This window comes from Tenrec ecaudatus, chromosome 2 (genome assembly GCF_050624435.1).
Source record: "Tenrec ecaudatus isolate mTenEca1 chromosome 2, mTenEca1.hap1, whole genome shotgun sequence".
In the NCBI taxonomy this organism is placed as follows: domain Eukaryota; kingdom Metazoa; phylum Chordata; class Mammalia; order Afrosoricida; family Tenrecidae; genus Tenrec; species Tenrec ecaudatus.
The window spans coordinates 301194163-301266251 of record NC_134531.1 but is presented as its reverse complement, the minus strand read 5'-3'; positions in this window follow the sequence as shown (position 1 = coordinate 301266251).

Here is a 72089-nt window from a genome sequence, read left to right as displayed (position 1 = left end):
TTTTTGCTTTTGTGTTTTAAAGCCGCTCAAACCACGATGAAGGCTTGAGGGATAAGCAATCTGGAGAGATTTTTTTTAAAAAAAGACACACTTTATGTATTTCCACGCTCATCTCAAGAAAGGAAATCAACAGTAATATCCTATGAAATCCTCCGTGTTTGTGGGGCTTTTATCATTCCCTCCCTCCCCAGTCTTCCTTCTCTCTGATCCCATCCCCATCCCCAGTTTTCTCTTGTCATGAAACATGCTTCTCCTTATATCGATGGTGATATTAAATATTTATCTTTGTAAACTGACTGAGTTTTCTAAGCAAAATGTTCTCTAGTTTAGTCCGTGCCCAATGATGTCCAAGATAATTCCCATTGTTTTTATTGATGTATAATACTCCATACTATGAAAGGACCAGAGCTTGTTTATCCATTTCAATATACCCTCTGTACTCATGCGTAAACCAAGCTTTTTAGCACATTTTTAATGTGGTAAAATTAGGTGCTTCAGCTGATATTCAGGTTGGCTTATACTTGAGCATATAGGGAAATTGAGATATTTGTTTCCATGGTTTTGCGATTATGGAAATTGCTGCAATAAATATAGGTGTGCATATGTATGTTCCTGATGCATTCTTTATCTCTTTCTGGTATATGCCCAGTATACAGATTGCTGGGTCATAAGGCATCTGGATTTGCATTTGCTTAAGGCAATGCCATACTGGTTTCCACGGTGGTTGTAAAACCCTGCAGCCCCAGCAGCAGTGTGAAAGTCTTCCCATCTTCCTGCATCCTTTCCAGCATTTATTCTTTTCTGTTCTGTTAAATTTTGCCCAACGTGTTGGTGTGAGGTGATATCTCATTGTTGTTTTAATTGTATTTTTCTTATTGCTAATGATCTCAAACATTTTTTCATATGGTTGTTGGCTGCTTGGATGTCATCCTGGAAAATTTTCTATTCATGTCTTGTGCTCATTTTTTGATAGGACTATTTGTATTTTTCTAGTTAAGATATTGTAGTTTTCTATAGATTTTATAAGTTAGCCCTTTATATAATATAATGCATTGTTACAGAATATTTTTTTCAAATCTGTGGGTTTTCTGTTTACTCTTTTGATGAAGTCTTTTGATGTGCATTTAGGTCATCATTTCAGTTGGTGCCAATTCTTTATTTTGTCTTTTATAATTTGGGTAGTTTTTTATGTTTGGTAATTAATGCCTTGTACTAAGGTCCTACTTTTTCATTGATGGTCTTTATAACTGTGTGACTTATGTCTAGGTCTTTGGTCTTTGGTGCATCTTGAGCTCATTGTTTTACACATGGCCTGAGGTATGTGCCTTGTTTCATTCTTTTGCAGGTGAAGACCCAAATTTTCCAGAATCATTTGTTGAAAAGCTATCTCTTTTCCACTTAATATCTTGTAGACCTTTATTGAAAATCAAGTGCTTATACTTTCTTAGCATTGTTTAGTGTCTTCTAGCAGGTTTACAGAGAAAGGGGTTTACAAGCTCCCAAAATGAAGGTATAGCATTGAAAACATTGTGTAATACTCTGTCAGCCTATGAGTTATCTTGCATTCTGGAAGTGTAAAAGTACAGATCAAGAAATTAGTTAAGTTGAATTGCAACTGCAGAATTTTGTGACCTGTTGCACATTCATGGCCAACACACTGAACCAGAGATCTATTGAAATGGAAATGCAAGAGAGGTAGGAGTGATACAGGCCTTGATTTCACTAGGTTATTTTATGTTCTTTGTATAGACATCTCATGTTTTATTTGATTCCTCAAATCCATAGCATCTGCTATAATCTGAGTTTTAGTCTCATATAAACCTTAAGGGAATTGGCATTCCCCACATACAGTGAGAGAAATTCCAGGATGCTTTTTTTTTCTTTTCCTACATGAGTTTATTATACAATCTATTTACTTATTCCTTTATCATTTTCTTAATTAGTCTTCCTTTTCAGATTTTAATGTATTCCTGACACTCTTCTGGGTATAGAAGTTCAATGCTAAAAACCCCCAAAAGTTTCTTGCCACAGACATTACATTCTAATATGAGAGAAAAAAAATAAGCATGGAAACATATTCTGGAGTTGTGTAGTCAACAATGAAAATAGAATAGGATATTGGAATTGAAAGTGAAAATTTTAGTGAATAAGTAACATTTTATCTTGGGTGGAAGCTTTCTTTCACCACATTATAACCCATCAGAGATCTAAATTATAAGGAAAGGTCAACTGTTAGTAGGTGTGCTAAAAGTGCACTTTAAGGTAAAGGGACATCAAATGTGAAGACTCTAAGACATGAAGATCCTTGATCTATTCCAGGGACAGAAAAAGGGCTAAGTAGAATATATTTTACATATTGTTAATGCTATGAAAATTAGATAACAGTATTTACACAAGTCTGATTATCTAAAGCCCTATAAGTCATGGAAGCACATTTGAATTTTACTTCAGATGGGCTGCAAAACTTTTAAAAACCATGAGCAGAGGAGTGATAGGACACCTTAAGGGCCTCATACCCAGATTATAAATAAGCAAAAAAGGAACAAGCAATTCAATCCAAAAATAGGTATGTAAAGGATTTCAATAAACACTTCATTAAAGATGATATGCAAATGGCCAACAAGCACATTGAATAACAAATGTATCAAAAGCAAAACCACAACGAAATAAAAACTTCTACACACTAGAAAGGCTATAACTTACATAAAATCCTCAAAACAGCATATTTTGTTATAGGAATGTTTATCTATCACTGTGGGAATGTAAAATAACGTGACTGTGGTACACAGTTTACCAGTTCCTTAAAATGTTAACCATATCAAGGATTCATGAGAGTGAGAGGTTGGGGGTGGCGGTGGGGGAAGAGGGCCTTATACCAAGGGTTCAGGTAGAAAACGTTTTTAAATGATGATGGCAATATATGTACAAATATACTTGGTACAACTGATGTATGGAATGGTATAAGAGCTCTGAGCATCCCCAATAAAGTGATTAAAATACTAAAAATGGGGAAACTAAAAAACAAGTTAAACATAGAATTCCCTAATGATCCAGGAATTCTACTACTAAGTATATGTCCAACAGAACTGTTAAGTATGGATTCAAGCAGACACTTGAACAATAATGAACTTTGTTGAACTATTCACTGTAGTCAAAAGGTGGAAACTCCTTAAATGTACACTAGTAGATTAATGTTTTTTAGTGTGATACATGCATATAATGGAAAACTACTCATCTGTAAAGAGAATCCATAGTAGGGGACACTGTGAGATATAATGCTAGAACATGAACCCTCAGGTTGGCAGGTACTCAAATTATGACTGAGGAAGAGCTCTCTTCTCAATTAGAGTTGACCATAATGACATGGATGACATAAAGGTTCGGGACCTTTATTTACTGATGGAGCATGACTCCAGACGAGAAGAAACAGCGGCAAAAATATTTGAATAATCAGAACATGGAATGCATAGTGCCTGAATCTAAGAAAGTTAGAGTTCAGCTAAAACCAAGTGGAACACATAAAGATCCATTTCCTAGATATCAGTGAGCCAAAATGGACAGATAGTACCCATTTTTTAATCAGATAATTACATGATTTACTCTTCTTAGAATGACCAATTAAAGAAGAATGACATTTAATTCATCATTAAAAGGTTATTTCAAGATGTAACTTGAAGTACAATGCTGACTGTGATAGGATAATACTTATAGATGTACAAAAAAATCAAAACAATATTATTATTGTTCAAGGTCAAACACCAATCATGAAAGCTAGTGCTGAAGAAACTGAAATATTCTACCTACTTTTTTAGTCTGAAATTGATCAAACATGCAATCTGGTTGCATTGATAATTCTTGACAATCTAAATGAAAAATATAGAAATGGGAGAAGGAGCTGTAGTTGAAGAATCTCACCTTGGTGAAAGAACTGAAGCTAGGGATCCCAGGAAAAAAATTTGTGAAACTACTTAAATGCTTTGTGCAAATACTTCCTGATAGCAACATAAGCAGGGGCTGTATATATGGACTTTGAAAAATAGAATACACAGAAATGAAAATGACTACATCTCTGGAGGAGATGCTAGAGAAACTCAATAACCGATGCCAAAGCAGAGCAGGCGCTGACTTTAGAGCAGATCATCAATTACTCACATGCAAGGTCGAGTTGAAGCTGCCATCACATGTCTGTCTGTTTGTGATGGCTTGTGTGTTGCTGTCAAACTGGAAGCTATGCCACTGGTATTTCAAATGCCAGCAGGGTCACCCAAAGTGGACAGGTTTCAGCAGAGGAGCTGCTTTTCCAGAGTCGTGGCAGCCATGGTGATGTGAATGGATACAGCCTGGCGGAGTGGAGCCTTTGGATCTTCATTTGCTGATAAGGCACGACTCATGGTAAGAAGAAAGAGCTGCAGAAATCTGCTTAAAATTGAAATTTGGAATGTGTGAAGCATGAATCTAGGAAGTCAGAAGTTGTCAAAAATGAAACGGAACACATAAAGATCAATGTCTTAGGTACTGGAATGAGTTGTAATGAATGGGTATTGGCCATTTTGAGCCAGAAAATCATATGATTTGCTATCCCAGGAACAACACAATCAATGGCATAGTGTTGCATTCATTGTCAAAGAAGTCTCTGCAGAATCAATCTTGAAGTGTAATACTGTATGTGGTCGGATTATATTATGCATTTTCAAGGAAATCCAATTAAACTATTATTCAAATGCATGCACCTAGAAAACAACAAGTGAGGAAGAAACCGAGGAATTCTACCAAGGGCTTCAGTCTGAAATTGATCAAACGTGGAAATGATTCACTGATAATTTTTGGTGATTGGAATGAGAACGTTGGAAACAAAGAGGAAGGAACAGAGCTGGCAACTACGGCCTTGGTGATGAAAATGAAGCTGGAGATCGCATGGCAGAATTGCGCAAGGCTGATGACTTGTTTCCAGCAAACACCTTTTTTTCAACAACACAAAAGGTGATTAAGCACTTGGACTTCCCCAGCTGGATAACACAGAATTTAAATTGACTATATCTGTGGGAAGAGATGATGGAGAAGCTCAATATCAGCAGCTACAACCAGACCAGATTCTCACTGTGGAACAGACTAGCAATTGCTCCTATACAAGTTCAAGTTAATGCTGAAGGAAAAAAAATAGTCCATCCGAGCCAAAACAAGACTATGAGTCTATCCTACTTGGATTTCAAGAACAGGATTGATTCACTGAACACTAATGACAGAATAACTGATGAGCTGTGGACAATATAAAGGATATCACTCATGAGGAAAGCAGAAGATCATTAAAAAGACAGGAAAAGAAGAAAAGATTTAACGATCTATCAGGAGAGACTCTGAAACTTGCTCTTAATTATAGAGTAGCTAAGGCAAATGGAAAAAAGGATGAAGCCAATTTTTTTCAAAGGGCAGCTTGAGAAGACAAAGCCAAATATTATCATGAAACATACAAAGACCTAGAGTTAGAAAACAGAAAAGGAAAAACATATTCAGCATATGTTAAACTAATATAACTCATGAAAAAATTCAACCTTGAGTGGCATTATTGAAATATCTCTGGCCAAAATACCGAATGATGCAGGAAGCATCAAAATAAAATGGGAAGTATACACAGAGTCACTGTACCAAAAATGATTATTTGAGTGTGGTAAGCCAGGTTAACTAGAGAAATAAATCCAGTGACACTCATATATGTCCAAGAAAGAACTTTTCATCAAGAAATAATAATGTGTCAAGAAACACCCTAGCCCAGTCTAGCTCGAATCTGTAAGTCTGATACCAGTCCATAAGTCCCTCTTCAGATTCCTGCAGTCACATGCAATCATACAGAATGTGAGAATATCACAGACTGCTGATTGCGAAGTCATTTGGGTCCATGATAAGGGGAAGCATGGGAGGGCTCCATCAGTCCTCAGGGTGGCAGGAAAGCAGAGGGGTGAAGGCAGAGGGGACGAGAGGTTTCCCAGGCTGTCCTTATGAGGAGACCATGCCCTCAAGGAGGCACTACTAGTCTGCGACCTGATTGACAGGTTGGACACCACCCCTACACTTTAATATGTCTTCAAGTTGACAAAAACTTATGCAACTACCACACTGGCATTCCAGCATTTCAGGAGTTAATATATGAGCAAGTTAATATATGAGCAGGAGTTAATATATGGTACTGAAGGAAGAAGTTCAAGCTGTACTGAAAGCATTAGACAAAAACAGGAAATGATAACAATACCAACTGAAACATTGCAACAAGCTGATGAAGACTGGTATTATCTCTTCCAAGAAATTTGGTAGTCAGCTACCTGACCAAATAACTGAAAGAGATACATATCTGTGCCTGTGTTAGTCTGTGTACATTAGAGAAACAAATCCACAGAAACTCAAATGGATGAGAGAGTCTTATATAAAGGTTAAGTACTCATCAAGGAAACATCCCAACTCAGTGCTGCCCAAGCCCACAAGTCCAACGATAGCCCATATGTCCGACACCAATCCACAAAGTCCTCCTCCATCTCACAAAACACACGCAATGATGCTGACTGCAGGAGGAAATCCAAATCAGTGAATTTGTAAGCATCTCAGTGCTGGCGGGGGTCTCCACACGGCTGCTCCAGCACACAGGGCTGCATCAGGGTAGGTCCATGTGGCTTCTCTTTGGGGATGTCTTGCAGGAAGTGATCCTTGCCAGCGAAACAGGGAACTGGCTAAGGCAGCTGAACCCTGGTCCAGCGGTAAGAAAGCAAGAGGCCTGAGAACTCGAAAGGCGAGGCTCACTGAGCCATTTATCTCTCCACCCTTCAATTAACCCCACGCATGTTTATAGGCCAGGTTGTCAAAATAAACTTTAACTATCTCAGTGCCTGTTCCAAAGAAAGGTTACCCAACCGAATGCTCAAACTATAGAATGAGATCATTGATATTGCATGCAAGTAAAATTTTGCTATATGATCATCCATCATAGCAATTCATTGACCAGGAAGCTGCTAAGTGTTTAGGTTGAGTTCAGAAAAAACTGTGGAACAAGGGATATCATTGCTAATGTCAGAGGATCTTGGCTGAAAGCAGGGAATGCTAGAAATATGTTTACTTGTGTTTCATTTTCTATGCTAAGGAATTCCACTGTTTGAATCTTAACAAACTATGGATAACCTTGAGAAGAATGGAAATTCCAGAACACTTCATTGTGCTCATACAGAACTTGTATGTGGATCAAAAGGCAGATGTATAAGCATAATTAGGGAATAAACCAGGAAAGTTGTGCATCTGAGTCCTTTCACCATAATTATTCAATCTGTACACTAAAATAATCAGACACTGGATTATATGAACAAAGTTTGGGGAAAGATTTATCAACAATCTTTGATAAGCAGATGGCACACTTTGCTGAAAGTGAGGAGGATTTGAAATACTTGCTGATGAAATCTAGAATTGCAGCTTTTAGTATGATTTACGACCCAATCTGAAGAAGACCAAAATCATCAGTGGAGCAACTGGGTAACATTGTGGTCAATGGAGAAAAGGTCAATGAAGTTATCAAGGATTTTGTTTGCTTGGATCCACTGTGAATCCTCCTGGAAGAAGCAGACAAGAGATAAAAAGATATATTGTGTTAGGTAAATTGACTTCACAAGACCGCTTTACAGTATTGAAAGTAAGGATGTTACTTTGAGGAATAAAGTGCACCTGAAACAGCCATGGTATTTTCCATTGCTTCATAGGCATATAAAATTGGACATTGAATAAGGATGAAGAAATAAGAATCAATGTATTTTAAGTATGGTGCTGGAGAATGCTAAAAATGCCATGAATTGCTAAAAGGACAAAGAGATTTGTCTTAGAAGTAGTACAGCCAGTGTGCTCCTTAGAGGTAAGGATAGCAAGACTCAAAATTAAATTTGACACCTTGAAAATTAATGTCACACAAGCTGACAAAATTAAGAACCTGACAAGCTGTTGAGTCACATCAAGAATGTCATACATGAAGAAAGCAAAAACTCATTTGAAAGACAGGAAAGAAAGCAAAGTTCAAAATGGATGTCAAATAGTAGCTAAAGCAAATGGAAGAAATGATAAAGTAAAAGAGGAGAAACAAACATTTCCAAGGGCAGCTAGAGAAGATAAAGTAAAATATTAAAAGGGAAGAAGCAAAGACCTAAAGGTAGAAATCCAAAAAGGTAAAACATGGTCAGCTTATAGCAAACTGAAACAACTGAAGGAAAAAACAAAGCCTGGAGTTGTAATACTGAAAGACTATGTGGGAAAAATAACAAATGATGCAACACACATAAAAAATAGGAAAGAATCCAGAATCACTGTATCAAAAAGAACTCATTCCAAACAGTAGTATATGATCAAGAACAATTAATATTGAAAGAATTGCACACTGCGCTGAAGGAATTAGTGAAAAGCAAAGATAGAGAAATAGACGGATTACTTATAGAAATATTTCAACACCCCGATGAAGCACTGGAAGCATTCACCCACCTCTGCCAAGAAATTCGAAAGATAGCTTCCTGGTCAACAGACTGGAACACATATTTGTGCCCATTCCAAAGGTGATCTAACAGAATGTGGACGTTATCGAACAATGTCATTAATATCACATGCATGCAACATTTTTCAGAAGACCATTCAACAAAGGTAGCAGTAACCTTCTTAAAGGGAGCTTCCAGAGTACAAGCTGGATTTAGAGGGGTGTGTGAGATACGCATATCATTGCTAACATCATATATATCTTTTCTGGAAGAAGACAATCCCCGAAAGCTGCTTACTTTTTTTTTAATTGACTGTGCAAAGGTATTAAACTGTGGGAATCAAAACAAACTATTGAAAAGAATGGGAATTCCCAGATACTTCATACTCACACAGAATCTGTCCATGGATCAAAAGGCTGTCATCTGAACAGAATAAGCTAAGCGTTTTGTTGCATATATGGTTTTAAAGGAAACTAGATATCCTTTAAGGAGGAGGGACTGAAGTGTGGTGAAGGAAGAAATAAATTTTGTGTGTTCCATGGGGCATGAGAGTATTTTGAGCTACAGTGAAGATCCTGGAAGAGACTACAAGAATAGATAGAATTTACTAGTAAATTGGATGTGCACTGATGGAAAGAGAGAAATGAGGAACAACTTTGAGTTTCATAATAACTGGGTATACATAGGTGATGGAAATTGAGTCTGGAAAAATGAAGGAGAATCAAATTTGGGGGATATAGATAGGTAGGTAGGTAGATAGATAGATAAATAGATAGATATATAGATAGATGTTAAAATATAGAGTTAACATCCATAGATAGATGTTAAAATCCAAATATAAAGATTGAATAGGCAAGATAGTTTATGAGTTTGGAACTCATGGATTCATTTCGGGTACAAAAACAAATTGTGGGAGTCATTAGCCCATAGACAATATGAAAGAAAAGCTCAGAAGAGCAGGACTGGATGAAGACAGATAGCTTTAATGAGTCCACTGACGAGCCCTGGCGGTACAGTGATTAACCTCTCAGTTGCTAGATGGAAAGTTGACAGTTCGGAATCTGCAGCTGTTCCGTGAGAGCACAACATGGCAGTGTGCTTCTGTGAAGATTTACAACCTTGGACGCCCTAAGGGGCAGTTTTCCTCGGTCTCAGATAGGGTTGAAATCAGTAGGAATTGGCTTCACGGCAGAGGATTTTAATGACTATACTAGGTTCATTAATCTCCGTATAATGGAAATGGGTAAATTGTTAGTTCCAAATTTTTCCTTAGCCAACAAAGCTTAGCGGTAGTTGCCTAGATTTGAGGGTATACTTCACAGTGGTGACATATCATGGAGCAGCAGAAATTAAAATTGGAGGAGACCTTCCTTTATCACCAGTAAGACCTCAGAGCACATTTCACTGTTACAGAAAAACAACCCAAGTCTGATGAGAAGACCCTTGTGTTCAGAAAACCATACTTATCCATATTTAACCTGGGTCCAATACAAGGAATAATAGACCCAGTTAGAATAGGCTGGTGATTTTCTGTTATGTGATTAAAAAAATGGAATAAACTTCTTTGTAGGAAGAAGGAACAAAGAACATGAAGAAAGAGGAAGCGATAATAGACAATCAGCGCCATTGAGAGACTGCCTTTAATTCAAGTTTCTGGATGCAATTCTTATTCAGTCACTGCTTTTCTGGATTTTGGGTTCTAAGAAATTATCTTTATCTTTTGATTAAAATGTTTGCTCTCCTTCTTTATCATAGTTTATTAAATCATATGCTTTGGAACCTGCCTTGTATGCAGAGATGAGAAGATCCTGACCTTAATGTGGATGTAGTAGGGTCCTTTTAAGAAATTGCTTCACAAGGGACAGAGAGGCTTAATATGCAGTCAAAAAACAGTTATTATTTTTTAGCAAAAATAAAAAAAATATCAAAAGGCAAAATAAGAGCCACTGCCCCCCACCCTCACCCCGTGTTGTACTGGGTTCTCTAGAGAAACTAGACCAGTGACATATATATGTCTATATAGAAATAAATTCATATCATGAAAATGGCTCACATAGTTATAGAAGTGTGTAAGTCCCATCCAGTTTCATGTTTGTGAGTCAGATATCAAATTGGAGTCTTCCCCTGACTTAAGTATCTTTGAAGATGGATGAACACAGGATTGGCAGAAACACCGCAGACTGAAGAACCACATAAATCCAACGTCAGCATGTCCATCTTGTGACTAGCGTTAAATGAATCCAAGGTCAGCAGGCCAGATGACAGACTGCTGATTGTTCCCTGAAGTGGCAGGCACTATGGCAGACCACGGTCTCAAGTCCATAGAACCAGAGGTCAATGAGTCAGATATAGGATACAGACCCAGCAAAAATAAAACAAGCTTCCCACAGTGTCTACTTACATATAGGAATTAGACTATACCCCCAAGGAAACCTCCTTTCAATTATATCTGAATTATAATGTGAGTAAGCGAAATATACTCCACCCAGTATTCTTGGTTGCTTAGAGTAGATCCCATCATGGAGTTGATTATATTATGTTAGGTCACATCAAGTGATAGGTAGGTTTATTGTGCCAAGCTGGCCAATAGGAATATATGGGATTAATCAGGTCAAAGTTTGATTAGAGGGCAAAGAGACGAATGACCCTTCAAGGCTCACCCTCCTTTCTCTTGTTCTCTGGTGATCGGGTCATGCTACTCCTTTAGCTAATTCTCTGCCTCAACCTGTGAGCTGCACTACCTGTGGGCCAGGCCAACCGGTGGATCGTATTGCTAGAGTTTGAGGTTCATTTGCTGAGGTACACTGCTGGTGTACATCGCTTGAGCTTGAGGCTGGTGGATCCTGTAGCCTTGCATTGCTTGTGTTCTATATCCCATCTGGACCTGCTTTGCTAAACTCCTTAGCTTCTGACTGATGGTTACCAATCCTGCTGCTTGCTACTTATGGGCAGACTCTGATGGCCTTGTAGGAGGGAACACTCTGCTTCCTTGACCCTGGACCCAGCAGCCCACATGAGTTGAAGGACGTTCAGCATATGAACTGTTACACAGAAGTGAGTTTAACTGAACTCTCTGTACTGCTGTGTGGACTAATTAGCTGTTATATTTCTGTTCACTGTATAAATCTAGTCATATATATATATATATATATATGTAAAGTCATAAGTGTTCATGTTTCATTTCTCTAGAGAACCCTGCCTAACACACACCATGAGGAATTTCTAGCCCTCAACTGGTAAACCACAGAGAATTCTGACATGGTGAAGTTGGCACAAAACCCCACTATCATATTGCCCCTACCTCTAATATTATTTTTTGTACAACATTTACTCAATTGAATGCAAAAAGAGCAATCAAATACCTTCCTTTCTACAATTTGAGACAAAAAAGTTCCTTGATTATTATAGAAAAACATCTTTTGGGGGATAAATTTGGAATTCAACTGTAATTGTAAATGAACATCTTGGGGAATGACAGTGATTCTATCAAGGAGCCCTGGTGGTGCGGGGCTCATGCTGGCTTACCTGACACCATTTTGTCACTTTATTCTCATAGAGAAGTGTTATTTAGCCTTTTATCTCTGAACTTTCTAAATTGCAGTTCTTCAAAAGACCACGGACATTCTGATCGACTCCAGGTCTCCGTGAGAAACCCCCTCGAGCTCATGCTGTTGTTATCGTGCAGAGAGATAGGAGGTCTGCCGCTGTCCAGGAGATTTCCAGACTAATCCCACTTTTAATATCTCCAACCCTGAGCAGTGCTTTCTTGGGAGCTTCTCTAATGCGTCAGCTAAGAGCTGGCCTAGAACTTTTGGCCAGATCAACAGAGCTGTCACTGTAATAGCGGCAGCCTAAACGGAACCTTGGGAGAGAGGAGAGCCAGCTTTGCAGAATTTACACAGGGTTTCTGCAAAGGCACGTCTTCTCAGTGAAGCAATTAGTTTGGGGCATTACCTGTCGACAAAACAGAATCCTAAGCAGCTGGAGTTAAACGCCAGCGACTTCAGAACACAGGAGGAAGGCCGTCTTCAATTCTGAGCTCCTTGTTTACAGCAGCTCCTATAGTTGTGCTGTGGGAGAATTTTGCCTAAATTGAGCACCATGAAGAGTGTGGACAGTGAGAGCCTATATGAATAAGTCAATTTTTCGGCTACTTCAATGAGCTAAATCATTCTACCTATTCACCAGCCCAGAGAGGAATTCGATTTTGTTTTTATTATACTGAAAACTCTCTCGATGCTCACAGTGAGTCCGTAGGGGTGCACTAACACAACATGTATCTGCTTCTTCGATTTACGAAGTCTTGCTGAATACATAATGGGGCAGCTGGGGACAGTTTGTTGTTTGTTTGTTTTTACAGAAGCCATATACACATCTAGAAACCCAGACACGTTTCTCTCATCTACATATCTCATCAGCTAGCTCTTTTACTCTGTCAGACTCGTCTGAGCACATGTGTCAAAATAGTACATTTTACAACAAATCACCCACAGTGCTTTCTGCGTGGCAGAGGCCCACCTGCCTGGAGGTGATGGTTATGGTAAGTAGGCAAGGGTTTCCTTTTCCTTTCTTTCCTTTGTTCACCCCGAGTTCCCACCTGATTGCTTTAACAAACAAAATAATAGCTGCAATTTAGTCAATGTCTTTATAATGGGGTTCGCACTCGGGCATTTTGTGTAGTTGAGAATTATCACTGCCTGTTCACTGCTCAACCACCAATGTTATTGAAGGTAGATGAGCAGTTGGTTCATGGAAAGTGTCCCCTAAGACTTCAGTGAATGAACATATCATTTGTATTTATGTGTTTGACCAACCTTGTTTACATAAATATTACTGTTTTCATTTTGCCAACTAGGAAACAAAGGATCGGATAAGTTAAGTAACCCCCTAAAGTCACTCAATGAAAGAATAAGGGAATTCAATTTCAAGTTTGTTCATCACTCTCATACCCACCTTTCTTCCTCAATTGTAGCATCAACGTTTTTTATAATGGGCTCACTGTTAAATACATGTTTTACAGCTTTTAGGAGAGATGAGAACAAGGTTTCTTTGCTATTCAAAATTTTGAGTATACGATACTTGCTGATTTTCTAATTTCTTATTTTTAATGCACAGCAGTTTTATGTGGATGTGTATACGCAGTTGTTTTGGTTTAGATTTGCTTTGGAAACAAAGTCAAGGTTTTATTTCCTCCATATATCTTTGCTTGTTATTCTAGGAGCCCTGGTGGTATAACGGTTATGCTTTGGGCTGTGATCCGCATGGTCAACAGTTCGAAACCACCGGCAGCTCCGATGGAGAAAGAATGGGCTTTCTCGTCCTGTAAACAGTTGTTTTCCAAGAAACCCAAAGGGGTCACTATTAGTCAGCATTCACTCGATGGCAATGAGTTTTGTTGGTCTCTCTAGCCACAATATCCTGCTTTAATGACCCACTTTCTAGAAAACAATGAAATCCCTGGTGATACCAACAGCTATCACGCTTGTCCGTTAACCAAGAGTTCATAGGTTCGAGTATACCAGAGGTTGCTCTTAAGGCCTATTGATACGCTTCTGAAAAACAATCAGCCATTGGAAGCCCTCTGGAAGACAGTTCTTCTCTGGTACACCTGGGATCACCATGAGCTAGAGCTCGCAGCTGAGGGTGAAAGGTGGCCACAGGGTGGGAAATAGATGTCAGTTCCCATAGAGGCTCGGAGGCTTTGACAGCAGGCTTTTAAGGAAGCTCCCTTAAGCTCTGGTAGTTTTCTCATTAAGATTCCCTATCAATTTTGATTTTATAAAAATCCTTGACCCTGATAAAATAAAAGTAACCTAAGGATGTGTAGACATCAGAGACCTCAGCTCCATCTATTTAATTTATATCACTTATTTTTTCCTGTTAAATTCATAGAATATTTGAATTGTTATTGTTTCACTTAAACATATTTAGGTTTTATCCAGTTCATTTATTTTACCCTCCATTTTAAGTTTCCTGTCAATAACTTACTAGTTTTTTATTAGTTCATTTTTTCATAATTTTCCTCCCATAGTCCTTCAGAAATCCATCTTATTTTAAAGATACAATTTACTCTTTCTTCTACATATTTAATCCAATAAAACATGTACACTAATAACACACCCAGAGGAGGTTCACAGCACAAAGTAATACTCAGATATGTATGAGTAACTATGCTTATTTTCTAGGAAACTTTATATTTTGTTTAAACAATTTATTAGGGGCCCATACAACTCTTATCACAGTCTATACATATACATACATCAATTGTATAAAGCACATCTGTACATTCTTTGCCCTAATCATTTTGATATTTTTTCTTTTTAAGCACTCATACTTGGCTAATGTATCATGTATCATTTTTTCATATCTTCTTTTATTAAAAAATGTTTTCATCTCTTTCATTTCTCTTAATTCATTTCCCCCAAAATACCTCAGCCTACCCAAAGTAGATAGATCATGTTGAAACCTTAGGATTCTGTAACATTTCATTTTGCCAGGAGCCAGAATGATACATGCTTGTTGTTCTGGAATATTCATTGAGGTGGATGCGCCCAACAGCCAGGACAATATTAATGCAGATTGTCTAGCGCCTCATGAGATGTTCTGATTTTATCCAACTCCTCCAGATACTCCTTTTTTAGCAAAAACATTTTGAGTGTGCTGAGAGTCTGGAGTCGGAAAAATTAAATATCTATTTTTTTTCATTGACTGAATGGCATGAATATCAGTGATTCTCACATTTGGCACCATGGATACTTTGGAATACCAATTCAAACACATTCAGCTGTTTGGCATTAGCAGTGTCTGCTCAGGATTAGAAACAGCTGTAGCCTGGAGCAGAACTTTGAACTTGGAGTGCATCACATTATTCTAAGGGAAAGGTCACTAGACAGAGTCTAGCATGGCCATGAACAGGAATCCACAGCCCTATGGAGAAGAGAATTGGGATATCTGGGGCTTCCCTGGCCCTTTGTTCAACTTGCCTATGTACAACCACACAGAAATATTTCCATCAATTGGGCTCAGAAAAACTGACTCTTTTGGTTCTCATTTAGCACTTACCATATATTATTCCATATTTTACACACACGTTAAAAATTATTTCTACAAAATCATAGAGTGCTTTATTAAACAAAGATCAGAAGGCTAAATTATTGTTTCTTCACATATCTTCCATTTAGGTCTATACACGTCTAAAAACAGTGCATCCTTTCTCAAAGAGTTCTATTCTCTTGCAATTATGTCTAGTTTGTAGTTTGGGCATCCATGAGGGGCTGAAATCATGTTACGATGAAATATTCTTTGAGGTGTGGAAACAGAGAGAACTCTGAAGAGGTAAAGACAAGGGTGTGATGGTGAATGGGTGAAGGCTTTCCAGTGAGATTCTTGTAGGACAGCTCTGCTGTCCTGAACACCGAGCAGGTATGTTGATGCAACAGCAAAGCATATTTCTCAATGGGACTTTACTTCCTCTTTTAAATCATTTTACTGGAGGCTCGTACAATTCTTATCACAATCCATCCATCCATCGTGTCAAGCACATTGGTACATTTGTTGCCATCATCATTCTCAAAACATTCGCTTTCTACCTGAGCCCTTCATATCAGCTCCTCATTTTCCACCCACCCTCCCCGCTCCCCCTCCTTCCTGAACCCTTGATAATTTATAAATTATTATTATTATTTTGTCATACCTTACACTGTCTGATGTCTCCCTTCACCCACTTTTCTGTTGTCCATCCCCCAGGGAGGTGGTTATATAGTGATCCTCGTAATTGTTTCCCCCTTTCTACCCTACCTTTCCTCCATCCTCCAGCTTGTCGCCACTCTCACCACTGGTCACTTGAAGGGTTCATCTGTCCTGGATTCCCTGTGTTTCCGGTTCCTATCTGTATCAGTGTACATCCTCTGGTCTAGCAAGATTTGTAAGGTGGAATTGGGATCATAATAGTTGGGAGAGGAAAACATTTAGGAACTAGAGGAAAGTTGTATGTTTCATCGTTGATACTCTGCACCCTGACTGGCTCGTCTCCTCCCCACAACCCTTCTGTAAGGGGATGTCCAGTTGCCCACAGATGGGCTTTGGATCTCCACTCTGTACTCATCCTCATTTATAATTATGATTTTTTTGGTCTTTGGATGCCTCATACCTGATCCCTTCAACACCTCGTGGTCACACAGGCTGCTGTGCTTTGTTGCTTCTGAGCTAGATGGCCACTTGTTTATCTTCAAGCTTTTAACAACCCAGACACTATATCTTTTGATAGCCGGGCACCAGCAGCTTTCTTAACCACATTTGCGTATGCACACGTATGTCTTCAGCGATCATGTCGGGAAGGAGTGCATCATGGAATGCCAATTTAATAGAACAAAGTGTTCTTGCATTGAGTATGTACTTGAGTGGAAGTCCAATGCTCATCTGCTTCCTTAATACTAAACCTATAAATATATGCATGTAGATCTATTTCCCCACCATTCTATATAAATATATTTACATATATACATGCCTATATTTAGACCTCTATAAATGCCTTTTGCCTCCTAGTTCTTTTCTCTATTTCCTTTTACTTTCCTCTTGTCCCACTATCATGCTCAGCCTTCATTTGGATTTCAGTAATCTCTCTTGGTTATATTGCCCTTGCTGAATCCCTATCAGGCCTCACACTATCCTTGCTACTAATTTTGGATCAGTTGTTGCTCCTTTGTCCCTGGGTTGGTCAACATCACCTCTTTATCCCTGCCTCCTCCTCTCCCATGTCCACCCCAGAACCACCGATCCTGTTGTTTTCTCCTCCAGACTGTTCATCCAGCCTATCTTATCTAGATATATCTGCAGAGATAATAATATGCACCAGACAACAAGGCATAGCAAGACAAAGTGACAATGAGAACACAACGATGACAATGAAAAAGAAAACCAATGACCCATAAAATAATAAATTAATTAAAGAAAAGAAAAATTTTTTAAAGAAAGAAAAACCTATAAAAAGATCAAGGTCTGAATTTTGACCTCTAGATGTGTGCTCCAGTCAAGTTCTATGGGTGCCATGCTCTGACCCCTCAGTCTATCCTTTGCACTCCCACGGGAGCTCCCTGCTCTCCTTCCCCCGTTACTCTGCTGCACGCCTTCAGTGTTTTGCCTCAGTGTCAAGGAGTCTGTCCAGGACAATCCCAACACTGAATCTCCATTGCTGTGCCCCATAGGGCCCTGGGTCAGCAAAGGACAGTGGTGTCCCATAGTGGGATCAGCCATATGGTCCACTCTGTGCATTGGCTGTTTGGAGTGGGATATTATCCTCCAGGCATGGTGGGCCAGGATGGGCTCCACTCTCTCTTCCTCCCCATACATTTGTTCCCGTGTGCTCTGATCAGACATGACCCTCTCCCTGAGCTACAGCTTCAGTGCCATCCTCTAAAGTAAATTATTCTGGGGGGAGGGAAGTTGTCCATGTAGCTGGTTTGGGGGCTGAACCCTCAGATCCCTCCACTGGCTCCCCTCTCCTTGACAGCATGCTTCATTCACATCCTGGAACACTGGATTGAAGTCTGGTCCCTCTTTCCCTGTGGAGACACAATCTATAACTTCCTTTTCTTATCAATCCAGTTTTCTTTCTTTCTTTTTTAAAAATCATTTTATTGGGGGCTCATAACAACTTTTATCACAATCCATACATGCATCAAAGGTATAATGCACATTTGTATATTTGTTACCCTCATCTTTCTCAAAATATTTGCTATCCACATAAGTCCCTGGCAGAAGCTCCTCATTTTCCCCTTGCCTCCTTTCTACCCCCTCCTTTATGAACACTTTACAATTTATAACATATTATTTTGTCATATATTGCACTATCCAACATCTCCCTTCACCCACTTTTCTGCTGTCCGTCCCTCAGGGAGGAGGTTTTATGTAGATCCTTGCAATCGGTTCCCTCTTTCCATCCCATCCTCTCTCCACCCTCTCAGTATCTCCACTCTCACCACTGGTCCTGAAAGGATCATTTTTCCTGGATTCCCTGTGTTTCCAGTTCCTATCTTTACCAGTGTACATCCTCTGGTCTAGCCAGATTTGTAAGGCAGAATTGGGATCATGATAGTCGAGGGAGGGCGGGCGACATTTGAGAACTAGAGGAAAGTTTTATGTTTCATCATTGTGACACTGAACCCTGACGGGCTCATCTCCTCCCCACGACCCTTCCATAAGGGGATGTCCAGTTGCCTATCAATCCGGTTTTCAATTTTCTTAAAACTTCTTAATAAGCCCTCATGATTGTCATATGTACTTCAAGAAACTCCATCAGATTACCTTCTTGGGATTAAAAGTATATATCAGCTGTCATAAGCTTGTTTTTTAAAAATGATGAATCATTGTATTGGGGGCTCATACATATTATAACAATCCATACATCCATTATATCAAGCGGACATGTACAATGGTTGGCATCAACAATTTCTAAACATTATCTTTCTTCTGGAACCCTTTGATATCAGGTCCTCTTTTTTCCTCCTCCTTCCACCATCCTGTCACCTCTGCAAGCCCTTGATATATTACATATTGTTATTATTATTTATCCATATCTTACACCATCCACTCTACCCCTTCACCCCGATCCGGGTATTCTTTCCCTCGAGGGGGGTTATCGTGCCGTCACTGCTACCCCCATTCTGCCCCCTCTGCACCCTTCCCTTTCCCTGCCCTCCAGGAATGTTACTCCCATTATTGATCCTCGCGCCGTTTGTCTTTCCCGAACTCCATTTATTTCACAAATGACAAATTCTCATCTGAGCCTCTGTATGTACACTAGCCTAGTGAGATTTGCGAGGTAGGACTGAGATCATAATAGTGGGGGGAGGAAGGATTAAAGAACTGGAGGAGAGTAGTGTGTTTCATCAGCGCCAAACAGCCCCTGGATGCATTTTCTGCCCCATGCAGCCTTTCTGGTGGGGAATGGCCAATGATCCACTCATGGGCTCTGGGTCTCCACCTTAACCCCTTTCCATCACCTTAGTGTGGTTGTTTATGTTTGAATATCTGATGCTTGTTCCCGTTGACACCTCATGATCACCCATGCTTGTGTGCCTCTTCTATGTGGGTTTTGTCGCTTCCCTGTTAGATGGCCACTTGTTTAGTTTCAAGCTTTTAAGGCCCCAGATGCTATATCTTTTAATAGCCTGGCATCATCTGCTTTCTTCACCACATTTGCTTATGCATCCTCTTTGTCTCCAGCAATCGTGTCAGGGGGCAGTGGGCACTGCCCAGGGCCACATTAATAGAAAAAAGTGTTCTTCTGTTGACAGAATACTTTAATAGAGACCCAGAGTTCATCCACTGCCTCAACGTAGTCCCATATAAATATATGTAAATAGGCCAATACCTTTATATTTATGCATTAATATATTTGCATATGTACACCTCTATGTTTCTACCTCTATAAATAGTTTTTCTTTCTAGTTCATTCATATATTTCCTTTGACCTTCCTCCTGTCCCAATATCAAGTTCACCCGTTTGCCTCTCAGTATTCTGCACGGCAAAGTTATGACTGCTCTGCCACTATCAGGAAATCTATGCCCCCTTGCTGTCGATCTTAGATCCCTATGTGTTGTTCCCATGACCTTGCTTGCTCACCCCCCTTCCCCCCTCTTCTCCTCCAATACCCACCCATCCGCCAACCCTCTGTCCCATTTTCCTCCAGCTTGCTTCTCTTGACTATCTTATGTAGATAGACCAAGCAGACACAAAGAAGACAGAACGCAAAACAACCAACCAACCAACAAACACCAGCAACAGCAACAGAAAAGGAAGGGGAAAAAGGCTATGCAAGTTCCAGGTCTGTCTGCTTCCCTTTATGATGATCTCCCCACCAGTGTAGCGAGGCTCCAGCACTGCCCCTCAGAGTCTGAAGTCTATTTCAGGGATTCCTCAGGGGCTTCGCAACTTGGCTTCCTTTGATAGTTTGTTATGGTCCCTTTTTGTTCCGCCCTAAGTCCTCAGCTTGTGAAGTAAACTGACTTTCTTGAATTTTATTGGCCCAGAAGGTCCCCTGTGAAGCCACTGTTTCAATTGGACCTCTTTTGGGGCACCTTCATGAGACTTAAGACAAGTAAGTATTAACTGAGAGAATGTGTCTTCAGCCGCAGACTGATGTAGAGACCTGTTTTGTTAAGAATAAGCCTGTGCACATATGAGTTGTTTTTATTTGTTGTCAGACACACACAAACACACACGCGTACCACGTACTCCACATTATTTTCAGAGACTTTTATAGTAGCTCCCTAATCGTTCCTTATCTATCTATTATTTAATTCAATAATGTTTCAGCATATGCCTAAGAGTACAGTGATGACTAATGATGTTTTCTCTGACTTGAAGTCTCTGGATTAATTTTTAAATTATTTAAACAAATAATTAGCAAACTATGTGATGAATACTGTGACATAAGAAAACATGAGAACTCACCTTTCTTCAATCACTTGGATATATGACCTTCAGCATGACTATATAAAAATGCAAAAACAAAAGGTTGTTTTTATTTTTCTGCTTTGTTTTGTTTTTCCCAGTGCTTACAAGTATTTCAGGGAGTCAACCTTGCCTGTCAGTTGAATGCAGAACCCTGTGAGTTGTTCTTGGAAGCCTCTGTGGTCTGGGGTCTACTTACATCTCTTGCCTCTGCTCATCGTTCAATACTTTATTTTCCGATTCGTTGTTCCATTAGCCCTCATCTTAAAATCCAGTTGTCAACTGACTTGACTCATGGTGACTCCTCGTATCAGGAGGAGTCTGAGGGTCCACAGTTATCAATGGCTGATTTTTCAAAAGTAGATTGCAAGATCTTTCTAGATATTTCTAGGGGACATTTTATCCTCCCGCTTAATGGCTATGAGTTGAATTCATTAACCATTTGTACCATCAGGTATGGCATCCCCCACTTCTTACTTGAAGACTGATTTTGAATGCTCTCTTCTCTTTTTGGTAATATTCCCTTTCTCTCCTCTTTGTAAGTCTCAGTATAGATTTTATTTCCCCTTGTATTAGTCTGGATAAACCAGAGAAACAAATTCATAGACACTCATATGTGTTGTCCCAGAAAGAGCTTTATATACAAGAGAAATTGAATATTGAGAAAACATCCCAGCCCAATCCAGATCAAGTCCAAAAATCCAATATTAGCCCACATATCTGATACCAGTCTTTAAAGTCCTCTTCAAACTCACGAAACACATACCATGATGCCAATACAGGAAGATCACAGGCCAGTGATTGGGAAGTCTTGTGGATCCAGTGGCATTGTAAGCATCTCAGGGCTGGCAGGGGTCTCCACGTGGCTTCTCTGGCTCCAGAGGCCTGGCTCCATCAGCCTCTCTCCATGTGTCTTCTCCACAGGGATGTCTCACAGGAAGTGAGACAAGAAAGAGAGCAGCTTCCATCTCCAAGGGGGATTACCAGAGCTCCCCGAATCCTCAGGGGAAGACCATGTGCATACATAGGCCTCATTGGCTATAATCTGATTGACAGGCTACACTCCACCATTTCACTCTGATTTCTCAAATTCACACCAGATTATTTAACTACCACATCCTGCAATAGATTCATTCCCTTGTTTTTCTCCAGGTTTGGAGATCTGTACTCTGCTGTTATACCAACCCACAGTCCTCCACCCTAGCGCTTGTGACATGCCATTGTAACGGCTTACTTTTATCTCTCTTCTACTTGGTCCTGTGTTCTATGATGATGTCTGTGAAAGTTAGTTGCATCCCTAGGGGCTGGTAAAGTGCTTAGATATAACATGGAATTAACATATGAATCCATCTCATATAATGTAATTGTTACCTGTCCACTTTTCCTCCTAAAGATCCCTCAAATTTCTTCTTTCCTTTACCTTCTTATGCTTTTCTAGTTCAGGTTTTGCTGACCATTAGATGTCGAAATTATTTTTTCTCCCTTTTATCTGTCATGACTTAAGCCGTGCATTTCAGTGATCTCAAAGGGAAAAATGATGATCTTATTCCATTGCTTTGAAAGCAACATTAGGAGCTTCCTATTGTCTAGAATATAAACCCTCAGATTAATGAATAGCATAATTACAGCCATCAAGTCTATTCTGCCTCCTACTGATCCTATCTACAGTTTCCAAGGTTTGTAAAAATGAGGCAGAATGCCTCATTTTTCTCCTGCAGAGCAACTGGTGCGATTAAACTGTTGACCTTGCAGTTAGCAGCCCAACACATAACCCATTATGCTATCATTGGTCCTTGAATGGCATAAGAGATGCTGTAATTTTTCTTGACATTCTTGGCTTCTATAACACTGTTTCAGGTTTCTTTGTCTGGGGACATTGTATCACCTCTAAGAGCATCAGCCTATTGCTTTCATTCAATGGTCGGTTTGACCTTTCTACTCATCTCAAAAACTTTTCATAATATTCTATCCTATGGCTCATCCCCATGGCTAAGGAAAGTTGATCACTCCATCTTTATATTATAAGCAGTCATTAAATACAGTTCTACTGAAATGTGTTCTGGGCATATACTACTTCCAAAAATCCTATATCTTGTTAAAAGAATCTTGTTTTATGTGTGCTGTTGTTTTCAGGGGCTATCTAGTTGGTTCCCACTTTCAGTGACTTCAACAGAGCCAAACACTGCCTGGCCCTGGGCCATCTTCACAATTGTTCTTAGTTTGAGCTCATTGCTGGAGCCGCTGTGTCAATCCATCTCAACAAGGGAAATTCCTCTTTTTCATTGCTCCTCCACTTTGCCAAACATAATGTTCTCCTCTACGGACTGGTCTCTCCTGATAACATGTCCCAAGTATGGAAGACAGAGTTTCACCATCTTTGCCTCTAAGGAGAATTTCTGACCGGACTCCGTCTAAGACATATCTATTTGGTTTGGGCAGTCCTCAGGACCTTCAGTATTCCTGGCCAGCATCAGAATTCTAATGCAGAAACTTTTCATCAGTTTTCCTTATTCAATATCCCAATTTCACATGCATAAAAGGCAATTGAAAATACCAGGGTTTGAGTCAGACACACCTGAGTCCTCAAAGTGGCATCCTTGCTTTTCAACAATCGAAAGAGCACGTGGGTGCGTCTTTTCATCTCGACCGCTGCTTCCATAAGCCTGGCTTGTGGCGCTGATAAAACGAAACCTTCGACAACTTTGATTCTTTTCGTTGCTTAGCAAGTTGGTAACTATTGGTCCAGTTGTGAAGATTTGGGTTTTACTTTTTGACAATTTTCTTACAGTTTTATTGGCACACAGTCCACGTATCATGTAATTCAATAGTTCAATCATCTCAAGAAGAACTGTACCATCCTTCCGTCAGTCAGTTTTTGTTCATTGTCATGTTAAATTGCTTTTCAAATTAGTTGTGTAGTCACCGTCAGTTCTAGGATATCCTCAACCCTCCCCATACTTTGTCCCTGCAACCCGTCACCGCTGCCTCCCCTAGAAACCTTGCATCCGTTGTGATCTCCATGCATCTACTCCTTGTGTGCTTCACAAACTGGGGAACCCAACAGAAGAAAATAAGAAACCGAAACAAAGTAGAGTGGTAAAGGTAAAATAATAATAATATGAAGATAAGAAAGAAAAAATATAAATAATCCATTAGACAGGAAAGACCACCATCATTATTTCAAAGGCCAGGAAAGAAATTTTGGTCATGGAACAAGCAGGAAATACTTTCACCTAGAACAATTTCTGATTGGATCTTAAGGGAGGTCAACTGACCATGGATCAAGTTCAATCTAGTATAATCACGGTTACAATGATCTCTATCTGGTAGTAAAGCTGTTCAGAGATCCTTGCCTGTGGCTAGAGAGGATCTGTCAATGGCGTATTCTGACTAGATACTCTGCAGATTGGTTGTGGGCTCCCACGAAGCTCCACAGCTTCCCACAAATTGGGTGTTTGAAAATTAGGCTCTGATGCTATTCTCTTTGTCATCTTTGAATTCTGTTATTGTCCTCTTGGATCACACAAGCTGATGTGCTACTTCCACATGAACTTAGTTGAATCCTCACTTAGATGATTTCTTATTTGAAGACAAGCCTTTAAGACCCCAGACACTATTCTGACTGATGGCCGGCACAATCTGATTTCTTCCCCACACATTGCTGTAGCTCCCTTATTGTCAGTGATCATTTCATGAAGGTGAATTTTGAGTAGGTCCCTGATATCAGAACGAATTGTCCCATGACCTTCACTTCCATAGTCCCAGTCGGCCACTGTCTGCTTCCCTCCCATCTGAGTACCCCAGTCCTTAGTGCAAGAGTGCAGGCACCTTTGGGGGAGAGCTCAGTTCATTTTGCCGGGCCTCTATGTTAAGCTCCTCTGGTGTGGCCCCTAGGTTTTGCCATGATGACTCCCATATTAATATCCAAGGTCATGATAGTATTTAGTTGACGGCATGGTCCATTGAGGGTTGGGTAGTAACCTATTCATAGTGGCTCCGCAGGTACATAAATTGGGGTCCATTTCCACCTACATTCTCTACAATCATTGTGAACATCCCTTCGCTCTGTGAGGTTACTTTTCTCCAATCACCCACCATATTCACCAGCAGAACTATGAGTGTCTCCAAAATGTACATGTCCCCCTCCCCTGGATTTGGCTTGATTTTCCGGCAAGGTTCTCCTTCCATTCCTGTAGGGGTGGGAGTGGGACAATGGTTTGTCCCCACCTTGGCTTGTTAGGGCATAGCCTCTAGTGCATGGTCTTCTATTTCCTCCTCTTGAAAGAGTCACTCCAGACAATGCAACATCTCCTCCTCCCAGGTGTCCTTCTGAGGTGTGCAAAAAGGAGGTGATATATGTTCAATGGCGAGTAGGTAACCTTCTCACAGGATTTTGGTTTTCTTTGCATTGAGTTGCGATCCCTCCCAAGGGCTACAGGTCCTGATCTTCATCAGCAAGCCCTTCAAATGTTTCTTACTTTCAGCAAACAAGGTTGTGTTACCTGCATGTTGCAAATTGTTAATAAGACTTCTTCCAACCTAGATGCCACATTCTTCTTCTTCTTTTAATATTTTATTGAGAGCTCTTACATCTCTTATCACAATCCATACATTCATCGAGTGTGTCAAGCACATTTGCACATATGCTGCCATCATCATTTTCAAAGCATTCTCTTCCCACTTGAGTGCCTGATATCAGCTACCCATTTCTTCCTACTCCCCCACCCACCCACCCTCAAGAACCCTTGATGAGCTATAGATTATTTTTCTATATATCACATTGTCCTCCGCCACCCTTCACCCACTTTTCCATTATTCATACCCCTGGGAGGGGGTTCTAGATTGATCTTGTGATTGATTCCCCCTTTCTCCCCCATGCTCCCCTAATCCTCCTGGTATCTCTACTCCCATTGTTGGCCCTGAGGGGTTTATCTATCCTGGATTCCCTGTGTTTTGGGCTCTTATCTGCAGCTATGTGCATGCTATGGTCTAATCTGATTTGTAAAGTAAACTTGAGGTCATGTTAGTGGGGAGAAGGAAGTACCAAAGAACTAGAGGAAAGGTCATATTTTAGCTCTTATGAATTTGCTTTATTTTCTTCACTTAACCTGAACTTACATATTAGCAGCTCATGATCTGATGCACAGTCAACTCTGGACTTTATTTTACCTGCTGACATTGACTTTCCCTAGAACCTCTCCCAGAGATGTAATCAATTTTATTTCTGTATATTCTATTTGGAAAGTCATATACATCAACAAATTTTTTGTTGTTGTAAAAAGGTAATGAGGAAAATGTTGGTCTTGTAAAGTTTTGTCATGGGATTTCTGGTGGTGCTCCTATCATCAAGACAACGTTTTCCAACCACTGTTCATCGTCTGTGCTTCAGTCTTCTCATTGCAACCCCCAGCAGTTATCGATGCATCTTGACTGCATGGGCTCAGACGGATGACATCGGTGGAATTCTTCAATTCCTGCATCCCCGCCCTGAGTGTTTGGTGCATACATTTGAATAATAATAATGCTGATTGGATTTTCTTTTATGTGGGTAGATAGTATCCTCTCACAGACAGCATTCTTGAAGCTATTTCTTGAAATGTCCTTTTTGGTAAAGAATTCAATGCCACTCCTCTTAATTTTGTCTTGGGAGACATCGTAAACCACATGATTTTCGGATTCAAAATAACCAGTACCCCTCCATTTCAGATCACTAATGCCTAGATTATCAATCTTTAGGTGTTCCGCTTCATTTTTAATGGCTTCCCATTTTCCTGGTCTCATACTTTTTGCATTCCAACCTCCAATTATTACTTGATATTTTGCAGGTGTGTCTTCTCATTTTGACTTGCATCTTATCAGCAAAATGAAGGCCCTGAAGGCTTTATTCCTATAGGCCTTACTCCCTCAAATTCGTTTGGTTGACTCTAAGAAAGTAGCTCTTAGTCCTATTTTGGTTTCCTTCTGACCTGAGAGACACATCTTCTGGCTCTACCTCTGACAAGAGTCTGCTTCTCTTCCTTGGGTTTTCAGTAACTGATACTGCTTTGATGCTATCAAGAGGGTTTCTGTGCAGTGGTTAATTCCCTGAAGCCGACAACCTTGTCTTTCTTAGCAGTCTGTTCTTGGTCTGGAAGCTTTGCTAAAAACCGTTCACTTCAGGTGACTGCTAGTGTTTTAAATACCGGTGATGTAGGCTTCAGCATCACAGCAACACACAAATCGCCACCGTATGACAACCTTGTAGACAGGTGGTGGATTTGAAGCTTAACACCCATCATCTGTATGGAATGAATAAGTTGAACATACTGTTTTCGAATTGTTGTGACTGCTGTGATAGAGTCAGAAGACGGTCTATTGTAGCCATGTTAGCCACTAAAAGGTGGCTAAAGACAATCCCTTCAGCTGAAGTTACTGCTCCAGATGGAACTTTGAGAAGTTGGTGCCATGAGATATTCCGACTTCTGCGATATTATCTACAGTCTTTTGAATATATATGCTGTATTAATAGTTGGGATTTAATACAGATATCATAAAATTCCATAGTTCAATAACATTGAACAGAACTGTACAAGTTCTGCCACAATCAGTTTCCAAGCATTCTTTTTCTCCCTGGACTCCTTGATGTCATCTCCCATTTGCCCCACCTCCACCTCTGAACCCCGCCCCCGAGACCCTTATTCTACTTGCTTCCCCTGTATGTTCATCAATCTTGAAGCAGCTTTCATATTCATTATTGGGCTAGACATATGCCATTAGTTTCACAACTGTGGTAAACTTAGGGGAACTATCTTTTTGTATTTGCCTTAAAGTGAGTTTGCAGTATTTCTTATAATTGTCTATTCCCTAGAGGGTGGAATAATAGTAACTTATTAAAAGTTCACCTGGATAGTTTAGTAACCATATGTTTTCAAGGTATATCTCAGGGATCACACTAATTGCATAATTCACAATCCTATGAAAACAAAAAATAAATTAATGCAAACAAGAAAGCCTACACCATGTCTGAAATGAGTGTTTTATAGGTGTTCATTTGAATTTTCTTAATAATTTTCTCACCACCCTTCAGGTATTTACTCCTATACCTGCCGTGAGAAAGGGTTACCTGTTTTTATCTTTGGTGATACTTACGGAGCACTAATCATATTTGAATGAGGGTGTTGCTTTTTGATTTATTAATTTTCTTAGGTTCTATAAGTAATTGAGGAATTTTGTGGTAAAATAAGACAACCTGTGTGGTAAAAAAACAAATGCCTATAAACAGGCAGGAAAATACAGGCCAATAGGATTGATAGTGTAACATCAAAGAAATTTTCGTGGGCATAGCTTTATTTACATTCCTCAGGAAGGGGTAGTCTAAGTAATTTATGAAGTACTGGCCAGAAATTAACTGTGCAAAAGCTTCCACTCTGACAGGCTCTAGTGTAAGACAATGGACCACAACATGGAATGTGTTTCCCAAAGTGATGTCAAGGTCAAACTGTACTGTATACATGCATGTAGCTTACAAAGAACTTACAAAGGAAGCGTTGATTGCAAATAAATGCATGTCATTGAAAAGGATACTAATAGTGTTAGGGTCTGGGAATGAGCTTGTCAATCATGCCAGCAGCCACACAGATATGAAAGTGAATCACCTTAAAAGTGAAAAAGTCAGCTGGAGTCCAAACATGAATGGAGAATTATCAAATTGCCCCTCGAGATAGTTCAACAATCAGAGGTTTCTAGTCTTTTAAAAGATTTCTATGCCAAAACGTATTTCATATTTCCGATAAAAAGAACAGAGCATATATTTAAACTTTTATTTTTTCAGATGAAAAGAGAGATAGAAGTACAATATTTCAAAATGAGTTAGGCATGGTGTGAAAAATAAAATGTATATCACAGTTCCTATCTCTTGAACTCCTTAGAATTTTTCATATCAAGAAAAATTATTGGATAATATTGAGAGAATTTAATAAATATTTCTTTGACTTGTTTGACAAACTATTGAGCTTTGGTTCCTGTTGTTTGGCAAAGCCTTTAACTTCTAATTAAATTTTCATGTTTTATTTACATATTGTGGCTTAAGAGAATTTAAATATTCAAAATACTTAAAGAAAAATTATGACATATTGCCAGTGGCTAGTTTCCATTTAGTCAAATCTTCTTCTTATATTCTCTAATGCAAAACTGAGGGCTTTTGTTTTCAGTTAGTACTTATATTGTAAAAGGAAGCTATAATTCATTAATTGCATTATTTATGGTATCATCCATTTTTGCATTATGACGCCTCTCTTACTTTATACCTTATATATCTTTTGGTATCATTGACTTTGCACACAGAAGAACATGTGTCAATGCAGCAACGTCTACCCGTACACATCAGGGACACGATGACAGTCTTGGGCTTGTGCAGTTATGTCCACTCCTTTTCTGAGTTGTTTTAACCCATTGACATAAACTGCTTGTCCCTAGAAGTTTCCAAAATAAACTTCTAAGTGTTGTTGTCTTTTGAATCACATGTGGAGACATCTTAACAGCACACAATTTTCAAGACAAATATTTTTTTCGTGATAAATTGAATTGTTTGTGGTTGATACCAATTGAGATAATCCCACAGACAATGCACTGCTGAATGGACACACACTACCTACACCTAGACATCTGGAGGACAGCTATCCATCCAACCCATCCGAAGAGAGACGTATTTGTTTCCATTTCAAAGAAAAGTGATTCAACAGAATATAAAATCATTCGTACACAAGTAAAGGTTTGATAAAGATAATCCAAAAATGGTTGCAGTAGTACATCAGCAGGGAACTGCCAGGAATTTAAGTTGGATTCAAACGAGGACCAGTTAAGGGGAATATCATTGTTGATAACAAATGCATCTTGGATAATATCAACAAAATGTTTATCTGTATTTTAATGATTATGTAAAACACATTGACTGCATTGCTCATAATAAATTTTTAAAAAAAAGAGGACCTGATGCAAAGGGCTTAAGTGGAGAGCAAATGCTTTGAGAATGATTGGGGCAGGGAATGTATGGATGTGCTTTATACAATTGATGTATGTATATGTATGGATTGTGATAAGAGTTGTATGAGTCCCTAATAAAATGTAAAAAAAAAAAAGAGGAGAAAAAGAAAAAGATTAGGGCAAAGAATGTACAGATGTGCTTTATATAATTAATATATGTATATGTATGGACTGTGATAAGAGTTGCATGAGCCCCTAATAAAATGTTTAAAAATAAATAAATAAATAGATTATGGATAACATTGAGAATGGTAATTCCAAAACATTTCATTGTACTCAGGAGGAGCCTATAGGAGACCAAAAGGCAATTCTGTGGTTTGAAGTCAGTAAAAGCGCGCATCGGGCTGGGCTGGTATCCTTAGTTATACAGGCTGTGCGTTTAGCAGAGAATCTGAGGAGTTGGGCTATGTGAAGAATGAAGCATCAGAATTAGAGGCAGACTCAATACATGACACAACTTTGCTTGCTAAAAGAGGATTTGAAGTGCGTATTGATGAAGATCGAGGAATATATCCTTCAGTATGGATTACACCTCATCCTAAAGAAAAACAATAATGCGTACAAAAGGACCCATAGCAACATCAAAAGTGCATAAAATACTGAGGTTGCCAAGAATTTCATTGGATTTGATCTGCCATCAACTTTGGCACTGTTGGGTAAACTTCTACTCATGATGAGCTCATCGTAACTGCAGTCAAGAAATCAAGGGACAGATATGACCCAAAAGATTTCTGTAAACTGTTAAGAAGCCAACATGTCCCTTTGAGGATGGCTGTGTATCTGACCCAGGCCCTGACAGTTTCCATCGTACTCCAAGCACACAAGAGATGGATGAGAAGGAAAGGGATGTCTTTCAATGGTTAGATTGGTGAGGAGTATTGCATACGCCATGGACTTCCAGAAGAATAAACAGTCTATTTCGGGAGGAGTAGAGCCAGAACGTTTCATGGAGGGAGAAGGCCAAGCACCGAGTGGAAGACCGTCAGCACCGTGCAAATCGGTGGACACAGTAGCCGCGATGGCGGGTTCCAAAGTAAGAATGATTGTGCGGTGGTACAGGACTGACAGCATTGTGTTGTGTTGTACGCAGGATCACTATGAGTCAGTATGCCACTTAACAATAGCAACAACAACAAACATGATTTGGCTTAAAAAAACTCCAAGGAAAGCATCACTTCATTCAGTCTACATGGCTCCAGATAATTTGCATTTCATGAAAATTTGAAATTCTGTCATGCATTTTTACCCATTTAATTATCTGGCTTCTATGGAAACATACATCAAAGTCTTTGGTAATGATGTTGGGCAGGGGTGTCAAGCTCAATTAAAACGCGGGTCATTTGGTGCAACCCGCAAAGATTCACGCGGGCCACATCACATGTACACATTTTGGTAAATTTATATTTTGAAGTGAGGATTCAGGAATATGGATAGGATAATTAAAACACTATATAATTGCTTTTATTTAAACATTTATTTTATTTAGTGTATTTATAAAACTAAAATTACTCTTTTTAATCCGTAACTCGCCAGTGCTTTTTTCCTACTGGTTTTCACTTACCTCTTATGTTGGGACCGGAAAATATAACAAACTAACTAATAAAAAACACAAAATGTTGGATAGCTGACAAACGTGATGCACAATCGTAATGGCTTCCCTCTAAAAATGCTAACTCGCGCTGCCGCTTGGTATGACTCATAAGAGCACTACCCAGAGTGCTCTTGTAACCTTGTCACTATTGGGATCTGTCTACATGACATGACACTGAGAGTGGCAGACATATCGCTTCCAAAGTCGCCAGAACAAAGTCAGCGCCTTTATCCACGTCCATGGCCCCCAGAAAAGGCACTGGGCCACAGGTACGGTTGTCTTCCGTAGTTAAAGGGTTAGCGAGGGGATTGTGTGTTCGGTATTGCCTCCATCTCCCCTGAGCGCTATTTCCTTCATAACGATTTTTTCTATTTTCACTTTATTTCAGAGCACCGTGGGCTACAAAAAATGTCCTCCTGGGCCCCATGTGGCTCGCGGGCCGCCATTGACGCCCCTTGCAATTGGGGCGTGGTTCACGTCCCTTGGTCTCCTGGCAAAGGAGGCCTGGTCCCTGGGGGCAATGATTCCCACATTTCGTTTCTTCCTCCAGCCTCCTCTCGCTTTGTTGCTCCACATGAACAAGGATGCATCGCTGTGGTTCGCATGACTGTTTTCAAGGTTTAAGCCGTCGGACTCCAACAACTGAATGAGGAGCAATACATTGTGGAGTATACTAATAAATATGCAAGCAGCAAAAGGCTAAATAATTAATAGAACGTCATACAAATGAAAAAAATGTTATTTAGCGAAAGATTTAACACAAAAAGGGAAACAGATGCCACCAAGTGAGAGAATATATTTGGAAGCTTTTTACAATAAGAATATAATAGTCCAAATGTATATAAAACTTTGATATTTTAACAGAAAAAGATAGGCAACAAATAAAATGGACAAACCAAAAAAACAAACCTTGGAACTATAATTCATTATATTCTATATTCATAATTTTTCTTTTATCCAATTATTTTTAAATATTTTACAAGACTTGTTCTCGCCATCTTTTGGCTAAAGAAAATTATGGAGATTAAAAAAAGTAATTATTAAGAAATAGGGGGAAATTGCACGGTTTAAAATCGCGAATAGTGTGAGTCAGGGTTGTACCTGATCACCATACTTATTCAACCTGTATGCTGAGCAAATTATGCAAGAGGCTGGACGACATGCAGAAGTGTGTGGTGTCAGGATTGGGGGAAGATTGAACTCCAGGGAACACCTGCTGAAAGACACTTTTTAGTGCAGCCTTCACTATGGATTACACCTCAATCTAAAGAAAGCCCAGATCCTCACACCTGGACCAATAGGCTACATCCTGACAAACAGACAAACATTGAAATGGTCAAGGATTTCATCTTGCTTGTATCCACAAACAGTGCTCGTGGAAGCAGCAGTCGAGAATTCAAAGGACACGTGGCATGGGGTGAATCTGCTGCACAAGACCTCTTTAAAAAGTTGAAAAGCGAGGATGTTACTTTGAGGACTAACGTGAGTCTGACCCAACTTGTGGCATTACCAATTGGCTCATACATATGCGGAAGCATATTGAATAAGGAAGAGTGAAAAAGAACTGATGCATTCAAATTATGGTGCCGGCAAGATTTCTGGAAGTATCCTGGTCTGCGAAGATAACAAACGACCTGCGTTGGAAGTAGAGGCAGAAATTCCCTAGAAGCAAAGATGGTGAGACTTCATCTTGGGTACGTCAGGCATGTTCTGGGGAGTGATCGGTCCTTGGAGCAGTAATCACGCGTGGTAAAGTAGAAGGGCGGAGGGAAAGAGAGAGCCCCTTGATGTGATGGCTGCAGGGAGGGGCTCAACCATAAGAACAATTGTGAGGAGGGAACAGGACCAGGTGGTGTTGTTTTCTGTTGTGCATTCATAACTATGGGTCAGAACTGGGGCAGCAATCATTAAAGAGGGCATGTCATGCGTGAACATAGCGACAGCACCAGGCATATGTGTCAATTATGGCCAGAGAAGAGCGGTGAAATGAATATTATTAATGGATCAGAGAGGCTTCAGGGACCATTTGGTTCGAGCTGAGAAGGGCCTTTCAGTTTGGAGACAGAGTGCAAGTATTAGAGGTGTAAACATCCTAAGTCAAGAGCAAAGGGGATTAGAGAGAAAGGGGTAGCTCATAGAAGACTCGCAGTTCCTGTTTGGGGAAAGGAAGTCTTTTAAATCTTGATGCAAAAATACAATAAAACAATAAACTACCTTGACTCTTGTAGGACCTACCAGCAGTGTAAGTGATTCTCCACTATGACATTATCTGTAATATATTCAAATCTTTGCTTTTTGGCTTGCATTGGCTTAGCAAATTTTACATCTAAAAGATGATCCACTCTCTGAGGCAGGACCACATCTACCACCGTATGGAAATACTTTTTACCCAAAAAAGGGATACTCAAGCTTTTCCAAGTGTTTCCTGAACCATTTCAAACTGTTGGTACCAGTCTCCAAATGCCAAGTACCGGCATTGAACGTAAATGTTCAGAAACTTTCATGGTAATGCCGGTCTATGGTTGGTGTGCTTGTTTGAATTAGCAAAGCTGTAGGATCCCATCAGTAGATAGTTCAACTGGCATCTAGGAACATGGTGTGTGCCTTTAATACGTGGTCATTAAAGATACTTAATTTCAAAATTAAAAAAAATCAGGTGAGATTGAATTTCAACTCTTACCAATAGTGGATTTTTGGCTAGTTATAAGAGGTGAGGAAGTGAAGAGAGTATATTTGAAATATTTCTGGAACATTATTTTTATGAGGTCACTATGAGATCCACTGCTGATATGCAATATGTATTGTAAAACCCATCATAATTTCACCAACATCCTTATATTTTAGTGACACAGTTTGTTAAGTGTTTGCCAAGAACACAAAGGACACCAGTTGGAATTCACCAGCCACTCCATGGCAGTAAAACATGGCAGTCTGATTGCATCCAGATTCATAGCATCGAGAAATCTAGGGAGCAATTATATATACTCTGTCCTGGGTGCCTACGAATCAGACTCATTCCAAAGGTTGGTTGGTTTTCTTTTTTTTTTTTTTTAACAATTTATTGGGGCTGATACAATTCTTTTCACAGTTCATACATATACATACATCAATTGTATAAAGCACATCTGTACAGTCTTTGCCATAATCATTTTTTTTTCTCTTTTCTTCTTTTACATTTTATTAGGGACTCCAACAACTCTTACCACAATCCATACATATACATACATCAATTGTATAAAGCACATCCATACATTCCCTGCCCCAATCATTCTCAAGGCATTTGCTCTCCACTTAAGCCCCTTGCATCAGGTCCTCTTTTTTCCCCCCCCCTCCCTCCCCTTTCCCCCCTCCCTCATATGCCCTTGGTAATTTATACCTCGTTATTTTGTCATATCTTGCCGGTTGGTTTTCTTATATCATCATGGCAAGCTAGACATGAAACTCCAAGAACTTTTTAAAGCATATTGAAGCAAAAAGTAGACTAGCGATAAAACAACAATAACAAACCTGAGTGCACATTAACAAAAACAAAGGCATAAGATGAACAGAATAAATGAGAAATTTCCTCGGGCACATTTTCCCCTGCAAATAAGTGAAAGTAAAAAACTGCACCCACACTAAACAGAGTGCATCGGAGAGATGAGTCCAGAAGACCAAAGGCATAAATCTGTCTTGAACGTTAAAACCGTATCTATTGATCCCCCCTCTGATGCATGCTGGATCTGATCTCTCAACATTTTTTTGTATTTTTTATATGTTCCTACTAGGGTGTATCTCAGAGGTGCTATGTCATTGGGGGTCACCCTCATGAGGTTGGGTTATCTGGTCTCCTGAGTTTTGGTATATGAAACCCAGAATTAATGAACCTACAGAGAAAACAAGTAGAAAAAATGGGCTCCAGGGGTGGGGGGTGGGGGAGTAGGGGTGGAGACAATGTCAAGGGGTCTAGCAAGAGATGACAGAGACAATGTCCAGGAGTCTAGGAAGAAAAGAATGTTTGGAACGTGATGGTGGTAGCAATTGCACAATTCTGCTTGACGTGCTTAAACCATAGAACGATACGATATATGTATTAACTCTCAATTATGAATAAATTCTGGAAAGCTAGCCCGAGACAGCATCAACAGAAGAAATGCAGTTATCTGGAGACGTAGCCACGGCTGCATGTAGACCTGGAGACGTAGCCACGGCTGCATGTAGACCTGGAGACGTAGCCACGGCTGCATGTAGACCTGGAGACGTAGCCATGGCTGCATGTAGACCTGGAGACGTAGCCACGGCTGCATGTAGACCTGGTCTGAGCACGCAGGGAGGGCCTGTGAAGCCCAGCACCAGAGAAAGGCACTGTCTTTCACCGTAGGTGAGAGGCTTTCACCTGGCAAACCTCTTTTATTCTCCACTCCTTATTTTCAGACATACCTTCATTTTTGGAGTGTCCCGTTCGTCTTCTTCCTGCCTGGCTCAGGCCTCCAACGTCATGCAACACTTGACAGTGTTCCTGCCAATTGGCCTTTAACCTGCCCTGGCGTCTGAATTCACACATATCCTTTCACTTGGTAGTCGCAAGGATTGAGCTTTGGTTGATGAGTTACTTTTGCTTACCCCTGGACATTCTCAAAGATACCGGACACTTCAAAGAATTCTTGGAAAAACAGAATTAAAAGATAATGACACTTTGGAGTTCCATCGTGTATTGCCTTTGCCGACTGCCCTGCATAGGTCCTGGTTCCTTATTGGACTGCTGCAGGTGTTCTGGCCCAGATCTGCTCCTACATAAAGATTACCTGGTTGCTGGGCAGTAGAGTAAGATTTTTTTCTTACTGATATGTATCCTTTTAAGTTCTCAAATTTTCGTTTATTTTTTCTTACATTCTCAAACATCTTATACTAGTTTTGATTTTAAAAAATCCAAAAATGTTTCACTAACTTTCTTGCTTTTCTAAGCAGATTATGATGAGAAAAATTTAAACACTTCTTGATGTTTCATTTTCATCTTGAAAATTAACTATTATACCACAATATAAAAAATATGTAAATATGCTGCACGGAATGTTCACAGACAGTTACATATTTTGCATCTTTATGTCACAATTATTTTTTCTGCTTCTTCCCAGAGCTATCAACTCTGCCCTTCCCCAGGGTATCTCCAACTTTCTTCGTAAGACTGGAAAGCCAGATTGCCTAGCAGACGAAACCTTGCCTCTAATAAAAGTAGGTAGTCTCAGAGTGATCGCTGCTGGGCTTTCCTGTAGGAAAATGCAAGATACTAAACTCCTGAACATTGACATCTACTGGCCTTGTTCATTTACTTAGTGGTTCTTAGTTCGGCTCTAGAAACATCAAACCCCAAATCCTTACATAGCAATTCAACTTATTCATGTGTTAATGTTATAAATCACCAAGGAGTCCACAGAATGTAACAGGGCCAGGTGGACATGCATTTGAGTCTTTTTTCCATCATGAATGAGTTTCCTCAAGTTGCATGTAACACTTTCAAGCTTCAATTTCATCATCTCCCGAACCATATGAGGGGCTTATGAGATATAAATTAAATATTGTATATGAACATATTGGTGCATAAATATTTAAATATTGCTGTATGGATTCTGACTCATGATGGCCCTGTGTATTTAATGTTGTCATTGACAGATCCACGGGAGTTAGAGCCCCTGCTCAGAGTCTCAGTGACTCCCGGAATTACAAGGCAAAGTCTTAAAACACACAAACTCCTTGAACAATCAAGTTAATCTCCTGTTATATTTTAAAGCCCAAATCTAGCTCCATAGATGGAATGTGCAGTGGTATAAAATGGGTAACAGCGTTTGTCTTTGCAATGCACAATGGGGTTGTTTTCTATGCGCAAAGTTGTATGTGAGCCACTGTTTCAGTTTTGACTAAATTTATTGCTTTAATTCTTACACAATCTCTGGCTACTCTGTCGAGTAGCTTATGGACCATTTAATGGTAACCAGATAGTCTGAAGCTCAGACACCATATTCCAATATCCAAGGTTTCCTCTGACCTCCACTAAGACCATCAGTTTTCAGCAACAACAAAAACCAGATAGAACTTGGTCAGAGGCCAAAGAGAATAATTAAACTAGGGGCGTGAGCTAGCAGGGAAGAAATGAGACCATAAACCTGAACGATACCAGTTTGAATGTATTAGAACTTGGGATCTCCTTGGTTTGTGATTAAGCAACTTCCTTGAGGCCATTTTCAAATATCTCTCTGGGCTTCTAACGCTACCAAAACCTGTAATCCCAATTTTTGGAGAATATAACTTTTGGAATAGCTTCCCAGAAACTAGAAATCCAGTTTTGGGAACTGGAGAATGTTTTGTTGGGTATATAATAATTACACTAACAATGAGCTCAAGGCAGAGCATGAACTAAAATTGTGCAACTCTTCTTGATATGATTGAATCACTACATTGTACGGCGTGTGGAAGAAGGGCCAATAATACTGTTGCTAAAGCATCGTGTGAGCTATAAATAAATATCCAGTGGTTTCCATGGACTCGTTATTTACACCACTGACCTAACTGGGAGTCCTCTTTCCAAGCTCCTAGAAGTTAACAATGAGGTTATATTTTGAAATAGCTGAAACAAAGCAAAAGAAGAAGAATGTTTCATAGTATGCGAACATTATTTTCAATTCAAATGTTAGGGCTCATAAATAAAGTTTCATTAGAATCCAGTTCCATTCAGTGATTTCCATGTTGTCTGTGGTCGCTTCCACGTGGCAGAGTTGAATAAGTGTGAAAGCGATTACACAAAAGTCAAGTCTAAAATATTTTAATCTTGCCCTTTACAGGAAATATTCCCAGCATCTTCCCGAAAGTATTGCCTGAGTCTGTATCCTTACAGAAGGTCTATATCTATTCTTATTTTTTTGTTCTTGAGATAAAAACTTCATTTGTAATAGCAACGACTATTCAGCCCTTAAATGCTCTAAAATACTATATTTAATAAAGGGTACTTAAATGCTTTGCAGATCTAACTAGGAAACTTTTACTCCTGAGAAATATTAATTGCTCTGTGTTGGATTCCCTCATTTTAAATGTTAGTATAGAGTTTAATCATGGGCATGCGCTCAGGAAGCGTTCTGAAATAAAATCCTTATGGGCATTGCCCCTGACTATATCACTACTCTGAAAGCCACACGGTGGATTTATCTAGTCTCCACTCCCTTGGGAACACTTAGTAATCCATCTGGGCTAATATTTGTTATGGCTCACGTCATTTTCGCGCCTCTGTCCCGGGGAGAGGGAATGGCAATGGGAAGCGGCACTGTGCTCTCACACTGTGAGGCTGCCAGGAAAGAGGGGGAAACACTGGGATCATTCATTTCTTTTGTGTGAAGCAGGATGGAAGGAATAACCATGAAACGAATTTATCATGTGCCCATCTGGGCAGAGTGCCCCCACGCTTATTAATTGAGCTAAATACACACACACATAAAAGACACAGCCCTTACTCCATAAAAGCCTAAGCCTGAAATCTAAATGTCAAAGTCAGACTAGTAGGTATCTCTGATTACACAATGAAGCACTCCCACAGACCGACCTCTTGGTGCGGCCCTGGTTGGCTCAGTCTCTCTCTCTCTGTTCCGCCTCTACTTCCCAGGCTCTGTGGATTTGGGAGTACCCCAGCACTGTGCTGCTAGCCCGAGTTCAGTAGTTCAACCCAAAGGCTGGCTCTCACGGCCACGGATTCAACTCTGGCTTATAGCGACTGTATAGGACTGGATAGAATGGTCCCTGTGAGTTTGTCAGGTGGAAGTAGACAGCCTCATCCTGCTCATGTAGAGCGGCTGGTGTTTTTGACCTGCGGACCTTCCAGTATGTCTAGTAGCCCATCAGATCTCCTATCTAGTGGGCTACTGGGACTGAAAACCAACTCCATGGCACCAGCAAATGATACTAGGACATCATTCTGACCTCCAAATATTTTCTTATTCTGGGCCCATAACTAAAATATGCTGCTACATTATTCTAAGGCAAATTCTATTCCATACTCAAGAACTCGGGACAATTCCCTCTTCTTTTTTATATGATTGCTTTCAACATTCCAGTTCTTTTCTCACTCTCCTTAATTTGTTTTTAGCATTTCAGATATTGACTTTAGTCTTTTTGTATATAAAAGTTGCATACCCTTTAAATACTTTTTCCAATCCTATTAATTCTTCAATGAGTATAACTCTTGTGGTCAAGTAAAGGCGACATCTTTTTTTCTAATGTAAAGTGTCAGCATCTATAGAAAAGCCTGTGCCCTGATGGAGTAGTGATTACACTTTGGGCTGCTAAATGCAAGGTCAGCAGTTCGAAACCCCAAGCTGCTCTGAAAAACGGGGTGTTTTTCTCCTGGAAAGAGTCCCAGTCTCGAACCTTACAGGGGAAGCTCTACCCTGTCCCAGTGTCGCTGTGAGTTGGCACCGACTTGATGGCAGTGGGTTATTTGTTTAAAGAGACCCAGTAGTGGAGTGAGTTATGTGTGGGCTACAAACTGCAAGCAATTTGAAACCACCAGCCCCCTACTTTTGGGGGGTAGGGGGGTGGGAAGATGAAGGTTTCTACTCCAGTACAGATTTAGTCTCAAAACCCCCCAGGGACAGTGCTACTGTGTCCTTTGAGGTTGCTATGAGTCACAGTTGGCTTGATTGCAGTGCGTTTGGTGTTTGTTTGCTGTGCACATGCATTGGGGTGGGTGGGGAGGTATATGTGTGTATGTGCACTTTTTCTCTCTCTCAAGAGTGTGGGAGCCGGTCATGGTTTCATGAGAATTTGCCTGTCACACCTTAAACTCTGTGGACCTAAAAGCCTGCAATATCTACATAATCAGGTGGTTTGTTGTGGTTGCTTTGCTTTTTCTAAGTATGCCATCCTCCTAGAGAAACATGCTGCTGATATTAGAAAAGCAACCGAGGGCAACAGTATGTTATCTTTGGAATATTGGGAAATGGCTCCGTGTTCTCTGTTATCAATGTGTACATTTGAACCCATTCCAGTGTGAGTCAACCTCTTCCCTTTACCTCACTATCAGTTGCTATAGGGAAAGGGGGGAGATGATTTAATTCAGGGATGGACAATAGAGGGGCTACTTTCCCCTCCCCTTCTTGCTCACAGCACGTGTTGCTCATTGCTCCCGGTGCTCCTGCTACCCCCACCCTGAGGTGATGGCGGAATCGTTCTCTGCATAGAGCTTGCTCTGGGAGGCTGCTGATAACTGATCGCAGTGCGGATGCTGATGGGAACTGTGCCCCATAACAGTAAGCGTAATATGTTCTCTTCTGCTTTGATGGGTTCCAAATTGAATGCACAGTGTGGATGTTGTGATACTCAATAAAAAGCTTCTAGGAAACAGTTCTGAATGGGCTGTCTATTACCAAGTCGTCCCAAGTAATATAGGATTGCAGCTAATCATATATAGACCCCAACGGGGGTTAGGCAAACTTCACAGGGTATATAGGAAACAGACGTACAATAACCAATATTGCCAGTTAAACTTTCCAGGAATGGAAGTCCTCCCTGCTGCTTTTCATTGCAAAGGGAGGAAAGTTAGACCCAGAGTTACTAATTACTTAATTATCATCTTTACTTGTCCTCTTTTCTTTCTCTCCCTGATTTTCCTGATGCCTATCATTGCTTATGTGCTATTTTCAACACGAATACCTTTCTTTTAAGGTATTATAAATATAATTTTGAATTTACTTAAAAGTTGCTATAAAATCTGGGCCTCAGGTGGCAAAGTGACTACACATTGGGCTGCTAGCTGCAAGGTTGGGGTGCTAAATACAAAGTTGGCCGTTCGAAACCACCAGCTGGTCTGAGGGAAAAAGGGCTAGCTTTCGACTCCTGTAAAGAATTACTTTCAGAAACCTTTGGAGGCAGTTCTCCTCTTTCCCAGAAGGCGGCTAAAACACATAGAGCAGGCAGGATTCGGTAGGGTGCACTGTATTGATTACATCAATTTTAACATGGATTGCAATTTAAGGAATGAAACCTGAAAGAGCTTTCAGTTTCGGCACCGTTTCTTGAGTTCTGGTTCTCTATGAGTGGAACTACGCTGGGCAGTCTACCCAACCTTTCTTGTCGTGGGACCCTAGCCAATGCAGTCCGTCACACGTTGAGCCCATGTGTGCCAGAGTGCTGTACTCAGCTGGGTTTTCCAGGGCTGAACTTTCAGAAGTCGATTACCAGGGCTTTGGCTCAAGGTTCCTCTGGGCAGACTTGACATTCGACCTTGATTTTAGAAGTGAAGCATGTTCATTAAGATACTGCCACTTCCAAGTTGAAATGCTTCAGTATGGTCCTAAGACTAAGTCATCAATCATCGGTTCTCGGTGCAGCTCAGAGCTAGCACTCGACCCGGCTCCAGCTTCCTTACCAGTGATACAGAAGAGAGGCAATAGTGGTTCTTTCAATCATCTTCCTTCATTTCTTCCCCCGCTTTGCTCTTCTGCTTCCAATTCCTCCAATGTGTGGAAAGAGGAAATTGAGGGAAAGATAAAATATCACTTTCCTTGTTCTGATGATAATTCGTAGCTGCAATGGTTTGTGTTACACAGCACTCTCTTGTGAAGGGCATGTGTGGGTTTTTTAGAAATAGTGTCTCTTTCTAGACCTCTTGCATGCCCTCCTGAGGACCTCTCTCTTGAAACTTAGTTTTCCTTCCAGGCCTGCCCAGACATTTACCTGGGATTTTCTCCGAGCAGCAGGGAACCATCTCAGGCAGACTTCTTTCATCAAGGCTTGAGCTCCATCAATTCCCTTGTGTATATCTGTTTGGCTTATAGGACATGTTTTACCTACAAAACTCTGCATTACATGCCATTCGCACAGGTCTCTTCTCTGCTGGCGTTAAAACAAGAGTGTCCTCATAATCGTTGTACTCCCCAAATTCCAAGGAATTCATATCAACTTTTCAAAAGACTTCTCCCAACTCATGGCACCATGGTGATACCCAGCACCGTTTCCAGACTCGACACATGGCCCGTCAGGAAGTCAGTATCTCTTCCGGGTTATCTTTCAGAGGTTGCTTTGCTACTCACTTTCATTCCATTTGGAATTTCGGAGATGTCTCCTGGGCCCGTCCACCACTGGAAGGGAAATGAACAGGCTACAGCACTCTTGAACGTTACAAATTCCCTCCCCTCAACCTTGCTTGTCTGGTTAATCCGCATCCCTCTTGCATGTATAGCTCTCCTTCCTTTCTGTGAGCATGTATCCCAAAGTACCCTACTTTTGGAGCCTGCTAGCATGTCAATACACATACAGATTGTTTTGAATACATGCAATATTGAATAAGAATCTTGTATATGTATTTGTTTTGATACTCTGTTTTCCCAATAAAGTTTAAGCACCTGAGACAAGGACAACGCATGATTCATCATTGGACTCTCCTTATTGTAGCAGGAGCTAGAGAGGTGATAAACGATGTTGGTTGAATGAATAACCGACTGCAGTCTCAGACAGTCTTCCGTCTCTCTAGCAATTGCATCGTGTGGATCAATCACTAAGAGCACTCTGCTCATTTACATTTTTAAGACTTTTTCACTTGTTCAGTTAAACCAGGTGTTTCTCATTAATCTCTCTCTCTCATCCACACACATGCACACACACAATACACATATGTCTTAACTCTGCATATGTTTTGAAAAGAGCTGGAATGGATATTTTAAATGGTCCTAATTTATTTTAAGTTATTTATGAATCCCGACTAGACTTAGTGTTTCCTTCCGTTCTACAAAGAGTCACTCTGATTGAGAACCGTTCCAGCAGCACCCAACAGCCACAGTCCTGTGTCAACTCAAGGCGCAACACGCAGTCTTTGAGTCAAAGCTGACTCCTATGACTTTATAGGACAGGGCAGAACTGAACTGATCCAAAAGGTTTCTAAATCTATAAATCTTTCCAGAGGCAGACAATCACACCTTTCTCTTGAGGAGCAACTGGTGGGTTTGAACTGCCAACCTTGCCAGACAGTTTGACCAGAGAGTCCAAGAACCAATAGATTCTTGAAAATAATAATATTTTATTTCTCTCTCTTCCACTCTTGCTTGGTTTTCCTTCTTCAGGGAGATTTTATTAGTTGTGTAGGTGAAATTTAATGAAATGCAATGCAGAGAGAACTCAAGAGAAACAATCCACCAAGATAAACAGGGTGCTTAGATTTTTTCCCCTATTTATTTGTTTAAATTTCAATTGCTAGTTGTACTGTTGAGGGGGAAAAGTATTTCTTACGCCTGTGGCCAAGCTGTGTGACTTGGACACTATGGTCCTTGTTGGTCATATGCCTGCAGCACTTCAAGTAGATGTCACTGCTCTGTTTCTGTGTCCCTTCTTCCCCAAAGACCAGGTCAACTCATTCATTTCTGGAAACAAGCACTTGGTACAACGTGCGGTGAAACAATGTTGGAGCAGCCAAAGAAGGCTCTGAGCCATGAACATGGGATGCAGATAATAGGAACTTACTACCCCCTCTGGACCTTTTGTGCCTCTGAGCTGTCCCCTATTTCCCAATAGTTTCCCAGGTGGCTGTGTAAAAAATAGCAAATAAAAATAACTGAATTCTAGCTCAAATTTTTATAACATCTCTGCCAGGTGCATATATTTCAGTATGACAGAGTATGTTTTAAAGGGTATAATGCAGGAATTGTTTTAAAAAATAAACCAAGAACTTTCCATTCTACTTTACCCAATTATTATGCATTATTATATTTTCTATTTATTATATTATTATTTACTCTATCCTCAATTATACTTGGTTTTCTTCTGGATCTATTTTCTTCTTCTTCTTCTTCTCTTCCTCCTCTTGCTCCTCCTTCTTCTTCTTTTGCCCCCTACTTATATATTGGATCACCACTGGAAAAAACCAGGGCAGTTTTCACCTAGACTTACAGACTTGCTCAAAGAACCAATCGAAAGATGTGCTGACAGGCGTTGGAGTGAGTCTGGAACAGCTCAGCTGGGATACAGCTATTGGTTTCACTTTCCAGGATCCGTATTACAATCAGCTGATTTTTCAGACGCGTGGGTAATTATGCTCACTTGGAACCAAAGTGTGCCCACTAATTGCTTGACTTTTATTTATGTAAAAGTCAATATAGTGAGAAGGTTCCCTTTATTCCTTCATGATTATTAACTCTCTAATTCACATTCTGCCTTCCTTCCAACATGTAGCACATTGTTGGTGCTCAATTAATGTTTAACAGTTGGGATACTTCTGTTTAACAGCTGCAGCACGAACTCCGAGGACAGCTGCATTGTAATGGGCTGGGGAGTGATTTATATGTAAGCTGCTAAAACTCATAACGAAAGCACTTAGCACTTTAGGCTCCTCTGGGATGAAAGGTGATAGATTAAGGTACAATGGTATTATTATTTAATTCCGAAAGAGGTAAATTACACTGGTAAAATGCTATTTGATGTTGTTGGCGAACCGCTGTGGTCTAAGGCTTCGCTGCCCTCAGGAAACGTGGCCCAGTGGTTGGGATTGTGGTGGAGGAGGAAGGAGGCCTGGGTACTATTTCTGGTTAATTCGCTGACTTCCTGGGTGACCTTGGGCAACTCACTTAACCTCCTCTTGCCTCAGTCTCCCTCCCTTTGTGCTAAGAAGACCAGAACGTTTTAATGCTCCCACCTGAAGAAATATGCTAAGAGTAAAACTTTTCATTGCTTCATTGGGCAGCAGCATCTTTACAGTAATGGATGACTTGTTTTGCTCTCAGTCATGTCACCGACTGTTAGGAAGGCAGTGTATATTAACATGTCCCTACCCAGAACAAATATCGTGGGTTCTTCCAGTGGCCAAAGACCCAGCAGTCCACATGTCAGAACCGGCCCATATGGTTGCTTCAAAGCTCTTGATTTCATACCTATCCGGGAACAAATCTTGCCATTTTGACCTCGCCATGTTTGATAGATTCTGAAGAAAAGGAAAAGAGGCCCTTTCCTGAATCTATGGTGGTGAAATAAGCCTAGGCTGTAAATAATCAATTAAGAGAGCAACCAGATCAACTCTGGTTCATATATTTGGGTAAGATATCAAGCAGAAACATACATGTAAAGCTTGTGCAGTCCCCTCCGTTGAAGGTCGCAGAATGGCTGTGAGTCAGCATCCACACCCCAGCTGTGAGTCAGCATCCACACCCCAGGGCAGAAGAGGGGAGCAAAGAACAATAGAGGAGGCCTTCTTCTTACCTGGGGTCCCTGGGTTGTACAGGTGATTATGGTGTACAACTGTTACATAAAATGTGGCAGGTTTGAGTCCAACCTGAGGCACGTCTGAAGAAAGGCCTGGAGATCCACCTCCCAAAATCTGCCCTTCACACTCTGATAGCGCACAGTTCTACCCTGAGGCACAGGAGAGGCTGATGTGTCAGCATCAAGTCAGGGCAGCAGGTACTGGCCTCAATGTCGATTGCGCCTGGAAAGTACGGGGAAGGGTCCGTCCTAGAGTTGAGAGGCACAGCATTCCAGACGTGCAGGGACTGGGTCCTGAAATCAGATCATTATCCTGCACTTTAAATTCCCAGTAGGGTCACAAAGACTTCTGGATGTCTGACAGTGAGTCACGTAACAATTCATCCAGGCCACTACATGCTCGAAGGTAGGGTCTCCATGAAACTGGGTGGGGTGCTGTGTGAGGTGTGAGGAAGCAAAAGAAAGGACAAGGACAGACGCCTAAAGGAGGAGGAATAGAGCCTTGGAAATAGGAGGAAGGGAGGGTTGGCAAACTGATGATAGTTTTAATAAGAAAAATAATTTAGTTACAGTAGGCATTTACAGAGAAGTGAAACCGTGACGAGATCTCTTAAAACTATTGGTATTTAACTAGATTGAGTCTTTGTGGTTATTAGAATGAAAGGTTCTAGTGAAACATATACTGTTCATCAAAGCGTATCTGATATTTTGGGGAGAGAGGAGACATATCACTGACTTGTAAACTTATTTATTTATTTATTTGATCACCTTTGGAAAGGACATAATGAGGATACTAGGAAATAATTGTGACCGGGTGGGGTGGGGGTGGGGGATGGAAAATATTATAGAGGTAAAATAAATGCACTGAGCAATTTTTTGAGTTTATGACTGCTTCGTGATAATCATAGTTTTATCTGTATTGATGGTTGCTTTACACTGCTTGATGATCTATTAATTGTGATTTTTTTAAGTTCCTTATTTCGAATTTGAGATATATATATATATATATATATATATATACTGAGAATAGGTACTAAAGTTGATAAGATTTTTTTAAATGTGTATTGGAAGACAAACAAAAAATTTCCTGGTAATTCATTTCCAGTTTTAATCTCAAACATAATGTTTCACTTTGAATGACAACATTGCTTTCACTAAACTGATTTCGTAGGAATTACGAAGAATCATTGATATATCAGTTAATGCTGTTGAACATGGGAGACTTTAAAGGGGACAACAGAAAAAGGAAAAAGCATTGAATGTCATAAAGATAGTAAATGAGATTATTATATTTTCTGCCTCAAATTTTTGTGACTTGGTTACATTGAGTGTCAGGATCATTTGATCTACTTAACGGGGTGAAACAGTACTGCGTGTTAGGTATTTTATCTTCTTGTTTTAACAACAGGATTAAAAGCAAGTCTATGATCTGTGAGAGCTCTGATGGTGGTGTGGGTTAGGTGTTTGTCTATTGAAAACAAGGTCAGTGGTTCAAAACCACCAGCTGCTCTGTGGGAGAATGCAGAGACCATCTGTCCCTGTAAAGATCTAAAGTCTTAGAAATTCTTTATAGAGTTGCTAGGATTCTGAATGGACTCTATAATATTGGATTCTTTTTCTTTTGTGATAACCTGTATATTTCTATATCCAAGAGCAACTTTCCTAGATTGAGGATCCAGCAAAATTTAACCCTATAATGCACTGCCAAACCACTACCTGGTTTTTCCTCTCTAGAAGCTCTATAAATGTTGCACAGATGATTAGAATGAGGTGTCAAGGCATTTGATAGATTTTAATATATTGCAACATTGGCCATATTAGCAATGTTTTCTTTGGGAATAGTGATTCGCCTATCTTCTGTAGACCCCAATACACACAGATATGCACATTATTGTTTTGTAACTTAACGCTCCATTGTCACTATACTATCCTAGGATGGTAATAAAATACTTCCAATTTATACATAAACCATGAGTGTCTGAAAGTTTACCCAACTTACTAGCTGGTGCCCTATAAATAGTTATATAAACTAATTAAGTACGTCAGAAAAATCTGAAAGATACGAACCAAAAACCACACTCACTGCTAGCACACAATGACTCTACGGACGGGGTAGAACTGTCCCAGTGGGTCTCTGAGGTAGTGATTCTTGACCGGAGCAGGAGGCCCTGTCTTTCTCGTATGGTAAAGTGGGTGGTGTTGAACTGTGGACTTTTCAGATAGCAGCCCTGTGTGTAACCACCATGCTGCCAAGCTTCCTCCACTGTACACTGTGCTGGTTCTCATTAAGAAAAACATGAACATAAAGCGATGGCTATCAAGTGCTATATGCACTTCTTGGTATATATTAAATAGCATAAAGAATAACATGATATATACATATATGTTATGTGTGTGCACATATCTAGGTAAAACCATATATAACCACTTGACCAGGAGTAGAGGAATTAAGTTGCAGGCACTGTGTTGACAGTCACTGACAATGGCAGGAGGAATAGAAATTAAGACACTACACTTCCTAATTGATGTTACAAATCTCTGAAACAAAATCATTTGGGACCTTCCTGTCATGCTAAGCAAGGTAAGGCTGAATTACAACGCCATTAGCTGCATACCATTTCAAGAAGAAACAGAAGGTCAAGAACCGACGGTACTGAAGAAAGACGTGCATGCTGCTTCGAAGGTGTTCATGAAAAACAAAACAAAACACAAGTCTCCAGAAAATGATGGGATAGCAATCAAAATGTGTCAAAAGCTGTAGAAACATGAGAATCATGCACTCATTTGTGCCAAGCAATTTGGGAGACAGCCACCTGGCCAAGTAAATAGGCGTGATCCATATTTGTACCCATTCCAAAGAAAGGGGACTCCACTGCAGGAGGAAATTATGAAACAGAATCATTAATACTACAAGTGAAAATTTGCTGAAGATCATTCAACACCATTTGCAGCAGAGGGCTTCAGGAGGGGGGAAAGCCGACAGACAGCTGCCAGACCCACCGAAGAGGGCATGGAATCAGGCACAGGATTGCTGAAGTCCGATGGATCTTGGCTGAAATCAGAGAGCAACACGAATACTTGTGTTTCACTGATTATGCAAAGGCATCTGACGATAGGGATCATTACAAACTATAGACGCCTGTGAGGGAAATGGGAATTCCAGAACACCTGACCGTGTTTATGCCAAACATCTCCTTGGGTCAAGAAGTGGTTGTGGATACAGAACAAAGGAATGCTGCGTGGTTTAGGATCAGAAAGGGGGTGCTGTAATCAGAGTGGTATCTTCCCACCATATTCATTCAATCTGCGTGCTGAACAAATCATCAGAAAAACTAGATTATGTGAAGAAGAGTGTGGCATCAGGATTAGAGGAAGGTTTTTAACAGCCTGAGATACCCAGATGACTCAACCTCTCTTGCTGAAAGTGAGGAGGTTTGAAGCACTTGCTGACGACGAACAAGACTTTCAATCTTCAATGGATGACAATTCGATGTAAATAAGTGTGAAATTCTCACAATGGACCAATCCATAGCATCATGCTAAACAGACCATAGATGGAAGTTGTCAAAGATTTCAAGTTGTTTGAATCCACGAGCAGTGCTCACAGAAGCAGCAGTCAAGGGATCAAATAACCCATTGCATTTAGCAACTAAGCTACAGAAGGCCTCTTGAACGCGTGGAAGAGCAAGCACGTCACTGTGCGAACTAGAGTGTACTTGACCCGATTCACGGCATTTCCATCCCCTCTTATGCATGTGGATGTTGGATACTGAATAAGGAAGACCAAAGAAGGATTGACGGTGATGGCAAAGCATAGTGACTGTACCATGGACTGCCAAGGGAACAACCATCGGACTTGGAAGAAGCAAAGGGAGAATTTTCCTTGAAATGAGTGAAACGTCATCCCCATTACTATGGACTTACTATCAGGAGCTCACACTTGGGAAAGGGGGTCAGAGACAAAGCAGAAGCTCTTTAAAGAGATGGATTGACCCAGAGGATCCAACCATGGGCTCACACCTAACAATTGATGGGATGACAAAGAACTGGGCTGTGCTCCGTGGGGTACACATAAGCTTGCTGTGAGACAAACTGATTCCACAGCACCTAACAACGAGAAAAACAATTGGTTATTCCGAGGGGAAGTCAATTTTCAGCTATTAAGATATGTGACTTCTACAGTTGCTTAATTTGGGGCCAAGGCACCCTTCAAGAACCGGAAGATCTTTCGTCTTAATAAATGTGTTGTGTTTGCTGAGTAAATGCCCACTATTGCTGGGTAACTAATCAGAATGGGAGATGGGCGTGGTGTCTCTTTGAGGCAGGCATGTTTTTACAATTTTGAGAAGGCATGCTAAATTTTACCCCATCTTCATAATAACATGGAACCCTGGAGCAGTGATCTCAACCTTCCTCATGCCGCAGTTCATTAAAACAGTTCCTCATGTTGTGGTGACCCCCAACCATAACATTATTTTCATTGCTACTTCATCACTGTCATTTTGCTACTGTTATGAATCGGGCAACCCCTAAAGGGATGGCGACTAACAGGTTGTGAACCACTGTCCTAGAGAGTTAGCTTTGGTCCTAGCGTTGATAGAACCAAGCGTGTATTACAGTGCTGCGACTATGTAGGAGGTGGGTGTCGATTGGAGATAGGATGGCTTACTTTTCTACCTTGGGTGTGGGGGGGGGGGCGGTTAGCAAACAAATGGAATAAAATTAGCAGCTTGAAGTGCATTAGAGCAAGCCGCCAAAGGGCAGCAGGGAGTGTTGATCATCTGCTTTGAAGAACTCTGGAGCCTGTGATGATTCCAACACCCAATGAGATGATTATTTCTCATTTCATGGAGTCTTTCGATTATTATTGATGGCTGACATAAAATGAAAAATGCCCACAATTGTACAACATCCAAGATTTGTCAGAAGTAAATTCTGGAAGATTTTGCCTCATCCATCAATTGAATAGGTTGTCCTAAATATACAAGATCATTCAACCTGCAGCGTCTTTGTAGCTGCTGAGCAGCTATCCTTGCGCCATGAGACATTTAAACCTTGTCCTTCAACAAAATGAAATAAGAGGGTTGTTCCATTAAAAGCCCAAATCTAAACATCAGAATGTAATCTGTCAGATGGTCAAGTGTGGTCAAGGTGAAAATACAAACTGCTGAGCCATTTAAAAAATTTTAAAGATTCTTATTTCCCTGGCAAGTGGAACACGCCTTTTGAAGCAGAATCGTTTTCATAAAGCACCCTGGTGACTCAACAGTTATGCATTTGACTACCCACCCAAAGGTTGGAAGTGCAAGCCCAGCCCGCCTCCCTGTGAGAGAAAGACCAACAATCTTCTCCTGGAATACTGTAGCCCAGAAAACCTATGGTGCCATGAACTCTGTAGTTGGAATCAACCTCAGAGCAGCATGGAGATACAGTGATATCAACCTGTGATTATTAATGTGTGTAGGTATTTTATGAGCAGAAGCGTTGTCTGCCTCACACCGCCTTCTCTTCCAGAGATGTGTACCACAGGCTAAATGGATATTCAATATGGGAGATCAGTACAAAGAGATCAACACAAAAGATTTTTATCTCAAGGTCTCAGCTAGTGACTTAATTTTTAATTATATTTTCTTGCCTTATCAAGAATAGCAACATCTATAAGAACCACAAAATCAGCAATGACCAAATAATATTTTATTTTTCTCGTAGACAACCATGACTAAAGTCAGTCAGAATAGGACATTTCTCTCTGATGTTTTGGCTAAAAACTGTCTTAACTTGAAAGTGAAGTAGAATTACCAGATAAAAGATGGTGAGTTAATTATATTTGAATTTTATATAAACAATAACTTTTAGTATAAATATACCTTAAATGTAAATGTAACTTAAAGTTTTGACATATGTTAGTATACTTATGTCCCATATTTAAGATAGATCTATGCTATAAACTATGCTACATATATATGTTAAATATGTCTGTTGAGTGTGCAAAAACTGTCAACCCTAAATCAGGGGTGCAGTGTTTGAGGAGGAGAGGAAAAGCTGAGGACACGTAACACTTGCTCTATGCTTCTGAATTTACCAAACAAAGTGGAAGGCGGGGACTAAGGCAAAAATATTTTCCTTACCATGATCCCGACTTATTTATTAAAACTCCTCCCCCACCCAAGCCCGCCCCACCGCCTGTACCCCTAGAACTAAAAACATGTCCCTTCTGGAGACAGCAGTTTCCCGGAGCATACTACCAGCACTAGATGGCAGCATGAGCCCACCCCCTCCCTGCCATCCTGGAGTGTGTTTTTTTTTTTTTTTTTTTTTGGTATTTTGTCCTCTCTCTTGTCACAGGTTTCAGCTTGTCATTTTTTTTTTCTCCCTCTTTGTTTTCTATTTTTACCGTTATTTAAATGCCAGGGAAACCAGCTGGTTGAAGAAGTCATGCGGCGCTCCACACGTGTGTCCTGGGGGTGCTGAGACGGAAAAACCTGACTGATTTTGGAGAATGCTGGGGCCGGATTAACAGGAAGGAGAGGAAAGCTGGTAAAGGGACCCTTTCCCTAGAAACGGTGACTGGGCTGATGTGGACCCCTTGATTTGCCAAGTCTTGGACAGCAGTCTGATTCTCCTGCAAGAGGGAACCTCTCTCAGCTGCTGGCTAAGACAGACAAGTGAGAGTAGGTGGGTGCAGAGCTCATGAGATCTCCCCAAGACTGGAGTTGGATTTTTAGTGGCTGGTGTGTGCTTTTTCAAGATGTAAATGTATTTTTTTCCAGAAATAAAACTTTTGAGGTGCAAAACTAGGCTCAGAGGTGTCAGGAACTGATCTTTAAGTTTGTAGAGTGAGTATTCTGCAGAGATTCTAACAAGTTGTTTGCAGGGAAAGGGGAGTTTTTACATTTTATTACAGAGTACCCTGTAAGATAAGTGCTACAAGGAAGGAGAAGGAATGGAAAATATTGTAAAGCAAATGCTAAGTGAATTAGCATTTTGTTCCCATCATCACCAAGAGGATGCTACCCTTGGGGCAAACATACTCTATATAATGACACCCCGCTCCTTCCCATTTCTAGTCACCTGCTTTTGTGCTGTTTCTGAAGAAGCCAGATAACCAATACTACTCATGGAAGTTGTCTGTGGAGACATCAGCAATTGGTATTGAGTAGTACGCTCAGAATCCTATGTGTTATTTCCAGGAAGGTCGGAACCTCCTCCATGTGAATATTTCAATAATATCATGAACAATCACTTGCATCATACCTGTGCCATTTCCTTGTTCTTCAGGTTTGTGACCCTGAAGCTGGGGGTGATATTAGTTTATTTTTCTAGCTGGGTAATTTCTTCGTCTGTCAGTGCAGGACCTCAGGCCCCATCCTTCTGGCATTAAAACAAACAGATTTAAACTCCTTGCCCTCCAGTCGATCCTGATATTTAATATAAGTACGCGCAGGGGTCCTGCCACATTTTCACGAAGCTTCCCATGCTGTGTGCCCCTTCTATTCAGTTAATCTTGCAATCCTGTTAGAATGCATGACGAACAGACAGGCATTTGCTGTTTCCCTGTTAGAAGCTAAGATGAACCTATCTCCACCCAAAAGGCAGGACAATAGGTTGACAATAGCTGGAGCATGAACAGGGACAATCAGCATTTCACTGAGAGACACCCTATGCTCTGCTTCCCATTGTTCTAATCTCACAATGCTGTTAGAATGTATGTACTAGCCCTCTGCTGGTTTCCTTAGAAGTATAGATTAATCTCTATCTATCTATCTATCTATCTATCTATCTATCTATCTATCTATCTATCTATCTATCTATCTCTTCTATTTATCTCTCTTCTATCTATATCTCTCTCTACTATCTATCTATATCTATATATGTTCTATCTATCTATCTATCTATCTATCTATCTATCTATCTATCTATCTATCTATCTATCTATCTATCTATCGCCCTGGTGGTGTAGTGGTTATGCAGTGGGCTGTGATCCGCATCATCAGCAGTTCAAAACCACCAGCAGTCAAAGACTGGGCTTTCTACTCCTGCAAGTCTTGGAAGCCTACAGGGGGTCACTATGAGTCAGCTTTGGTGCCATGGCAGGGAGATCTGAAGATGGCAATCCCTGCTGCGGGAAGTGAAGTCACACCTCTAGCGGAAAGAGCCATCCGAGAACTAGATACCACTGCTTATGGGTCAGAGTGCTCCCAGCCCAGCGTGAGGGTCCTGAGTCTCCTGCATGGTTTCTGGTGCTACAGACCCATCAGTGGTGTGTCATTCTCTGGCGATTTGTGTGGTGTCTCTCCTATGTGCTGGACACCACATTAAGAGTTGGTAATGAAACAAATTAAGCCATTACAATTACTATTAATTCTAGTATTAGGTTTATTTGCCAGCGGAGAAGAGAGACTTTCAGACATAGCATGACCTCACTGGTTTATCATGTGTGTTAAAACATTTTGAATGGAGAATAATAATTATTTTGATATTCAGTATCTATATTTCCATGTGTCTTTGGAGTCTCATGTAAATGTTTGTGTGTATACATATATATATGCACATTATATGTACTCAAAATTATTAATAATAATTTTTAAAAGCGTGTCCCGGGATGTGGACTGAAAATATACAAGCGTAAGTAAAAAAAAAGCCACGTTCCACTGCCATCCAATCAAACTTATAGCCTCCCCATAAATGGTTGCCTTTTTTTTTTTTAATGGTTGCTTTTTAGGAGTAGCCAGTCTCATCTGTTTCCCACAGAGTAGCTGGTGGGTTTGAACTGCCGATCTCATGGTGAGCAGCCTGACCGCACCACCAGGGTTCATAAGTTGTATATAAATGATTTATAAATTATTTCTAGATTTTATGTATACATATAACATATATTGCTACAGAATCACAGAAATGTTTAATAAACAAAAATATAACATATATGAACCTATTGTTTCTCCACATAGCTATTTTCCATCTAGGTCTATAAACTTCTGAAGGCGTTGCTTCCATCTCTCTAAAAGTTCTGTGTTCTTTGATTTACCCGCTCAAAATCACATTTGCTTCTTCCCAAACTCAGATTGTGTTCTTGGAGCTTGTGGGGAACAAAATAAGTCTGAAAGGGTAGGATCGATGGGATAATTTTCCTCAGTGTAATTATCTCAGGGCAACCTTTAATACCCTCAAAGAATGAATAGGTGCATTATCATGATGGAAACAATTTCCTTGACACAAATTTCCTGGCTTTTTTCTCACCAATGCAGCTTTCCATTTTCTTAAAATTTCTTCATAATACCTCCACGTGATTGTTCCATGTCCTTGAAGATGATTTATCAAGACGATCCCTTTGAAATCACAGAAGACCTTTTCCCTACTCTTCTGCACTTCTCCTGCCTTGAATTTAACCGGCCAAGTGGATCCCCAGGTGAGCCATAGCTGAGACTGCACTAAGAGACGGTATTACTGAGAGAACATGTCTGCTATCGCCCACCTACTGTATCTCTCTTGTTGCCATCGAGTCAATGCTGTCTCCCAGAGACCTCCCTTGGGCTTCTGAGACTGTAGCTATTTAGGGAGTAGAAAGCCTAGTCATTCTCCCAAGGGGCTGCTGGTGGTTTCAAACCGTCTACCCTATAGATCTCACCCCAACCCGTACAACTGCAACACCAGGACCTAGGCATGTTTGCACATGCTCTGTTTAATATAGCCTGTGCATGTATGGATTGGAACACTAGTAGGAATACTTTGTCATTTATCCTATAATGGTAAAATGCTTAGCTACGGGTTTTGCAGAAATTCTTAGAAGATTCTATCTTCAGGATGTTGGCATAAGAAAGAGATATTTGAACTTCAGGGAAAATGCTGATGGACAATTTTCTTTCCAGACAAAGCAGTATAGGACTCTTAATTTTTGAAATCTTGTGGCATCCCCATAGTCTCTCAGCTCAAGACTTGAGGAAAATTTACCTCTATTTCATCATAAGACTTGAGCTTGCACACACAAGTTATAGATAATCTATGAGATATGATAACTATTATCTATGATATTTTTATATGGCTAAATAGAAATGTAAATGTAGGTGAAATGTCTTTCTCCCCTTACATAAAGACAATTTTCATTTGATTTTACTTGACTGTCACCAAGATGCTTGCAGTTTCTGGATGTTGCAAATGTTGGAGCAAAGGGTGATTGATTGGTATAAACATGTCGCAAAGGCAACAGCTGCTTAAAAATAAAAGTGGGGAAAAGTCACTTAAAATAAACAGTAGATGCATTTGTGACATGCCTACTGCCTAGATATTCTTAATTTTCCTTGTGTTTGCTAAAAATGAAAACCTTGTGTCATCAACTGTGAAGCAACTGCATTTCAAATTCAAGTGCTTGTGCCTCAAAGTAGTAACCTTTTATCAGAGTTTAAAATTTTACATTTCAGCGTCTTCTGCTTTCCAGAGAAGACTCACTGCCATCAAGTGAATCCTGACACGTAGCAATCCTGCAGGACAGCGTGGAACTGCCCTGGGAGTGTCTGAAACTGTGACCTTTGTAGGAGTAGAAAGCCTTGTCTTTTCCCAGTGAGCTGGCTGGTGGTTTTAAACTGCTGACCTTGCGGTCAGCAGCCCAATGTGTAACCACTATACTATGAGGGCTCTTAATCATTTTGAAAATGCACCAAGTTTACAGAAAATTGTTTTCATTTATTTTCTGTATCTGCTTGTCCTTAATCATGAAATTGTCAATGTTGATAATGATTATATACCCTGTTTTCTTCAATTAATGATATCCTGAGTCATAAGAGTGATCTCATCTTTTTAACCCCTAAAATTCTCAAAATTTGAATGATGAATCCCTGAATGACTTCCCTGGCATGTGAATGCTTTGTTCCTTAGAGTAATTCCATTTAAACAGTTGTACTTTTCACAGCAATTTTCTTTCTGATTTGTTAAATTTTTTTAAAAACACCTTTAAATGAGTTTTGATTTTTGTACTTTGTTCATGGAATAGTTATTTGGACAGAAAAAAATATGCGTTCAAGACCATGTGATCTCAGCCCTCCCTATTCTGATGGTGACCCATAGAGTTTCTTAGGACTGCACAGCCCGGGAGAGAAAGAGCCAGAACTGCAGCCCAGCAGCCAAGCTTGGTCCTCCCATGATCTTTGATCATTATTGTATTACTGACTTCTCCCGCTTTTCAGGACACCACCCAAAAGACATTGATTTTTTTCCTTTATGATTTTTCTCATGAGCTCTCAGGAAAACATAAAAATTCTTTATACATTTTTTATTCTCAGTCTTAATGATCCCATTACTTTCGTATCTTCTGCCTAAGACATAAGTTGATATTGTAGCTACTGTATTACTGACGAGGAAGGTGAGGCACAAAGAAGAGTTGAAAGGACACTAAGACGGCTTCTGATTGAGGAATGAGTGGTGTCTCAAAAGCCTTGTGTAAAGCCGCTGTTTGCACGGTAAAGAGTCAATTATGAATAATTCTTGAGATCCTGGGGGGGGGGGATTCCCAGAAAGCCTATTTAAAGTAACTTTTATAGAGATTTTGGAGTCCTCAGGTGGTGTGGATGGTTCAAATTGATCCAGAGAGGGTACTGAGAACAAAGGTGTGGCATTGACCCCTGGGAGATGGGGGTTGGGGGGGACCTTAAAAACTTTTGGAGCAGAGTTGCACACTGACACCCAGAGGCAGCCATGAATTGGAGACAACTCCACAGCAGACAGCTATCTAGAACGCCACTCTTAATGCAGACAAAGGGGGGTGTCCTTTCACTGGTAAGATAAAACGGATTGCTATTGAAGCATCAGTTCATACGAGCAATGTTCGTTCTAAACAAATGCGTTTTTAAAATCTCTGTGACCATGGAGGGCCGTAGACAAGTTCTGTCAGTCGTACAGTCTCAGTATGGTGTCGCCCAGTGATTTAGGGAAGATTCCAAGCTTTAGAGGGTTTCCCAAGGGGAAATCTTCATAGAGTTTTCTTAAAGGACATTGGATGATCACAGGTGTTTATTATGCAACAATTTAAATAAAATTGACGGCCGTTTTGATGAGATAAAAGCTAAGAAAACTTTCCTGAAGATTTTTTTGTTTTTACATCACAGCAGTGAGCTTGTTCATTTTCCCAAGGTAGCAAGGATTATCTTACAAGAATTTATGTTGTTCTGCAAAGTCAAGAACATTGAAAAGGAATACAAGTTTGGTCCCATGAGGATGTAAAAACTGCTATTTTGATAGGGTGTAAGCTGTAGAGAAATGAATTCTTAGGGAAAGGGATATTGAGATGAAACTACCACCCACAGCAGTATTGTATACGCTCGTGTATAAGCCGAGTTTTTCGACACATTTTTTAATAGTAAAATTAGGTGCCTTGGTTGATATTCGGGTGTGGTTATGCTTGAGTATATACGGTATATACACTTCAACAAAAATGACAAATAAAACCCAAGGCCATCAAGTTGATGACGAGATGGAGTAAATTGCAAGAAACAATAAATACACAAAATGTCGATAATTTTAGTTTATCTAAGTTTCTATGATTTTATACCATTAATTTTTACTTACATATTCATGCATGAATGACAGACATAAAAATGTATATTCATATGTATATCTTTAATGCCAATTGGTGAGAAAAGTGGATTAAGCCTTTCCCATGGGTTACTGGGATACAAAGCATATTTTGGCTACACTAAATGGGATACAATGTAGCCATTAATAGAGTACTCAGGCAATTCAATAATAGGAACTCTTGCTTCGTTTTTCTCATGAAAGTCTTATTTTCCAGCAAATGGTGTTGGGTGCCAGGGCATCTGTTCCAACGCCAAACAACTCTCTGTGGAAAAGAATAAACCAACATTCAATATTGCCCCATTCTCACACTTGTTCTTATGGGTGAGCCTGCTGTGACAGCCGTGGTGTCAATCCATCTCACTGAAGGTCTTCCTCTTTTTCAGTGCCCTATCTTTCCTCGACTGTACCAAGCATGATGTACTTTGCCAGGGTCTGTTTATTCTCTCCTGATAATATGTCCAAAGTGTCTTTGCCTCCAAGGAACATTCTCACTGTACTTTTTCCGAAACAGACTTGTTTGTTTTTTGACAGTGCATGGTACTTTCAATATTCGTTGCCAGTATTGAACTCAAATTTTATATGCTGAGATTACCCTTGGATTTTCCTTATTCAATGCCATACTTTCACAAGCATATAAGGCAATGGAAAATACCCTGGCTTGGGTCAGGCTCACCTTAGTCCTCAAAGTAACATCCTGGTTCTTCAATACGCTAAAGAGGTCTTGTGCAGTAGATTTACATAATGCAACACATCTTTTGATCTCTTGACTGCTGCTTCCGTGAGCATTGATTTTGGATCCAAGAAAGATGAAATTCTTGACATCTTCAATCTTTTCTCTGTTTATCATGATGATACTATTGGCCATGTTGTGAGGATTTGGGTTTCTTTATATTGAGTTGTAATTCACAATGGAGGCTGTAATCTTTGACCTTCATCACTGATTGCTTCAAATTCTCCTCACGTTCAGCGAGCGATGTTGTTCCATCTGCTGTCTCAGGTTTTTCATAGCCTTCCTCTCATCCTGATGACACTTCCTTCTGAATGCTTTCCAGCTTCGCTGATGATTTGCTCAGTATACAGATCGAACAAATATGGTAAGAGCATACAATCCCGATACACACCCTTCCTGATTCCAAACCATGCCATATTCTCATGTTCTGTTTGCACACCTGCCTCTTGACGCACATACTGGCCTCACATGAGCACAATCAAGCACTCTGGAAGCCCCATTCTTCCCAAGCTATTCATCATCTTCTACGGGACACACAAGCAAATGCCCTTGCATAGTCAGTGAAACACACATAGGTATCTTCCTGGTATTCAGCGCTGATAGTCGAGATCAATCTGACATCAGAAAGGAGAGCCCTTGCTCCAAGTCCTTCTTGAATCAGGCTGGATTTCTGGCAGCTCCTTCTTAATGGACTGCTACCACCACTGCTGAATGATCAATAGGAAAATCTGACTTGCGTGTAATATTAATGATCTTTTCTCTGATTCGAGCATTTTGTTGAGTCACCTTTCTTTGGAGTGGGTAAAAATATGAAGCTCCTTGGACTGGCTATATAGCTGGCCAGATAGCTATTTTCCAAATTTCTTGGCAGAGACAAGTGAGTTCTTCAATAGCTTGTTGAATCATTTCAATTAATATTCCATCAACTCCTGTAGCCTTGCTTTTGTCGAATGCCTTCAGCATAGCGTAGACTTTGTCCTTCAGCACCGTTAGTCCTTGATCACACACTACCTCTGGAGAGAACTGAAAGTCAAGTTCTTCTTTTTTGGTACAGTGACTCTACGTAGTAGTTGCATCTTCTTTTAATGCTCCCTGAATCATTCCATATTTTGCCCAAAGAATCCTTGAATTTTATCACTCAGGCTTGATTTTTTTCTTGAGTTCTTTCAATTTAAGATATGCTGAGCATGTTCTTCCTTTTTGCTTTTCTAAGATTTAGTGTTTGCATATTTCATTAAAATATTCTAATTTGTTTTCTCCAGGTTCACGTTGAAATTTTCTGTTTAGCTCTTTGAGCTATGCTGAGCCCTATACAAGTGCAGGAGTTGCATCCACCGCCTTTGGATCCACAAGATTTTGCACCTATTGAAGAGAGATTTCTGGACTAGAAGTGGATTTATCGACTTTCGTTGCACTGGGATGGCATGCTCTCCTGATGGATAATTACTTCTTGATATACAACTCTCTGTGACACACACATGAGTGCCTCTGGATTTGTTTCTCTAGTCAGCTCAGCCTAACACACTTGGTCTTCCAAATTCAATCATGTGATCCTCAGTTTTCTTTTAATCACCAAGGTATATTTTCCACCATCTCTTCCTTTTCTTTGTTTCCAACTTTTGCATTGCCCTAGTGAATAATTGTGAGATAGTTGAGGTTTACTGTGCCACTCTGGCCGATAAACACATGTGGGATTAATTGAAAGATGGAGAGATAAATGACTCTCTTAAGCCTCCCCTTTCTTATTCTCTGGTCTCTTTCTCTGATGGTCTGACCAGTGTGTGGCTGCCTTAGCTGGCAAGGTTCACTTCCAATGAGACATCCCTGAGGAGAAGACACATGGACCTACCCTGATGCAGTCCTGGGTGCTGGAGCAGCCGTGTGGAGACCCCTGCCAGCACTGAGATGCATACACACTCCTGCAGTCTGCATCATTGCGTGTGTTTTGTGAGATTGAGGAAAACTTTGTAGATTGGCGTCGGACATATGGGCAAATGTTAGACTTATGGGCTTGGGCAGAACTGGGTTGGGATGCTTTCTTAATGTACACTTACTTACCTTTTATGCAGATTTGTTTCTCTAGTCTACCCAGACTAACACAAATTGTCAGTGCATTTTGATTACATTTTAACCAGTTCCAGATTGAAGATTTTGGTAAAAGCCTTCAATCTCTGCATGACTAGCTTTAGTGGTTGGTGCATATGTTTGAATAATAGGCGTATTAATTGGATTTCCTTTAATTGGGATGGATAATATCCTATTACAGACAACATTGTACTTCAATGTGGAGTTTGAAATATCCTTTTTGCTTTTCTTTTGTAGCTTCTAACTTGCTTTTATTTTATTATCATTTTATATTGATCATTTTGTCAGGGCTCTTACAAATATTATATTAATCCATAAATCAATTACATCGAGCACACTTGTACAGATGCTGACATCATCATTTTCAAAACAGTTTCTTTCTACTTGACCCCTTGGTATCAGCTCTTTATTCCTCCCCTCCTCTCCCCTACCACCCTCATGAACCCTAAATAAATTACATATATATTTTTTATATATTATACCATCCAATATATCCCTTTACCCAGTTTTATCCTTTGCCCCTCAAGAGGGTGGGTGGTAGGCCTACATCCAGCATTGCTATCAGTTTCCCCTTCCCCCCTCCATTTTCATGTCCACATGGTATCGTTACTCCCATGACTGTTTCTAGCGGGTTTAGTTAACCATGTGTCAAAAGCTCTTATCTGTACCAATGTACATACACTGGTCCTACAGGCTTGGTGAGGTAGAACTGAGGCATGATGGTAGTATCTCCTTTTGATGATGTATGCCAGGCCATTCTTCTTGAATCTGTCATCCCTGGAAAGGAGACCACATGAATTTCTGATTCATAGTGCCAATACCGGTCTATCTCAGTTCACAAACCCATAGGATATTGATCTTCATGTATTCCATTTCATTTTTGACAACTTCCAATTTTCCAACCTCCAATTTTCCTAGATTTATACATCCATGTTCCAAATACTATAGATGTATGCAGCTGTTTCTTCTCATTTCAACTCATGTCTCATTATCAAAAGAAGGTACTGAAGCCTTTACTCCATTCGTACTATTATGATCAACTCTATGATCATATATGATGAGAAAATAGATCTTCCTCAGTCATATTCTGAGTGCTTTCTAACCTGGGGCGGGGGGCTCCTCTTTCATCACTGTCTCTGGCAATATTAAGCTGATATTCATAAAGTTTTCCATTTCTGATCGTGTTCTACTGTGTTTCATATGCTTCTCCTTGGCTAAGTCCTCAGAAGGGTGTAGCTGATCACAGTCTGTTTTCAGTCTGGAAGCTCTGCCGAAGCCTGTTTCTGTTGGGTGATCCTACAGTCCTCAGAGTAGCATCGACAGAGCATCCAGCATCACAGCAAAATACAAGCCACCACAGCATGACAAGCTGACAGAAGTGGTGGTTTCCAACTATAATAGTTTGAAAGTAGATTTTGCAAGAACAATTTTTTTCAAAAATGGTTCTTTCGGTACAAATACCATTTTCCAACAACTTAAATGGCAAGTATACACATGAACCTCTACAGATGGACTATAGAGGAATCGAATTAACTCTGTTTGTAAGAAGAGTCAGTGGAGAGGCCCAATATTATCAGCATAAACAAGGCCACGGCCCTATCTTTGAACTCATCTTTTCCTGCTAGTTTAAAATTTCAAATTCAAGCTGAAGAACATAACATCAAGTTCATGATAGCCAAGATAAGACCTGGAGTATATCATTGAACACTAATGACAGAAGACATTAGGTAGGATCACATTTAGAATTGTATGCATGGTGAAAGAAAAGGGTCATTAAAAATACAGTAAAAGGACACTAAACACATGACCAAAGGGGACTTTGAAACTTGCTCTTGACCTCAGAGCAGCTAAAGTAAACCAAAGAAAGAATTAAATTAGAGTTGAACAGAAAATATCAAGTAATGGCTCAACAAGATAATAAAGTACAAAAAAAGAGGTAGAATTTAAAAAGTCAAACAGGTGAGAACATGCTTACAATATCTCAAGCTTAAAGACCTGAAGAGAAATCATAAATTTGAATTGCAATATTGAAGTATTCTAAGAAACCCTGGTGTCATGCATGGTGGGCTGCTAGCCACAAGGCCAGCAGTTAGAAATCATTAGCCCCTCGTGGGAGAAAGGCACAGCTTTCCACTCCTGTGAAGAGTTACAGCCACACCACCAGGGGCAGTCATGAGTTGGAATAGACTCAATGGCAGTGGGCTCGTGTTGTCTATGGGCAACTACGGAGGGATTCTTGGCTAACAGCGAGAACGCCACCAAGATGTTAACTTGTGTTTCATTGACTGTGCAAAGATAGTCACTGTGTGAACCCTAACAAACTATGCTTGCGTTTGAGAAGAATGGGAATGCCAGAACACTTCACTGTTCTCCTGCAGAGAATAGTTGTACGTGGATCAAGAGACAGTTATACAAACGGAACAAAGGAATGCTGCGTAGCTTAAAACCAAGACATATGTGAAGCAGGGCTGTATCCTCTCACCAGACTTGTTCAATCTTAAAGAAGCTGGGTTAGTCTATCTAGATAAGATAGGTGAGATAAACAATCCAGACAAGAACAACAAAGGGACTGATGTTTCCAGGAGGACAGGGGAGAGGAGGAGATGGTGTGTCAACCAACCCAGGGATAAGGGAACACAATGTTATATAAAATCAATGGCGAGGAGGGCATAGGATACCTGGTGGGGCTTGGTAAAGGTCAATGTAGCCTAGAGCAATTATTTAAACATGAATAAAGGCCAAATATGATAGTGAGACAAGAGGAAAGGAAGAGGAAATAGAAGAAAGCAGTAGGAGGCAAGGGGCATTTATAAAGCTCTAAATACAGAGGTATATATGTAAATATATTTATATATAACTATATGGAAATAGATCTATGTACATATATTTATATGTTAAGTATTAGGTAACAAATGGACATTGAGCCTCTAGTCAAGTACTCTCTCAATGCAAGAATACTTTGTTCTAATAAGCCAGCATTCTGTGATGTTCACCTCCTGACAAGATTGCTGAAGAAAAAATTGGTGCATAAGCAAGTGTCGTGAAAAAAACTGATGGTGCCCAGTTTTCTAAAGATATAGTGTCTGGGGTCTTAAAGGCTTAAAGATAAACAAGCAGCCATCTAGCTCAGAAGCAACAAAGCCCACATGGAAGAAGCACACCAGGCTGTGTAATCATGAGGCATTGATGAGATCAGTTATCAGGCATCAAAGATCCAGAAAAAAATTCATATCAATGTGAATGAAGGGAAGTGCAGAGTGGAAATCCAAAGCCCATCTGTAGAGAATTGCACATCCCTTTACAGAAAGGTCACGAGGAAGAGAGATGCCAGTCAGAGTGCAGTATAGCACCAATGAAACATACAACTTTCCTCTAGTTCTTTAATGGTTCCTCCCCACACCCCAACTCCCACTGCCATGACTCCAATTCAACCTAACAAATTCAGCTAGACCAGAGCACATACACTGGTGCAGATAAGAGCGGGGAACACATGGACTCCAGGACACATAAATCCCGCAGGACCAAAAATAAGAGCAGTGATACCAGGAGGGTAATGGGAAGGTGGGGCTTAGAAAGGGGAATGGATCACATTGTTCTACATATAACTCCCTCCCAGGAGGATGGACAACAGGAAAGTGGATGAAGGGAGACATCAGTCAGTGTAAAACATGAAAAAATATATATTACTGGTACTTGAGGGGGAAGGTTGGGGGAGGGGGGAAATGAGCTGAAACCAAGGGTTCAAGTAGGAAGAAAATGTTTTGAAAATTATGATAGCAACATATGTACAAATGTCCTTGATACATTGGATATATGTATAGATTGTGATAAGAGCTGTATTAGCCCCCAATAAAATGATTTTAAAAAAAGAAGCTGGGTTATGTGAAGAAGAATGCAATGTCAGGTTGAGAGGCCCAACAAGCTTCAGTATGTAAATGAACAAACTTGCTTGCTGAAAGTGAGAGCTTGAAGCACTTGTTCATAAAGATCAAGGATTGCAGCCCTCAGTATGAATTACACTAAATGTAAATAAAATTTAAAATGCTCAATGGTTAACATGATGGTAAACATAGAAAAGACTGAAGTGGTCAAGGATTTCATCTTGCTTGGATCCACAATCCACGCTGATGGAAGCAGCAATCAAGAGGGCAAAGGGCTTTTGTATTTGGAAAATCCATTGCATAAGACCACTTTCAAGTATTGAAAATCAGGATGTTACTTTAAATAGTAATATGCACCTGACTCACATGTGGGTATTTTTACCTGCCTCTCTGCATGTGAAAGTTTGACATTGAATAAGGAAGACAGATGCAGAATGTCTGCATTTGAACTTGGACCTGGTGAGGAAGAGCGAAAGTACCATGAATTGACAAATGAGCAAAGAAACCTGTCTTGGAAATGATAGCTAAGTGCTCCTGAGGGCCTATGATGGTCGTGTTATATTGTTGTAGGCTTTTGGCATTTCCTTTTTTCATTTATGTCGATGTTACTCAAATGATTCCATGTTATTCCATGCTGCAGCCTTCAAATGTGCTAAATTACTGCAATATAATTATTAATCTCCCTCTGATGGGCATGTACATTATTTCAAGTTTATATTCATTGCAATCAGAATTACATTGACCATTCCTGTGGAGGTTGCCTGATAATATTGTACAGGACTTTTCTTGACTATTTCCCCAGGATTGAAATTGCGGAGTCATAGATTGTTGGTGTTTAGCTTAAGATCATGTGAAATTGTTTTCAAGAGAATATAGACAAATCATATTTATATGTTACGTGTTAAAAATCCTTTTCATCCCTAATACCTCCCATACAGAATATTGTTCATTTAAAAATAATATTTGCCAATTGCTAAGTACTTGCCAATTTGATACTCAGCTACTAATGTAAAAGATCCTGGGCCTGAATTCATGAGCTCATTCAAAGGAGATTTGCCAATGTGCGTCCTTAAGCATTGAAACCGTATGAAGCAGCTCTACTCTATTCTATAAGGACACAGTATCAAGACTGACTTGTGGTAAGGGATTTAGAGTTTTTTTAGTTTAATAACAAATGAAGGTACATTGGCAGCACAATGGTTAGGCACTTGGTTACTAACCAAATGGTTAACAGTTCAAAACCACCCATGACTCTGTGGAAGACAAAAACCTGACAATCCACTCCCATGCGGTTGCAGTTGTTGTTGTCAGGTGCCATGGATGTTGTGCCGTCCTATGAGCAGTAAAAAGAACCGCTGTTGGGTCCTGCACCATCTTCAGCATCTTCTTATGTTTGATTCCATTGCTGCAGCCATTGTGTCAATCCATCTTCTTTAGGATTTTCCCCAACCCTGCACGTTCGCAAGTAAGGTGCTCTTTTCCAGGGACTGCTCATTTTGTAAAGAAACAAGAGTCCAGGATTGCCTGTCACTGCTTCAGCCAAAAACAGGCACTAAGTTGTTTCACCGAACTCTACATTTATCACTGTGAGCTTTAGACAGCAGGTAGAAGTGGGGTTTGCTACCTGCACAGTGTTTCCCAGGTTCAGTAAATATTGATTCCATGATTCAGTCAATATCAGGCAAATTATATATCTTAAACTATGTTGCAAAACACAAATAAACCAACAAAAATTGGTTTTGCAATAGTCCCAGCAAGTCTTACAATGATCAGAGGCCACCCCTTGTCAGGGAAAAGAGGACCTGCAACAAGTCATCACAGGTCCAGTAGGTGCGATTGTACGGTAAAAATATATAAAGATTACCATAAGGTGATAGAGAGCATGAGATATAGGAGAGAGTCAAATAATGGAGTCAGACACACTTCATGGTAGCATGCTCACCTTCTGGATGGCCATGGTCTTACCAGCCAGGCCTGTGCACAGTGTGGGCTGAGGTGAGTTGGGGTGGCAACCCAGAGAAAGCCGTCCAGCCAACCCCTGTTTATTGCTAACCAAGGGTTATATCTCTTTAGGGGTGTGTGATTACAGGTGACCACAGGTGACAGGAAGACCACAGGTGACCACAGGTCTCCCTTCACCCCTTTTCTGTTGTCTGTCCCCCAGGGAGGAGGTCACATGTGGATCCTTGTAATCAGTTCCCCCTTTCCAACCCACTCACCCTCTACTCTCCCAGTATCTCCCTTCATACCCATGGTCCTGAAGGCATCTTCCACCCTGGATTCCCTGTGCCTCCAGCTCCTATATGCACCAGTGTACAACTGCTGGTCTATCTAGACTTGCAAGGTAGAATTCGGATCATGGTAGTTATGGGGGTAGAGGAAGCATCCAGGATCTGGGGGAAAGCTGTATTCTTCATTGGTGCTACATGGCACCTTGACTGACTCATCTCCTCCCCTAGACCCCTCTGTGAGGGGATTTCCAGGGGCTGACAAATGGGCTTTGGGTCTCTACTTTGCACTTCCTCCTTCATTCACTATGGTATTTTTTTTTTTGGATGATGCCTTATACCTGATCCCTTTGGCACCTCGTGATCGCACAGGCTGGTGTGCTTCTTCCATGTGGGCTTTGTTGCTTCTGAGCTAGATGGCGGCTTGTTCACCTTCAAGCCTTTAAGATCCCAGGCACTATCTCTTTTGATAGCCGGGCACCATAAGCTTTCTTTGCCACATTTGCTTATGCACCCATTTGTCCTCGGCAATCGTATCATGGAGGTGTGCATCCAATGATATGATTTTTTGTTCTTTGATGCCTGATAACTGATTCTTGCAATGAGGAAGTACTAAGTGTAGGCCCAATGTCCATCTGCTACCTTAATACTAAACCTATAAATATATGCATATAGATCTATTTTCCCATCCTCATATATAAATAGATTTACATGGGTACATGCCTTTATTTAGACCTCTGTAAATGATGGGCAGCTAATTTCTGGAGGAGAGGCATTCAGGAAGACAATTCTCTTTATCCCTAATGCAGTGACCTATCACTACTAGATCAGCAGTTTTAACCCACCCAGAGATGCCATGAAACACAGGCCTGGCAATCTGATTGCCCAAGGTCATAGCACTGAAAACCCCATGGAGCAGTTCTCTGTTCACAGGAGGTTGTCCTGAAATTCAAAGTCAGATAACAAGACTAATCTTGCTTATGGGTTTTCTACTTTGTCCTAATATCTTTGCTTTCTCATTATATAGTATTAATAAGTTTGTGAAATTCTGGACTTTTGGGAAATGACTTGTGAGCAGAAAATGATCTCCCCCATTTAAAATAACAGATGGTGTCCCGACTTTGCTGAGTAATGGTATGCAGCTCTCTCTGCCCGCCACACCCACTTGGAATTTTATCCTTTACCTATTTAACATGAACTGTAACCAATGACAGAGAGCCCACTCGAGTTCAATAGGAGAGGGGAAGTAAAGGCAAGAGTCAGAATGCACCGCTGTGTTTCTGAGGGGAGAGAAACAGGTATTCCTAGGTGACTATCGTGAAGAGCATTTGAAGATTGAGGCACTTTGCAAAATTAAAATGCCTGACACAGGTCTGATTTAAATTCCATTTGTCCTGCACCCCTACTTCTGCCTTTTACAGTGCCTGTCATAGCTTGTTCTATACTATTTTAAGGTGGCCTTCCATATTGTTGCAGAAATTAACTCCAGAATATTTGGAATAGAAGCTAAGACATTCTTGGTACCGATCGTGTTGCGTATCAAACTACATGTACTTCTCCCCACTCTGCAGAGTTCTGAAAAACTGGGTATAAAGGACTTGGTGTGCTTGCTCCCTCTTTGGAATGCCATTTTGAACTTCCAGGTTGGAGCTTTCTGATTTTGATCTTTGAATAAAAATATTTATTTCCCAGAAATGTTGCTTCATTTTTAACATCATTCGTTTATAAAACACTAACTTAATCTGGTTACTAGTAGTTTGCTGTAGAGTCTGTATATTCCCAGGAGGATGATTCCTTAGACTTGACACCCCAAATATTTGGTGTTTCTCAGACGTCTAGGGAATTGTCTAAACTCGTTAAAACGACTAGGGTAAGACAGAAAGTTGGGTGAACTCCTGCAAGCTTCAATCTAAAGGGTCATGCAAGCTATAATTCACTGCATAGGTGCGCAAGGCATGCTCAGGGTTTGGAGCTCTAAGAAACCAGAAAGTTCTGGTAGGGGGTTGGGTTGAAATGCTCCCTGCATAGTGTGTGTGTGTGTGTGTGTGTGTGTGTGTGTGTGTGTGTGTGTGTGTGTGTGTGTGTGTTTGGGAGGGGGCATGCTAAAGTTTGTATGTGCTGGTTCTCTTCTGGCTGATGGTGTCAGTAAGATAACTGAAGGGACATTTCCTACCATGTGGAAAACAGAACCAGAAAGAGAGTGTATGTGGACAAGTTCTCTATATTCCTACGTTACGGAGTCCGGGAGGCCAGGGCTCCTGTGAAGGGCGACTCCCTCCACATTCGTGGGTTGGGGCGCATCCCACTCACATTCTGAGTAAAAGTTCTCCCCAGTGATGTCCCCCCTCCCGTAATAATGCCAACTTTAACCTGCTACTTGCAAGCACATGGTTGTTTCTATATACTTTTGAAGGTCAACTGCATGAAGGCTATTTGAGAGCAATCAGGCTTTATTGTCTGTCTGTCCCACTCTAAGTAGGGCCCACTCCCTTATCAGGGTCAGGTTGTTGCCCTGGGGAAGAGCTCAGAGACACCCAAGATCAAGCCAGCTTAGAGACTACCAAGGCTACGCTGCCATCTTGACTCTAGAATCCACCCATCTTGTTACATATATACCTTCCTGTCACATGTATGCCTCTAGTACTCTTCTGCATATATCTCTAGCTTGTCAATCTCCTGTTACCTGTGTGCATCTAATATAACCCCTTTCTGTTACATATGTGCATATCTTGACTTGTGTGCCTGAGGTCATATAAGTTCCTGAAAGAATACAGTACTGCCTCATTTGGGTTCTGGTAGCCATGGAATAATTGAGCCCTTATATGCCTTTTCTCCTGTCTCTGTAATGTACCCTTCAATTACACAGCCAACCCCTGGGACGTCTTATTTGTGGAGGCTGATCACCACACTACTACAATGAATTAGCAAAAGATTAGATATGGAAGTTTCGGGTATGACTACCAATACTGATACCAGAATTCAGGTCCTTCTCTTAATTATTTTGCAACTCCAAGGAGAATGACTGGCATTCCAGCCAGCATGACTGGTCTCAGTATGTCTTGCCCCTATCCCCTGAAAGACTACCCAGCACTTTTAAGGGGTCCTGAACACAAACTTCTGTTAGAGTAATAAGGGATTCTTGGAAATGAAGTCCCAAGATGCTGTCATGGACTCCACACATCCTCTATCTAAATATCCACTTTGCTCTTTTGCCTTGTTTCATTTCCTCCCTGAGAGATTTGATATTCAGTGTGCTTTATGGAATTGAGGTCAGAGGTCTCTCCTGGAGCTTCGTCCTGAGCACATGGAATATAGAGTATCATTACCCTGTCTGTAACAGTAGAAGTTTCTCTGGTTCTGCATTACGGGAGCTGTGTGGCTTGGGCTGTGAGTCATTCACAGGCATGGGCTTGTTCATGGTCTGCACTTTAGGTTTCTTCAGGAACCACTGGGTCTATTATTTCAGAAAATTTTGTGATATTCACACCAAAGGCTGTCCTAGGGGATATCCTCATCATCATAATGAGACAAAAGAAAAGAGGGCGAGGAACTAATTGATAATCATCAACGTTAGGTTTGTCCAAGACCAATACCAGAATAAGATCACATATTATTATAGGTTTCTCATAGTCTAGAAGGGGTTAGTTTGTTCAACAGGCTGAAAAGAAAGGACAAAGAAAGACAACTCCTTTTATTCTACATGTTCTAGCTTTCAGGACACTCTGAAGCCACATTACATAATCTGTATGTGGTTTGTGTGTGTGTGTGTGCATCTATTTCTTTATGTGAGCACACTGTCTCTCCCACTTTTTTCTATGACTTGTCCTGATCAGCTGTGTAGGTTAGCGGTTAGAAATAATAAGGGGTATCCCAAAAAAAAGACTATTTCAAAAGTTATATATTTATTTCTTTTTTTTAACCAAGCAACCTTATCACCTTAGAGTACTCCGCATTCCACTTAATACGTTTGTCAAGTCTGTAGTTCCATCCTGGGAAATATTTTTCAAACTCATCTGTTTGGATGGCTGACAACACCTCCCTCATTTATTTCTTCACCTCCTCTACATAGTCAAACCACTGATCTTTCATGTCCCTCGTCAACCAAAAAGTAGTCACATGGAGAGAAGTCAGGTTGGTAAGGTGCATAGGACAAGAGAGGCATGTTTTTTGGGGTTTTTTTTTTTTTTTGCTCCAAACTGGAGCACTGAGATGGCTGCATGAGCAGGTGCATTGTTGTGGTGGCAAAACCAGTCCCCTGTCTGCCACAAATCAGGCCTTTTTTGTTGCACATTGTTACACAATATTTTCAGAAGTTCTAAACAGAACATTTGCTTAACAGTCTCACCTGGTGGGATAAAATTCCAAATGCACTGTCCTATGCACATTTAAAATCAAATGAGCATCATCGTGATCTTTGCTTTCACTTGATGAAGTTTTGGGGACCAAGATAACAATGACCTCTTCCACTGGATTGATTTATGTTTGCTTTCAGGGTTGTAAGAAAAGGACCAGGTCTTGCCACCCATTATGACCTTGGAAAAAAGTCTGGGTTGCTTTGGAGCTGTTTTTCAAAGCAAGGCATGTTTTCAGTAGATGCTCTTTTTCCTGGTCAGTCAGAACCCAAGGCACAAATTTCACAGCGACCTTTCTCATTCCCAAACCTTCTGTTGAAATTCTCTGACCTGAGCTCCAAGACAGTCCAGTTAACTCCCCCATTTCTTCAATGATACGTTGCCAGTCTTCCGGCACAAGTGCACACGTCTTGTTGATAGTTTCATCTGTTCAGGAAGTTGACGGACATTCAGAATGACGTTTGTCTTCAATCAACATTTTACCTTTTCTGA